Below are 72,089 nucleotides of genomic sequence, written 5' to 3' on the forward strand. Positions count from 1 at the left end.
TGAATAAAAAAGTTTCCAAAAAAAAATAATCATCATAAAAACATATTATTTATGTAAAAAAAATTGCACTAGATATCCTACACATATGAATTTATCATCCCAAACACTCAAAACACAGATATATGAACTTTAAAGATATATAAACTACACATATATATATATATATATGAACTCAACTCATGCATCAAACAACCCTCTACGAGATAGAAGAAGAAGGTAAGACTATGGTAGAGATGAAAAATATGGAATCTTTTTAGGATTTTTTTAATGGAAAAAACTTAAAGTATAGTTTATCTATTATGTGACACCTGCTGCATCCAATTAAAAATTGTCACATGATATTTTCTTTTTAAAAAAAGTTAATTAATTTTATGTGTAGAGGAATAGATACATGAAATTAACTGTAGCTTAGACTACATGTGATCATTGTTTTTCCGAAACAAATCAATTAGTCGATTAAAGAAATAGGAATTTTTAGATGAAATTTGGGTGGCATTCAATGTAAAAAAAACCATTCTAATATTTTGCCATTTAGAGTTCTTTGGGCCTCACGCTTGCTCATATTGGGCTCCTCATTTCACTCCCATCGGCCCATTTTCTAAGCCGTTGTCAGGCCAAAGCCCAATGTTTGCCTAAAGGAAAGCCCATGGAAATTCGAACCGGCGGCCCCGCTATATTATGAATCAATTTAGATCTTCCTTTACAAATTTCGTTTTAAAATCGCTAATGTATGTCTTTCATATATAAGTACGATCTTTTATTTAATAGATACAACGATTATATAAATTTTGAAAAGGAAAAGATTAGAGAATTAAATAAATAATAGTAGAGTTTTTTTTTTTTAAAAAAAAGAAGATAAATTCGAACATTTTTCATCTGCTCGTCCTCTTTTATTTTTCTCTCATTTAAAAAGAATTAAGTGATCATTTTTCTTACTACTTTAATGAAATTTTTATAGAAGAATAATTTTATTTAGGTGATTTTAAGTTAACTTTAAATGGAATCGAGCAAAAATAGTTGTAAGTCAGTAACAAATAATCTAAATTAATTTACTCGTGAAAACTAAAGTTCAATTTTTCTTTCTGAAGAATAAAATTTAAATTGATACAATTATCATTTTGAAATTTTATTTGATGCAATCCGTAAAATTTAACGTATAAATTGATATTTGCCCATAATATACAAAATTATTTTTCATAAAATACAAAAGTAATATCCATTTTGCCATAGATTATACAAGATAAGACTTATCTATAAAATATATAAATATATCAATACAAAGAGAGAAAAACAAAAGAGTTTTTCTGGCAAAATATGTGTGTTTTATATGAATATGACAAGTCAATTCATGAGAGTAAAATGGCCAAACAAACCAAGCATAGGAAACAGCATGCCAATATTCAATAGTGCCAACTCTATTGGCTCACCCTTCATTTAAAATTTAAAAGCTTTAAAACGACCCAACGAATCTTTGACCTTAAACTTTTATTTCTCATTAAATTACAAGTTTAGTTCCTTGTCTTATAGACTTATATCTATTTTGTCTCTGAACTTTTAAAAATATTTAATAAATTTCTTAATTTTTTAATTTTATGTTCAATAGGTTGTTGCTTTTAAAAATGTTTTATAGGTTCGTGAAGTTTCTCTTTTGCTTGTAATAGGTCCTTATCATATTCAAAATTTTAAAATATTAATTGATTTATTATATATAAATTAAAATGTTACATGTAATAGAAACTTAAATTTTCAAATTTGTGTCTAATAGATTTTTTAATGTTTAAAAATATCAAATAGTTTAAAAACTTATTTAACACAACACTCAAAATTAAAGATTTATTGGAGAAATAAAAGTTTAAGGACGATACTTTTTAAGTTCAAGCGTGCACTTAGAAAATTAAAAGTTCAAGGCTTATTAGATACTTTTCGATGATTTAAAAACTAAATAGATACAAGTTTAGGTATTAAACTTGTAGATTTACATAATTTTTTTTCTTCACAAAACCTCTTAAATTATATTGTAGATGGCAAAATTTGGTCAAGAGAACTCACTTGACCTTCACGCGTGAACTTGTATTTTGGGAAAGAGGTCACCTACAAAATCATTAGAATAACACACCGGTATGGTGCTTACCACAGATACTCCGGTGCTTAAGTTAAGTTTCAGCATAGGGGTCAGAGCAAACTTTTTAGAGAGGAAGATGAACTTACCTGATATGGAACTATCATACTCTATATATAGTGGGATTAAACCTAAGGTTTCCTTCACCCTTTTAGGAAAAGAATTCATATTTCGTTTATTCTCTATGAATAGGACTTTCAAGGGTTGGATTAAGCCACACCGAAGGTCTTAGATAAATGATCTACAGAAAATAAGCCCCAAAAAGAGGGGCACATTGGCCTCGACCTTAACCTTCGAGGTCGAGGTGGGTCAATTGGGCCCAGAGACCCATTAGCCCAATTGCCTTGTCCTCTCTTCTTTGGCATCTATCCAAAGCAAATTGACAAGTAAGCCGAGGTGAACGTAACCCAATTGCTTTCCTTTCTCTTCTTTGACATCTATCTAAAAGAGATGGACAAATTGGTTTAGGTGGGCCAATCGGGTCACGGTCTAATTGTTTCGCACACTCTTCATTGGCATCTCTCCTAAATCTATTTTCTGTCTGTCTCGAGTTCATTTGGGATTAAACAACTTTTTCAGTTTTACCGTTCACATTTTATTTCTTCTCTTAGACCTATAATAATAATCTATGCTAAATAGAACTTTTGAAAGTTTGAACAAGGTCAAGAAAACTAAAATAGAATCTCTAAGAAATAGAGTATGAACCCATATATGATGAAGCAAAATGGCCAAAAAAGTCCAAACTTTTCCAAAATCAAATACTTGCATCTCATAGATCACATCACAGAGAAGCCAACCAATGCCTAGAGCCAAAAATTGCTTGTAAAAGGAACACAATTTTTCACTCCTGGACACAACCTCACCAGATTAAGAAGGGAAAATAAAAAGAAGAAAATATTAGTCAAAAGAAGAAGAAACTGTTACAGTTTTACAATAGCTATTCTATAGAAATTTGAGGGTCAAATGTTGGATTCATTGTCTTCCTTTTTTGATTTGAAAGGAAACTCTCCAAATTCAAGAGCTTGGTTCAAATGTTGAGCCCCAAAAATATGTACAAAAGAAGCACCAACACCAATCCCAAACTGGGTTTTGATTAATAGAAAAATAAAAATAAAAATTGGAGGTTCCCAATCCTGTTAATTTGAGCTTGTAGGCTAAGTGTGTGCAGATTGTGTCGACATTTTCGGGTGATTATGTTCCCCTTCGTACGTTACAATAAGCATCGACGGGTCTTCTAAGCACCGCTCGACATGCTTTCTCGCGGGACAACCTCTCATGCTGCTGCATTTGTAGTAACCCCTACAAAGATTTTACAAAGTTCCTCAAAGATGAAGAGTTTCCCTTTCTCTCAAATGCTAAGTTTTTCGAGATCGAAATTGATCCAACGAGACGAAAATGGAAACGAATCCTATACAAGCAGCAGCAGCAACATAATATACACTAATCCACATTGCATTCTATAGTTTCAATTATAAAATTCAGTAGTCGCATTACACATGTATGATATATACAATAGCAAGCACAAGAACAATGGATAAGAATCCCATAAAAGTTTGTAATCTTGAGCAACAAACAGATTCATCAGCAATCTTCACAAAACAGGCATTCATTCATTTCGATGATCATCCAAAGTTTTCGTGTTTCCAAGTTGTCGAAAAATCACGAAAAAAATTGTAGCCTTTTATTTTCCTTTTTAGTGGTAAGTAAGCAAATTATCCTGTTATATGAACATCTTGATCTAATGTTATAGCAAACAGGTACCTCTTTAAGAATGGTGATTGTTAATTAACCACACGATCGAACAATAATTTCATCGAAACGAATACTTTCAAGTAGAGATTTATATGCACAAAGTGGACAATATCATATGCGGGTCATGATTTGATATACCTGGGATGAGGAGAACCTTTAATTGGCTTCTGCCCATATTTTCTCCATGAATAATCATCAGAAGGGATATCTGCAAGTTTGTTACTTATGGCAGGTACTTTGATTGATCTCTTCACTCTATGTTTCCTACAAAAAAAAAAAAAAAACAGAATGAAAATAATTAGTAAAGCAAAGGGCAATTGACAATTTAAGATTTGATATCAATCCAACCTCTTCTTTGAGCAATGGCATTTGCCAGTGCTTCCACATTTCAAGCTCCCTTCATCTCCCCTTGCAGAAAACTTCCTCTTGTTATCGGCCGACGTCGTTGTGGTCATCGACGGTCCGATCAAATGGAAGGAGCTTCTGTCGGCGCCGACGACGCTGCCATCCATACTCAATGAAGAAATGAAAGATCTAGCTGATGACATTGTCAATGTGCCATTAGAAGTATCAAAATTCAGATTCATCCCATTGTTATTCCTAAGAAACATCATTTCAGCTTGCTGTTTCATTTGTTTCTGATGAGCCAAAATCCTCTGTTGTTGTTGTTGTTGTTGTTGAGGGAAGCTGAAGTTTAAAGAAGGAGTTTGTTTGGGAATTTGGAGGGAATTTTTGTCATTTGGACTCAATTCTAAATCTGGGTTTCCCAAGAAAATTGAAACTTTACCATTCAAACCAGGGGGGAAAGGGTAAAGATTTTTGTTTGGAGGATCTGAAGTGTAATTCAGGGAATCTAAGAGGGATTTTTTAGGCAAAGGGAGAGGAATCTTGTTGAAATTTCTAACTCTTGCATGACCAAAACCAGAATTTAAAAGAGAAATCACTTTCTTGAACTTGAAAACAGCTTCTTTAGTTTCAACCATTAAATTTCTGAAATGAAGTTGGTCTTGAGAAGGTTGAATCAAAAGATTCAAAACTCCATGGCAGCTCTCTATGGCTGCTTTGTTAGCTTCTTCAACCTCTTCCATTTGAAAACCAAAATCTCCCAAGAAAGAAGAAGAAAGATAAATGAATTCAAAAAAGACCCAAAAATTCAACACTACAAAGAAGAAACAAAACAGTTAAAATCCAAGAAGGAATCATCAGAAGGGTGAAGTTGGAAGAATTGTAAGAAACAAAAACAGAAAAACAAAAAACAGAGAGAAATGGACAGGAAGTATATAAGAAAAAAACAACAAAAAACAGAGCGTGTAAGTTTCTGAAAACCCTAAACTAAAACTTCCATGATTTTGGTTTGAGTGTGAAAAATAAGACTTTTTTGCTTTTTTTTTTCCTTTTTCTTTTGCTTTTCCTTTTGTCTGGCTTGAGAAGAGAACCCAACACCCTGAAGAAGCCAGAGCCAAAAACTACAAAGTTTCCATCTTTCTTACTTTTCTTTTTCTCTTTTTCCCACCTTGCTTATTTAAATAGTTTGGAAATTCTTTATGAGATATGAGAGAGAGAGATTTTAAGTTAGAGAGGGAGAGGGGAAAAGAAAAAGGGTTATTTTTGTTTTTGGGAGAAATTACTTTTTTAGTCTATCAAGTTTCTCAACAATAATTGGTAGCCTGTTTCATGTTTCGAGTTTCAATTATAATAGTTGATATTTTTGATTATATAAATCTATGATTAATTATAATATTATTAACAGTATTTACTATTTATTACAGGACTTACTATTCTCTTTGTGCTATGATATTTACCATTTTCTATTCATAAAAAAATAGTCTGCATTCCAAACATAAATTATTATAACTCAATTGAAATAGTTACCCTAAAAACCTATTAAGTGTTTACGGTTTTTCAATTTTAAAATGTAACATATTAGTTTTAGAATTTTTAAGAACAGATGAGATCTAAAAGATTTAGTAATTTTATTATTATTATTATTTTAAACGCTAACTTGACATTTTAAATTTAAAATAATAATCGGAGAAGAAAAGGAAAACAGGATTAAAGGAGGGGAGAAAAGAAAATATAAATTTTGTAAGTATTATTTTTTAATTTAAATTGTACTATCAATTTTTAACACAAGGATTGTTTTCAAATATAGGAAAATAAATCGACTTATTTATAAGTATAGTAAAATGTCATTATTTATCAGTGATAGATAATAAATATTTTCAAATATTATCTATTACTGATCGATAGTGACATTTTACTATATTTGAAAATATTTTTAGCAGTTTTTCTAATTTAAAATAATTACCCTTAACATAATAGTCTAAAATTTTTGAAAACTAATGTATATATATTATCTATTACTGATCGATAGTGACATTTTGCTATATTTGAAAATATTTTTAGCAGTTTTTCTAATTTAAAATAATTACCCTTAACATAATAGTCTAAAAATTTTGAAAACTAATGTATATATATTAATACAATTGGGGTAGAAGAGTCAAACCACAGACGTTGTAGTTTCTAATCCACTAATATATATTTAGCGAGGTTTGATTTAGCTAAAAAGATATATTTTGAGAATTGTCGCAATTATTATTAATTTAGAGATTAAAAAGATAAATGAAGGAAATGGGTGGGACCCACGGAATGGGGTTTGCCAGTTGCTTAGCTTGAGAGAATAGGGAGATGAGAAATAGAAAATACCAAAATATTTCAAATTTGTGTCTATCTTGTGAAAATAAAATAAAATGGCTTTTTAAATTGAAGGCAGGCCGTTTCAAAATTGAGCTGTACTGTTGGGGCCAATTTGTGTTCTATTTTACATGTCTTTTTCTCATTAGTTAATAATAATAATTTATTATTTTTGTTATTATTATTATTTTTTTTTTTTTTTTTTTTTTTATTATTATATAGGAATGCTAATCCCATTTTGGACTTACCAAACATACACTCACCATGCACACACCACTCATTATCTCACTTGTAAATTCTTCTCTCTCTCAAACTATATATCCTTATCCTATAATTAAAAATTAAAAATTAAAAATAATATTTTATATATATGGTTATAATTTTTATTTAGTACATAAATTTTAAAATTTTACGATTTTAATTCTTAAATTTTGAGTTTAATTTTAACGTAATCTCTAAGTTTCAAAATATAACACATTTTTAGACTTTAAATTTTGAATTTTATTTTAAATTATTTCCTATATTTCAAAATTTATACTTTTTATTTTGATTTTTTTTTGCTAAAATCACTCTCAATTTTGACGTTAATGTTTACTAATTAATTTAATAGTGATGAAAAAATAGTGGAACTTAATTAATTTTAATTCTTTTAATTCTTTTGAATTCATTAATATATATTTAAACTACTGGTTGAAAGTGAGTATTTAGTAAAAACAAAATGATGTTAAAAGTGTAAATTTTAAAATTTAAGGGCCAAATTGAACAAAAATTTAACCTCAATGGTAAAATTTAATATTTTTAAAATGTACTAGAAGTGCAATATTTTGAAACCTATGAATCAAAGAAAAACTAAAATCAAAATCTATGGATCAAAAATATATTTTTTTGCAAAAATATATTTATTCTGAAGGGAATTTTAAGTACAAGAACTACTACAACCACATTTTAGAATAGAGATATCCAATTTTCCCATGAGGATGGGTCCCGCCCCGAATAGGGCAAGGATTTCCCGATTAGGTGGGAAATGAGGGAGGGAGTGAGGGAAAAAAATTCCCTCTAAGCTAGATGGGGACGAAGACGGGGAATGCATTCCCTGTCCTCACCCCCGCCCCCGCCTCAATTAGCTTCTACATATTTATTTGGTATAGTTATCTAATGTTATATTATTGTTATTATTATATAAATATTACATTTAAATTTCAAATTTGATTATTTGTTGGGAAAGTTAAGGAATATGTTTAAATTGAATATTTAAATTTAAATTATATATGTGAATAATTTGATCTATATTTATTTCTTTCTACTAAAAAATCTAATTAGCTTTTTTAGGCTAAAATTTGAGTAATTTATCATTAAATTCAATTGGTCATGTAAAACTAACCATAATAATCAATTTAGTGATAAAGTTAATTATTTAATTACAATTTGCTCATACTAGTGATTTAAATTAATTGACTTTTTACAAAAAAAATAAATAATAAATAACAGAAAAAAATTTCCCATGGAGAACTTGATCCCCGTGAATTTCCTACGAGGAATCGTCCCGATCTTCATAGAGAATTTTACGGGGATGGAAAATTAAATGGAGAGCGGGGATGGGGATGGGGATGAGAAATGGCATCCCCGGCCTCCACCTCTGTGGACATCTCTACTTTAAAACTTTCAATTTGATCAATTAGGTAGAAATTGGGTTTGATTATTTATAACAATGATAGTTTAAAAGTTCAATTCTTTGGTTTGTGCATTTTACAATATTTAGAATTATAATTGCAATAAGTGGTTAGTTCAATAAGGTGATTACTCAAATATACAATTTTATAATATGATTGCAAGTGCAGTAACCATTATTGTTCAAAAGTTATTTCACATTTTTTTAAAAAAGTAACATTATCTATATATATATATATATATATATATATATAATGTATGTATGTATGTATTTTTACAAAATTATTTTTTGTGGATTCAAACTTTCTAAGAACAAACTACTATTGACTTCCTTTTTTTAAAATTTTTTTTACCCCTACAGTCTTATATGCTATTTTATTGTTGTATAGATTTAGTAAGGATTGATATATGAGATAATGAGACTAATTGCATAATTTTCGTAAGGGATCTAATTATCTTTCTAAAGATCGATTCGATTTTATATCTATAAAATTGTAAAATTATTATTTTTTATTTACTTTTCTTTTTTAACAAAAAGATACTCAAGTTTAAAAAGATGAAAATGTCAAGTTCTCAATTTTATGAAAACATCGATAGAGATATCGATAAAATATAATGGGATGTCATAGATTCTAAAAAAAAAAAAAAAATTAAAATTTATATCTAAATTAGTAAATAAATTGTTTCTAAACAAGTTAAGATGTTTATTATTTATATTATATTTGGATTAGTGAAATTTTGTATATTATTTTTATATGTTTTATGAAATTTTTTTATGATATATTTGAAATGTCAAATTCATCATTTAAGTTGATGTCGAACTTATGAAAAATGTGTAAATATCAATAAAAGTGTTGACTATCCTAAATTTATATGGTTAGATTAAATCTCTCTAAAAAATATAAGGTTAAAATATCATTTTAGTTTCTATACTTTGAAGTTTCTTGAAAGCATATCTACTAGAATTGAACAAACTTTGAAATATAAATACCAAAGTAATATTAAAAAAATGTATAAATCTTATTTTAGTCCCTGCACGTTGAATTTTACTTTATTTTGGTCCCTAATTTTTTTAAAAAATTCATTTTAGTCTTTAAACTTTTAAAAAGTGCTTATGTTAGTTTTTATTATTAAGATTTAATGAACTCTTAAACAGAATTGTGATATGAGTTGTATTTTTTGATGTGGCTACTAAATAAGTTAAGGTCTATTTGGATTGACTTAAGAAAAAAAATGTTTTTTTAAAAAACTCACTTTTAATTAAATGCTCTTGATTAAAACTGATACACTTCAAAAAACACTTTTAAGTGGTTGCCAAACACTCAAACTCCTTCCAAAATAATTTATTTTTTAAATTAAATACTTGAAAATGTATTCAAACACAACTCTAGTTACACTAAAAAAAATTTATGATTTCAACTTTGAATTAGGCGATAAAGCGCTTTTTTATAGGAGATCTCAAAATTCATTTGGCATTCAAGATTTTAGCATTTCACTATTTTAGTGCATTGATTGTTGACATTTTAATTTACTTTCATCTTGCTCAATCCATACTAAATACAATTTCATCGTAAATAAATTTCATCCTTATAGAATTAATCTTTTAATAAAAAGGACCACAATAAATATTTTTTTAAGAGTTAGAAACTAAACTAAACCATTTTTTAAAGATCAAAATAAAATTTAAACTTAAAAAAAATAAAGAGGATAAACCAAGGCAATATATATATATATATATATACATAAAAGAGAAAATTGGCATTAGGAGCAAAGATTCGACCTGATGCAATCATGGGCGGAGAGACATGTCTTGCGGCTGACAGAAAAGTGGGTCCCACTGGGCCCACAATAGTTGACCCTTTTCCGTATTTGTTTCCCTCAGTCAAACTCATCCACTTCCAATCCAACCCACAATTTTATACTACTTTTCCCCCATTATTTTTTACGAAATTTATTTTCTTTTTTCTTTTTTTAATTTGATTACGATTGTGACTTTGTACTTGTAATTGAATCGATAATATAACTCTATTGTTACTGTTTAAGGTCAATCGATACCGTATTTATAATCATAATGATAATTGTGATAAATTTATAATTTTTCTATTGTAACAATAACAATATATATGAGAAAAAAATTAGAAAATCGTTCAAAAGTATATGAAAAAAGCTAGTGGTTCTCATATCATTTTTAAACGCAATCAGATTAATCACCTTCAACTTTGTAATTGAATTGTATTTATTGATTACAGATTTAGCAATAGACCCCACATTTCATTGAGATTAAAGAACATTAGTAAACAACAACAAACGTAATCAAATGAGATTCACTTATTAGATTACCATATATGGATTACATTTTCAGGATAATAAACATGATCATAATTAAGTGAATAATTATACCTCTTACCATCTAAAAGGTACGTCGTGTTTCAATCTTTCATCCCAATAGTCGAACTAAAAAAGGTTATCTCATGTAAATAATGTCACATAATCAATCGTATACATCTATACTAGAATTATATCCTCATTATAATAAACAAACCCTAAACATAACATTCAAAAGTGAGTAAGGTATAATTAATAAATTCTTTTTTTTGTCCTTTCATCTAGAAGAAATTCTTTATTTATAATTCTACTATCATAAAGATTACTGTATATAACGTAAAAGCTCTCCCATGATTCCATTTATATGTGATCTTTGAATTCTTATCTTTTGTAATTGGTTTTTTTCCTTTCCTGTATTCTTTCTCACTCCAGTCAAACACCTTATATATATATATAAGAAATAAAGAATCTAAGTTTAAAGAAAGGAAATATGAGGAATTTTGGGTTTATTTAGGTATATTTATATCTCTCGATTTGGTTTGATTTTTTATTGGATTTGTCAAACAAAAACCAAAATCGATCCAAAAATTCTTGATTTCTCCAAATTCAAACTAACCTATCCAATGTTTTGCTAAAAAACTAAATCAATCCATTAGATCGGGTTGGTTTTCTCGGTTTTTGGTTATTTGTATGGGGAGGTTAGGTTTGCAGTATTTCCTGGTTAAAAAAAATAATAAATCTTCCTAAACTTAATTTGATAACGTAATATAAAGCTTTTTTTTTTTTTTTTTTTTAAAAAAAAAAGAAACTTAACGTATAGTTTAATTGAAATACTTTTATACCTACCCATGAAGAAGGTAGTTATAATTCCACTTCTTCTTTAAATATTTTTGTAAATATCTACTTTTTCATCCACATTTAATGATGAGAGATGACTAATTAAGGATTAAGAATTTAATCTCATCTACCCAACTGCCTACTACTTCTATTTCAATGAATGGGAAGAGAGAGATTAAGCTAATAAGAATCATTTTAGTGTTTTAAGTAAAGATATTTTGATAGTTTAAGAAAGGAATAAATGAGACATTTTTTTTAAAAGAGAATATAGATATTTATAATTCGTGTAGAAAGTTTGATGCCTTTATGACCTTATTTTAATTTAGTGGAGAGGCCAATTTTAAAAATAATATGGTACCATTATAAGTGGAGGTTAGTGGGATTATCATTATTGCAAATTAATTGGTATCATAGGTGCTCTCCATATACATTCAAAAGCCCTCCATTTTGGTCATTATTAAAAAAAAATGTTCATAGGAATGATTTCCTTTCCACATGTATTGTGTAAAAAAGATGACACTTATACCATGATTATTGAATTATGTCATCATAAAAGAGAAATTAAAATCTAGTAAAAGATAGATATGAAAAAGGTTAAAATAACACATTTTAAATATCTTAAATTTACTCCCTACTATTAGTTTCATTTGGTGTTTTCAAAAAAAAAAAATATATAGTTTTTTATTACTATTTTTTACTATATATTTTGAAAACAGATTGACATATTGTATTTTATTACATAAAAACTATTATTACCTAATCAATTTCATCAAATATAACTCTGAGGACTAAACTTAAGATTTATTGAAAGACGAGAACTAAAATTAGACATTTGAAAGCATTTAAACTAAAATTGAACAACTTCAAAATGTAAGGACCAAAATAATATTTAAACATATACTAATTTTGTTGAGGATTGCCCGAGGACCAAAATGATATTTAAACATATACTAATTTTGTTGAGAGTTGCTCGAGGCAAGACCCAAATCCATGGGGAGCCCAATCTCATAGGGGTACCAAGAGGAGATGAAGGGATACTCGTCCACGAAGGAAGATGTCAATGCCTCGAAGTTTGGACCGACCAACTGAGTCAGTGAATATATATCAATTGAAAAATAATCGAGCTGAGCACGAAGCCAAAAACATCCCTGACATCATCGTATTCCAAATAACCAAAGGTGAATGTTAAAGAAAGTGTCTATAAATAGTCACATTTGACCCTTCTAAAGAGAAGAGTAGGTAATCTTTAAAGGAGAACACTGATCTTATATCTTATGTGCTTAGAAGAACTATACACTCTTTGTACTAACATAGACATCAAAATATAGTAGGCTCGATCAGGTCAGAAATTTCTTATATGAGTCAACTCAAAACAACTCGAGAAGAGACCATCGAGTAATTGGTCGAAAGTAAAACCCACAAAAGACTTATGACATCATACAATGAGGACGAGATCCGAGCACACACCACTATTATTTCTTTTATAAGTTTTCACAATAGACATCAACCATAATGATGTTCTCAAAGGTTATTTTGTAAACTAGATTAATTTACTCTAATTTTTCAGAAACTTTGTTCAACTTAAAAAATGCTTTTCAAAACTTTTGGTCAAATTTGAGAAACTATAGACAATTCTTTTCAATTCTGGTTGAGTTATTAGACTTTAAATTATCAAACGATTCATATCCTTAAACTTTGAAGGTATATAAATTATAACCTCAAATTAATAGTAATATTGATTTAAGTTTTGAACTTTCATAACTATGTAAATTTTAACTCTTTGTTAGTGGTTTATAGCTATCTTCACTTAATTTTTAGGTAAAAATCAATTAAATAAAATTCTTTTTCTCCAAAAATTCTACCAAAATAGCGAGAAAAATTATCATGTAATTTTTTTTTTCTAAATAAGTGGAGAACAATATAGAAAGAGAGGAGAATTAAAGAACTTTCAAATTCCAGAACTATTATACATGTGATTTTCGAATTCCTCTTATTGACAATAATCCTATCTACAGAAGTCTTGCACACATGTGAATTAACCATTTAAAAACAAAATTGTGATGAAAAGTCTAAATTGATTCAAAGTTTAGATCTTATTTAATAACTATTTGATTTTTTATTTTTAAAATCGTGTTTGATTCACACAATTTTTTTAATCATGATTTTCATATTTTCTATATATACATATGAATCTTACCCAATTCTAAAAATAAAAACGAAATTAATTTTTTTTTTCAAAAATTGGCCTGAATTTTGAAAATACTTCTAAAATGTGAACAACAAAACACATAAATCAATATATGAAAATTGTGCTTATAGGTTTGAATCTTCAAAAACAAAAAACAAAAAATGAAATAGTTACTAATCAGTGTACAAAGGTTTAAATTGATATACTTATGGGAAAAGTACTTTTTTGGTCCTTAAAAGTTTTAGGTCTAATTTCTATTTGGTCCCTAAATTTCAAAATGTTGCATATTAATTCTTTAAGTTTTGAGTATGGCTTCAATTTAGTCTTTAACTATTGAAATGTTATAATTGTACTCTTGATATTTGAATTTTTTTCAAGTTAGGTCCCTAGATTATAAGATTTACATTTTCACTAAATATTCATTTTCTGTCTTTAGTGTTAATGTATGTTGTTAAAGTTAAAATAATTGAATAAAGTATAATTAATTAAGACTCGGTACTTTTCATCACTTTTAAAATTTCATTTCATAATTATTCTAAATTAATTAATAAACACGGACATTAATGATTGAAAATAAGTATTCAATGAAAAATCAAGGTTGAAAGTGTAAAATCTTAAAACCTAGAGGCTAAATTGAAACGAAACTCAAATCTCAAAGGTAAGGTAAAATTGTGACATTTTGAAACTTAGAGACTAAATTGAAATAAAAATCAAAACTTAAAGAACTAAATGTGTAACATTTCGAAATGTAAAGATCAAATAGAACCAGATCCAAAACTTAAGGATAAAAAAGATATGGCGCAGTGAGATATGTAAACAGTGAATAAGAAGCACTAGTCAAAAAAATAATAAAAAAAAAGAATTAGTGTATAAGAGATGAAAAGACTTGGGAATAAAGGGATCCAATCATATGAATTTGAAAAGAGAATTTTAAGATAATGGGTGTCACACGGTCTTTAAAGAGAGAATATAAAGTTAATAAAAATTAAACACTTTTCTTTGCCTTGACTCTTTCAACCTTATCTCTACTCCAAAATTTTGAACTTCCATACATTCATAATGCTTTTTTTTTTAATATAAATTTTTTTATGTTCTATAATAATTCCATCTGAATTATTCTAAAGCATCAGTGCACAATTTAAACACCGTTCTAAAGTCTAAACTTTTTTTTAATATTTTATTCTTTTTTTTAAAAAAAAAAACTAAAATCAAAACTCGTGTTATATTTATATTTAAGTTTGAATCTAATTATATTTTGGTCCATAAACTTTAAAAAACGTTTGTTTTAGTTTCTAAATTTTTAAAAAATGTTTATTTTAATCTTTACTATTTTCAACCGAAATAAAACAACTTATATTTTTTGATGTGTTGAGCAAGATGAAGGTAAAGTAAAATATCAATAACCAACATGCCAAAATACTAAACAAGCTTTGCCACCTTCAAAATTGAAACTTTAGATTTTTTTAAGTATAAAAACTTATTTGGAAGCTTAGTCATCCAAAAATATAAGTTACTACGACATTTATTTTAAAGTCTAATCATCCAAAAATATAAGTTACTACGACATTTTGTTAAAGAGTCACCAAAATCTTAATATATCAAGGACTAAAATAACTTTTTAAAAATTCAGGAACTAAAACAAATATTTTTTTTTAAAGTTAGAAACTAAAGTAAAATAATATTCAAAGTTTAGAGACTAAAACAAACACTTCTGGAAAGTTTAAAGATCAAAATAGAATATTATTAAAAAAATTAAAGACCAAAATAAGATTCACACTTTATATTTATATCCCCAAACTTTTTCATAAAAATAATTAACCCGTCAGAATAACTTTTATGGTAAAAAAGATTTTTCTCCCTTTTGCAGTATTTATAGTAAATGAAATACTATGTTATCCAGAAGATCCAAACTAGTTTTAAAATAAGAGCTTTTTTCCTTCTTCCAAAAATTTAAAGGTTAAAAAGGGAAATGTAATTTAAAGGAGACATTATTCCTATTTTGTGAAAGGGGATCTTCCACCTCAACCTCAATTATAGAGCATTGTATACTTTCAACTTTAATTTATTTGATCTTTGAACTTTTTAAAAAATAACTATTTTGATGGTCCTTTGAAAAACAAAAATGATAAAATAAAATTTAAAAAAAGACAATTTTTTTCCCCTAAATTTTGAGTCTGAGTGTGTTTGAAATACATTTTTAAGTGTTTAATTTGAAAAAAAAATAAATCATTTTAGAAGAATTTAGAATGCTTGACAACCACTCAAAATAGTTTTTCAAGTATATTTTAATCCATTTTTATCAAAAGTGTTTAAATAAAAATATATTTTTTTTGAAAAACATGTTTTTCTCAAATCAATCCAATGTAACCCTTAGTCTTTAAGTTTAAAAATTAGTTTCGTTTAAGTTCTACGTTTCAAAATGTTACAATTCACTTTTACTCTCAATTTTCATTAAATATTCACTTTTAGTCACTGGCGTTAATGTCAATTAATTAATTTAAAATAATTATGAAATGAAATTTTAAATTTAATTTTAATAATGATGAAAAATAATAAAACTTAATTATTAATAATTCATCCAATTCTTTTAGATCAATTAATAGACATTACTATTTAAGACGATGAGTGAGTATTTAGTAAAAATATCGAGGTCAAAAGTGTAAATCAACTACGGATTAAATTGAAACAAAACTTAAATCTCAAATGTAAAATTATAAACTCAACCTAAAGACTAAGAACCTATTTTGCTTTTTCATTTTTTTATTTTGAAAATTAAACCTATAGACACTGTTTATAACTCCAAATTTCTTCATTTGTTATCTACTTTTTACCAATAATGTAAAAAATCAAGCCAAATTTTGAAAACTAAAAAAACTAACTTTTAAAAACTTGTTTTGTTTTTAGAATTTGGTTAAGAATTTAACCACTGTAGTTAAGAAAGATGCAAATGATCCTAAAAAATAGGAAGAAAATAGACTTAATTTTCAAAAACCAAAAATAAAAAAAACGAAATGGTTACCAAACAAGGCCTAAATGTATAACATCTTAAACCTAAGGAATCAAAAAAGTACTTTTCCCAAAAATGAAATGAAGGGCCAAGAATGGTTAGTTTTTAAAGTTACAATGACAAAAATTAAGATTTTGAAAATACTAAAACCTAAATGAATAAAACTTAAAAGTATAGAGACCAAAATGAACCTTTTGAACTAATGCGGATTAAACCTAAGGAAAGAACAACAAAAAAGATCTCTAATTTTGTATAAAATTAAAGCTAAATTACAAGTTTAAAGCCTATATAATCTTTAAATGTTACATTGTCATGTATATATTTTCACAAGAAAATATTTGACATCTTTACCATGAGCAAGGAAAGTGAGCAATAAATACAATGTGACAAATAAATTTTTTTAGCCATTTCCAGATGCAATAAATAATAATATACCCTTAATTTCCTCCCCAAAAAGCTTAATATTGGCCCTACTAGCATTGGATCTAACCCCACTAGCAAAGATATACAAACTTCACTTTGACAAGGGAAAAAAAGAAAAAAGAACAAACAATGTTTAAAATTTCTTTACAAGATAATGAGACACATGAATTTAAATACTTTTCTTTCCCTTCTTTTAATAAAGTGGTTCAACAAAAGGAAAAAAGTGGTGGTTTGGGATTTTAGTTTGATTCTATTAGAGTGGATTTTTTGCTATCCTTTGAATCTACCTCCCTTCCCTTCTCTCTCTCTTTCATCTTCCAATATCATTGGATTGGATTTAACCCAACAAGTCAAAAACTTTGAAGTAATCTAATCCTGTCTCCCTAAATACAAAAATTACTTACAAGTTAGAAAGACTTTAGTTTTGTATCTATTTGCATAGGTACATTGCTATTCAAAGAAAACTCTTACTCTAGTCAAACATGCCAAACATGGGCAATCATAAATTTAATTGGGTTAGGTTAAGAGACATTTCAACCTCAAATAATAAGGTTGTAGGGCTAATTGACAAGTACTCCTTTTGGCGTAAGGGACTCGAATCTCCATACCCTACTAAAAATGTGGTTGTAAGTTTATCCAATATCAATGATCCTATTTGTAGACAATAAACCAGAGAACCGATCCGAAATTTCAATTCTAAAAAATATTCAACCAACCTAACCCAACCCTTGCGGTTTGGGTTGAATAGTCTGAGTTTGTCAGGTTCTCGGGTTATTTGAATATCCTAATAAATCCAACTTAACCTGATAATGAGGTTTCTTAAAGAAATGCTAATCACCATTGAAGAGCACTTCTGATTGAAAATCACAAAAAATTTCTAATGCAACAAGAATTTAGTTGTTGATAATGAGACACCAAGAGCATTAAAATGTAGCCTTGGAAAGTGGAGAAGTGATCTGAAATATCAAAAATAACATGTTCATAATCATCTGTTTGAAAGGAATCTTCAGACTGCAGCTCACATTCAGTAGCCACTAGCCAGTAGCCCTACATGGATAGCAAATTCAATACATGGGAAGGAGACTTTATCTCCCATAAAGAACAAAGTGTGGTGGTGTTTTTGCTTGGCCAGTGCAGCCAAGAAGATTGCATTTGACAGTGATTGGCACACCTTTCTTCAATCTTGACACAATCACATGCTAATAAAGAAAAAGATGTGTACTCTTGGGGAACAGATTCCTAGATTTGAACCAAAGGTGAGAAATAAAGTTGAAGAGTGTGGTTTTTCTGCCTGGCTCAAGACTACGGAGATGAGTTTGAGTTTAAGAATTTTGAATTTGGGTTCTCGATAATTTTTTCTTTTTCATCATCATACTAACCAAATGCGACAATTGTTTAACATGACAATGTTTAAATATGTTGTATGATATTTCACATCTCAATACACAACTACACTATTTAAACCCATGAACTAAAACCTTATACCAACCTGAGGAGGACTGAACTAGTTGAACAAAAAGTCAATGATTTGAATTCTCACCTCCTCCTTGTCTTAAAAAAATACTAAAAACTTTTGATTACATTGTTCCATTGACCATCGCAGAGAGACAAATACATTTTGTTGCTAATGAAAAGGATGAGATTGGGGCACTGCACTAGGTAGATCCTAGTATTCAAGAAATGAGATCTTATACATGGATTGATTCTATGAGAGAACAGCACTGTTTATAGTGTTTTTTCTAAGGATACAGTTGTACAACCTATAGAACATATCATGTTGAAGTAAGATCGTTATTTTTCTAAGTTCTATGAAGTGTCAGCAACTCCAAAATTATACACCAGAACATCTTTTGCATAGTAGCAGTGAGCTAGAATAAATTTTCAAGTATCTTAAAGCCTATTTGGTAGGCAATCTAAAAACAAAAATTTGAAAACAAAGGATTCAATGAAAATAAAATTATATTTCATGTTTTCAGATATGTGTTCGATAGCATATTCAGAAATTAAATTCCAGTTTAAACAAATTTTTAAAATGTGATTGAAAATACATTTAGTTACTCACTAAATATTAGATTGAATATAAACCATTACTAATTAATTTCTAAACTTGTTTTATGTTCAAGTTTTTGTATAATTATTATTTTGTAATATCATATAATATATATAATATATTACTTATTTTAAATTTAACAAAAATAATTGAGTTTATAACAAGAAATAGTATACTTGCGTTATTGTTTTTATCATTTTTAATACAATTCTGCATTTTAAAATTTTGAATTCAAAATCTGGATCAACTGAAAACATAAAAAAGTTATTTTCAGATTTTGCACTGTTTGGATCACGAATCTGAAAACATAAAACAGAATCTGAGTTGCCTATCAAATAGGCCCTTAAAATAACTTTTTACTTAAAAATAATTTAAAATTGTTTTAAATGAGGCTTGACTCAAGGTCAGAAAGTTACTTTGAAATTTTTAAAGACACCTCAAAGCATTTTCCAACTATAACAAGCCATGTTCAGCTCCATCATAAGAAAAGACTTGAGCTTTGATTAAATGAAACAAATCCCAGAAATACACCCCAAAAGCAACTAACCAAGGTGCCCTCAATGCAGATTTGAAGATAAAGCTAAAATAGTGATGGTGGGAGCATCTTAGTAAAGCCTAAAGCATTGTTAAAGAAACATCTTCATATGCATACATTCAAGTGGTTGCCTAGTGGTTCAATGCGCAAAATCTGAAATGTGAAATCAAGAGGCACAAGAAAGCAAAGTTGGCCAACTGCTAACAATCTACCAAATAAAATACTCGGTCGCCATTGGTTTTCTAATAGAAGTTAGATAATCAAATAGAATATAATTGCCTTATAAGTTATACCAAACAATAATGAATACACTACCTATAAAACTGTGTTATAATGAAGTAGATAATGAAAGATATGAACAATTGAAAGAGTCTAGATATTTGAACTAGAGAAGAGAATCCTCTCCTTGTTTACATGGCAGCAGGACAATACTCAAATAAAAAGCTGACAAAATCTTGAAATCTTGTATTATCGTTAATTTATATCATGGGACCATTCCATATTCATGTATTGTTTAATGGATTAACTTGTGGTTTCATATTCATTTCTTGAATTAATATTATTACTATTATCAATTTAGAGGCTATTAAGACTAGCTTACCCATACTTTGACTAATCTCAAAAGACAACCACCTAACTTTGAAACATTTGATTGTCAGAAACCTAGTAGAATTTTAATATTCTAAGTAGGCCAATAACTGTTAGGTCAACTCATAACGGCTAATTTCTTAAATTACTTTGAACTAACATTAAGTATTGGAACAAGCTGTTAACAGACCTGGGAGCAAATCAGTATACTGAGGTGGAACTTGAGAAAATGTTTATCGATATAAAACAAAAACCATGTATTACAGTCGAACTGCACACCAAAATTTTTTAAGAAAAATGGGACGGCATTTGGTAAATTTACTCCAGGACTTTAAACTATCTATTCTGAGAAAAGCAAGGCGAGAAGATCAACTAAATAATTAGTAAATAAAGAGTATAATTCACCAATGGGTTTAGAGAAGTACGAGAAACCTATCCGTGGAGTAGTCAATGTGAAGTTATTGCTTCCTCCCCCTTCCTTTCTTGGTTGGCTGTGCATCAACCTGGTCTTTGCCCGTCACTTCTGATATATCCACTTCACAAAAGAGAAAAGGCAAAATATATGAGAACTCCAATTAGTAGAACAGAGTGCACATTAGATTTACATGTTGAAGAATTGCTGGGAAAATAAAAAAATTATATAGATTAAGAAAGATGGTCCATGAATGCTAGAGTTGCTTATTTAGATCAGAGCTTGTGTGAGAACTCCAGGCATGCCGTGAATCATTTTGGCCAATACAAAAAAGTTATCATGCAGGTCTATATTCATTCATAGGTTCAAATGGCATTCAAAAGGGAAGTGAACTCGTCCTTCAAGTGCTGAAACCATGATGGAACTAATTTACAAGTTGCTGCAATTTAAGGATATGTAACTTTGGTGCAATTAGAGAAGACGTAGTTTCCATTCCATTCATTCATATAGACAACAAGAATTCAAATTTTAACAGAATTTTAGTACAAAATCATGTCACTAGCAAGTGGTTATTTATTATTCAACAGAGGATTCAGATGCTTCATTAATCAACATAAATTCAGAGCAAAATACCATCAGGGCCCCGGGCCATCAGTGTGAAGAATATGTTGTTGAGTTTTTCCATCTTCTTGGCATCCTGTGCCTGGTCAGTCTTGAACTTAAGACACTGGAAACATGAAGAAAACGGAAGGAAGAAAAAAAAAGAAGGAAATTAGTAGACCCAATACATCTAGAAAGAGAGCACTACTAATTCCATAATGATGTTGTTACAATTTGACATGTGCCCTTGCAAGTTTTGATTAACTTCCAGAGTGTTCATATCAATAGAAGATCATTGACGTGTCCAGGTTTGTCATGAGGATATGTGCAGATACAAAGAAAATTCTCCATACAAGCAAGCATCAACATATGAATATCGCCAATCAGAATCTCAGTTGATATCTTGTACCCGTGCATCTTTCACTGATTAGTTTTCGCTTTTCCATTTGAGAAAGAAACACCCCCACATCCTAATCATCCGTAGATTGATTACAAAAGATATATGACACCAAGAGAGTCGGTGAAAATTTTGGTTTTGATTAGTGGTTAGGTTTAAGACCTGAGTTCTAAATTGCTAGTTGTTGGTTCGTGGTTGCATAAAAAAAAAGTCTCATCCTTTACTGAGATGTAACAAATTCAACTGTTGTCTACTTGAAACTTTACAGAATAATATAGTGGAAGCATATCACAAGTCTACTTAGATACACGTGCATCAAAGACTCAATTTGGCACATTCAAACACTGTCGTTCAACATTCATAAGGCTAAGAATTTGCCACATGAAACACAGAACCAAGCATACAGTTGAAAGTCAATAATCGAAATTCCCATCCTGATCACTAACCAGAAAAACACATGATGTTAATCGATATTCCAACAAAAAATTCCTTACCTCACGGTTATCGGTGACCTTAAGAACTAGTTTCCCATCGCAGTGTCGATACTTCATATTATACCTCGTCTAAATTTTCAGTAGCATTGAAAAAGAAAACAGCAATCGCAGTTAGAATGAATCAGAAAACAAAGAACGATGCAATAAACGGAACATATGAGTAGACTGTAAGTTCGCAATCCAGGGACAATGTTTAGACAGAAACCAAATTAGGCAGTTTGATGAATTCAAGCGCCTTTCGCCATTCATATCATTCAAGTCTGCGGCGCTGATTTGCTCAGTTCCGTGTAATTCAAAAGTTAAAAATCCAATTGGAGAATGACAATAGAACAATGCGATCTAATTTCTCAGAATTCAAACAGATAACAATATCTAGGGAATCGAATTTGGAAGTAAAAACTTACGGAGTTGGGATCGGAACGGAACAATTGCACAGAACGCTCGACGAATTCATCCCACGAAGCTACGTAGACCATGGCTGTGCGGCAGAATCGAAAGAGAGCGGAGCTTGGGAATTTTAGCGAGCGTGCGAAAGCTTGGTTTCTTTAGAATGAATAGCACGAGCGCGATAAGAAAGAAACACAAATAAGGAATTTAGTAAACAATTTAGGCTCATTGCAATTCGTTTTTGGTTTTTTAATTTTTTAACAAATAAGTCTGTTTGGAATCTAATTGAGTTAATTTTATAAATATTTTAATAATCATTGATGGTAAAATCTTCAAGTCAATATTTAGTAAAGGATTGGAACAAGCTAAAAATATGAAGAAGAACTTACCTCAAATGTAGAATTCTTTAGAATCAGAGAATATTAATTCGAGGTGGCCATGGGATTGAGATCATGGCCTACAGAAAGTATGCCTTCATTGGAGGAGAGATGCTAGCCTCGGCTCCAAGGCCAAGGTAGGTACTGGGCCATTTGGCCCAACCTTTCTCCTTTCCTGGTCTCTTCCTCTCTCGACCCATTTGTCCATTTCTCACTCCAGTGACCTTCATATGATAATTGTTATTTCGGTTTTACTTTTAACAATTTATCGTCCTAAGCTCGTGATTCTTGGTCAAGAAATAATCCAAAACAAACATTGTTAAGAAAAATCAAAACAAAAAAGCATTTTTGAAAACTGTTTTTGGTTTTTAAAAAAGATTGCACCTAAGTATTATAAAATAGATCCATAACAATAATATGAATCTATCACCGTTAGGCTTATTAGAGTGATATAACAAGACTATCAGTGATAGACTCTCTCTTCCATTGATTTTTGCACATAATTATTAGAGTGATAACAATATTTCTTTCTTTTCTTTTCTTTTTTTCCTTTTTTTTTTCAAAAATCTGAGATTGTGGTTTTTTTTTTTGGATTATTTCGATGGAATTCAATAAAGATCGTGTGAACTATTATTCTGTAAGTCCGATTCCCTCCTCGTCACAAATTCTTTTCGATTTTCCTATTTCAATATTCCAAAATATTCTTACGTAATTTTTGTTCAAACATTATCGGTGAGTGCAATCAAGACTTTAGTCAAGTGATATATAGTCTTGTAAAGAAAAATAGTCTTGGTCCATAGTGCAAGTTGACATGCATAAGCAATAAAAGTCCCAATAAAACTAAGTATCATCCTCAAAGATTGGAATACAATTTTTTCTAGCTATTATTAATTACTTTCTGATTTTATAAAGTGATTCAACGGTGATTGAAGCTTCCGAAAGTTTTCAATTTTTAAACTAAGCTATCTACTTACAAATTTTACTGAATAAAGTCTCTAAGTTATTGATTCAATTATAGACTCGCATAATTAAATAACCTAACATAAGATTATTCAGGATGTCTTCTCTTGAACTCGATCTATCCTAACACTCAATTATCTATCCTAATACCCAATAATTAATTAATTCCCATGCAATTAGTTAATTAGGTGCAACATGAAGTTCCTTCAATCACAGTTCTTATAAACAACCTAACACTCGCATTCATAGTCTGATTACAATTCAAATTCTTATCTCTCTTTTGAGTAGATAATTAACTTATGTGCAATTAATCAATGGACAGTTGATAAAAAGAAAATAGACTAGGGAATTCGAAAACACAACTATGCTTCAATCCAAATGTCAATTAACAACGAACACAAAATCCATAGTCTCTCCACAATTCCCTAGATGAAATAGTCTAGCTACTCATGGTTATGATAAACATTACAATTTTAGCAACATGTAGAGAATAGTAAAAGATAAAGGGAAAAAACTATGCATCATCGTCATTGATACCACGTTGATCGCCACCACACATTCGACTCTCGTCCTCAAGCTAACAAACGACCTCCTCATCTTCCTCTCAAATTATTCTAACAATGACGCACACTCTTGTCCTAACTCAAAAATAACACTAAAACTTGATACCATTTCTAAAGGAACCCAAGGCCCACAGCGGAAGCGGGGATCGTCCTAATTTCATTTTTATCACATAATTAAAACTTACAGAATAAAAAATTATGCAATTCAACAAAAAATTACAACATGCTTAAAAGAGGAAAAAGGGAGAAGATTACATACTCTTGAAGAACCAAGATCTTCTTCTCAAATTCCCTCCTAGATCCGATCATGAACCTTCCTTGAAAATCAAACCAAAACTAAGACAACCACAAGTGAGACCTTTGTATTCTCTATAGGGGATGAGAATCACAAGAGGTGTGACATTTGTGTTCTTTTTGGGAGAGAGAGAGTATTGAGAAGAGAATTTTCCAGGGAGATAAAAAAACGTAGTCATACACACAGAGACCCTCTTTGTGAAGAAGATGGATTAGATCGTAGAATTAACCTCCCACTAGCACGATTAATTGAGAGAAAAATGGGAGGGAGTTACAACTCCCTTCTAAAAAGAATTTTCAAAAAATAATTTATTTTTTTAAAAATATTTAATATATATATATGTGTGTGTGTGATAACCACCTTATCATATTATATATATATTAAACTATATATTATATCAAATATAATACATAACCTATAGTTTTTATACTGTATCAAATACAATATAACATATAGTTTGAATTTCTCACAATAATGCATAACATTTAATATAAATCACATTTATACTAAATAATTATATGAATCTCATCGATATAATTATTATTTGAATCATATTCAAATATTTAATTCCTCTCAAAATAAACTTTATATTATAATGTACCAAATACATTATATTAATTATATCACATATAATTAATTTAATTTAATTATATCACATATAATTAATTTCCTAAATTAATTTGAACAATTCAAATTAATCCAAAATTAGTTCTTAATAATCCCTATTGAGCTACAAAAAGGGGACCTTAAAGACTTGTAGATCGAAGCTTCAATTAGGGGTGTTCTGAAAACCCGATGACCCGAAAAAATCGATCAACCCAACCCAACCCATGAGTATTGGGTTGGATTCAAATAAATGAATTTTTTTTGGGTTTGGTTGGTTCATGGGTTCACCTAAAATGACACAAACCAATTCGAACTAACCCGAACTTATTATTAACTTTATAATGTATATTTTTTACTCATGATACAATCATATATACATATATTTATTTAAGTTTTATCATTTTTTAGATAATTTATTCTCCAACAACTCCTAGCACTTTGGAAATAAAATATTCATTATATAAATTGAAATTGAGTTGTTAATCTTAATTCAATATATGAAAATAATTAAATCAAATTTTTACCTATTAACAACTTACTTTCTTTTAGAACAAAAATAACTTGATCAACCTAAACTAACCCAACCCAAATGTTTCATGGTTGGGTTGGGTTGGGTTCATTCTTTAAGAAGGGTTATTTGAGTTGAAGAAATTAACAACCCAAACAATTGGGTTGAGTCCAAAAAGTCCTTCAACCCAACCCAACCTACGAACACCCCTAAGTTCAATGATACTTGAATAATTAATTAAACTCTTTTAATTAAATTATTTAACATCCATTAACTGTTGGTTACTCCAATAAAGACCGATAGCTGTACTATTCACACTACAAATATATTAATATGTCCATTGGATATAATCAGTCAACAACGCAATGATCTTTCACAAATTGCTCGTAAGTACAACGAGACCAAAATTATCGTTTTGCCCATGTAGTTACATCTAACTCCTTAAGTACCACTGATTCCTCTAATGAACAATAAGTCATAGTCTAACTATGACCAAACCCCTCTTGGACCAAGAGCGAGTGTAATACTACATTGTTCAAGCCCCAAAATCAGCCCTTAAGGAAGCAATTTATTTACTTACATCGACATTAGGAAATGAGTGAATTCCATCTTGTGTAGCTGTGTTCCCAGCTTCTTGATCAGACGAACCCCCATAATGGTAGGTTTATTAAATCGATGATCTAACCACAACCCATACAAATCAAAGGAACGCATTTATAGGCTGGATTTCACAACTCACTCAAGATTCAGGTCATGTCACCTATGGTCATCCTAGTGAAATATAAGTATCTGTTATTAATGGTATTATATTATGAGACTATTCATTTCATGGTCCGGTCTTTTACAAACCCTTTTGTATAGAACACCCATGCTCACATGTCTCTACATGAACGATAAAAATCAGATCATTTGTAGCACTTTACAATAATTGTAACATCTACAAAGTGGGTCGTATTCGTAGTGTCATCAGGATAATGTATCTAACCTTATCCATCTACTACAGAACATTTCGGTTATCACTTAAACATGATCCACTTGTATATTTCTATGTACATGTTTAGGCTACATAATATAACCTTGGATCTTAGTTTATTAGTCTGTGGGTTAATATTACTAAATGTCAAATAAAGTACCTCATATTTTATTAAATAAACAAATAGTTTATATATTACAATTACAAACTACAAGACCCATGAGATTTAGGGCATCAACCGCAACATTTTCTGTGTAGCCAACACATCTTTTTAAAGGGAAAATAGAGGCAGCATCGCAACGTTGCAACATTGACCTCTAGTGCCCTTGCAACATTGAGCAATGTTGGCGGGGCTTCAAAGTTCGTAGCGTCGCGATGCTACCCTATTTTGAGCTCTCAAGTTTGGCCTCTTTTCTGGTCCTTTTTGTATAAATGACCCTATAGTTCTTCTTCAAGGGTTTTTCACCATTTTATGTCCAAATTCTTCAAAACTTTTTTCTATAGCTCGATTATGAAATTCACTTAATTTAACGTACTAAATCACACATATCCTAAATTAGAAGCAAATACAACACTTTTCAAATGTTTTTCACAACCTCATGCTATCAACAAGTAATACATGAAGTACTCCAAATATTGAATTCAAGGGATGAATGTAACAAAAATTGTAAGTAAACAAGACTTTCTTATAATTGGTTGTGTGAAAATAGACTAAAGACAAAAGAAATAAAAAAAATAAAAAATAAAAAATGGACTCAAATTTGCACATACCCTTTAGTTAGAGAATGTCACATCTCATACAATTGCAACTTTGACTCAAACTTAAATATGGTGAATCAAATTGAACACCTATTCGACTTTCGATGAAGTATTTGTCAAAGACAAAAAAGACAAAGACTTATGTCCAAGTTATTTTCCTATATTGCTTTTATGGAAACCAAGTTTCATCTAACCCTTTCAGTATTAGACTTAATTTTTGTAACATCGTATAATCTATATTATATTACATATTTTAATTTAACAAAAATAATTGAGTTTATAACACGAAATACTATATTTATTATTGTTTTCATCATTTTTAATATAATTCTGCCTATTAAAAACTTTGAATTCAAAATCTGGATAGTCTGAAAACATGAAAAACAGTTATTTTAAAAAATTATGCCGTTTAGATCACAGAATCTATGAACAATTTTATTTACTAATTCAATAAATATGAAAATATAAAATAGAATATGAATTATCTATCAAACAAGCCCTAAATTTGGTATCGGCAAAAAAGGCAATCATGGAATATGCAACAGGGAAATAGATCCTAATTTACAGAGTCATGGTCATGGTCTATAGCCATGACCACATCGGTGATGGCAAAAAACCCAACTCTTCGTCTTTTACTATCACTATCAGCTCAAGCCTAGGTAGCTGCATTTTCTCTCTCCAAAACCCATTTCATTTTTCTCTCCAAAAACCCATCTTCTTCAATCGCAGTTGGGTTTTCTTACAGCTTCTCCAATGTCCTCTGTTCAGCCATCTCCATATGGCTTCACTGAAACTTCCATTCTATCACGCGCCCGAGCCGCCTCCGATTCTGTTTACGCCACTTTACGGCCATGGCGGGAGCTTCTTCAGCCGTTATCGTCTTTCACCCGCCCTTCATCCATTGGCGAGGCGACTATTCGGTGTAAGCGTAATCTCAAGTACTTCCGTGTTAATTACACCTTCATCGTTTTGCTCATTCTCTTTTTCAGCCTCCTCTGGCACCCTGTTTCATTGATTGTGTTCTTGATCGTGTTCGTTGCGTGGTTCTTCCTTTATTTTTTCCGGGATGAGCCATTGGAGGTGTTTAATCGTGTTGTTGATGATCGAGTTGTGTTGGCTCTGCTTGGATTGGTCACAATTGTTGCTTTGGTGTTGACGGATGTGTTGTTGAACGTATTGGTTTCGATTTTGATTGGGGTTTTTCTTGTTTTGATACATGCCGCCTTTAGGGTTACAGATGATTTGTATATTGATGAGCAAGAAGTCGCCGATGGAGGATTGCTTTCGGTTGTCGGCAGTCCGACTCGTACAGGGTATAGCCGAATCTAGAAATATCATTGGTTCATTTGGCTATGTTATGAAATATGAATGATCCTCTCGCCTCATCTAATCCAAGTTCTTCGTGCTACAATTCGAAATTCGAACGAGCATTAGAGATCAAGCTTCTCTCTAGCCTTCACTTGGTGATCTGGTTTGATGTCACTGATTGTTTCAGCGATGATTTTTTCAATTACTCCTTAAATTTTAGGGTTCTGCTTTTGTAATGTTTGTTCAAAATGTTTGAACGTGTAGTTTTAGTTGATGGTAGCGATATACAGAGTTTTGCTAGGTTAAATCCTGGATTTTATCCCAACACTACTCCTATTTGGGTTTGATTTTTAAGGAAGGGGGTTGCAATAACTTTGGGTTTGGTGTGTTCTTTACTTTTGGAAAGAAGAAATGGCAAATAGTGAATCTCAATTTTGGTCTTAAATGTTCTGTTAAGGTATACAGGATCTACCATTTCATGTATTTTCTGTGGTGTTCTTTCTCTTCATTGTCTCGGAATTTCTGGGTATACTTGTTGATTCATATAAACTATAATGGTATATATTGCTTTGCTTCTCATCATTTGCCATAAATTGTATTTTGTGGGTTTTTGAATACAACAACTGCAGGGATGGGAGATCGAACCTCCAACCTATAGGGTGGTGGAAGGTCGTGTCATCCCAATTACCGTTGAGCTAAGCTCGCTTTGATTATATGCTATGGGTTTTGATGTTTCAAATTGATTGTGAAAAGTAGGAACTAGATAGTATTAGCTGAGCGTTTCCAAATTCTTGGAGATATGATGCTAAGGTTTAATCTGTGTACTCTAGGATGTTATGCTTTGTATTAGTTTTGTTTCTTAGGTTTCGAAATGCACTAGTTTGACATTTTTTTATCAGATATTCAGCTTTGTCACATGATAGATCTGTTTGTGAGTTTGGATGTGGATTAAAAGGGGAATTATGTATTGGATGGCCCAGCATAGGAGCTGTATTATCTAGCATTTGCTTTTTTTTTTCCCTCTCTTTTTCTATTAGAACTTCTGCTTCACTTTCCAAATGGTTCCACTTTCTGCATCTTTCTGATTCCCATGTGACAAAAGTTAAAAGTGTTGGTTATTTTAGTTGTATAATGCCTATTCTTTTATCAGGGATCCCAAGTGAAGGTGCTTGAATTTATAGCTGGTTTTCACATGGCGATTGTCTTAGTTCTTGGTTCTTGTTTTTAATGTCGCATAGGCAACTTGCACGAAAGCAGGTGAACTGTGAATGCTTTGTGGGACAATAATGAAGGTTTATTCATTACATTTCAGACTTTCAGGTCCAAGGATTTCATTACATTTTCACGTCTTTGCTGCACCCTACGATATAACTGGTTTTCGTTTGATGATTAGTCGGTTTTTTTATGCAACATTGGTTACTCTCGGATGGGGTGTTTACTAGAGTCTGTTGTTTGTTGTTGCTAATTTAATTCCTTGAGCTTGTCTTCAACTTCGGTTCACAGTAATAGTTGGCTGCTAGTTGGACTGCCGCCATTTTTTTGCAGCCTAGGCAGACGGTGCCTGTGGTAAGCTGTTATTTTAATGCTTTTGCAGTTTCTTTTGCCTATTGTGGTTGGGTTAGACTGCGAAAAGTGGTCACAGCTCACAGCTAGCTGTTAAGTATTACTCATGGTCAAATCTGCAAGAAGAACCTGTTTCTTCCTTTCCTTTTTTCAATAATTCTTTCATGAGACAAGTAGGGTAAAAGAGTTAAAGTTAGCATGTGATTCGATTTCAAAATTTTTGTTTTCCTTGGCGTTTGTGAAAAAACATTCTGTAAGAATAGGAAGAGTTCTTTTTTCTTTTTTCTTTTTTGAAGAATAAATAGGAAAACTACTCCATATTCTTTTATCTGTTTCTTCTCTCTAGTTGTTTGATATTTTATGTTTCATCATTTATATATATATATATTTTTAAAAAATTAACCTTATCTTTTGGGATGCTTTTCATCTTTTTCTGGAAAATTGGCAATTGTAATAATACTTTTTCAAGATGGTAACATGGTAAAATTGATAATTACATTGTATCGTTAACTGATAGTTGGTTCGATTTTTTCGATTTTAGATAAACTGAAACCAAAGTGAAACATTGGTCTTATAAAATAGAGAAGTAAACCGATGCACAAAACTTTTTCATTTATTTGGTTCCATCATTTGGTTTTTGCTCAATTGGGCCTTTCGCATCTTTTTTTCTTTTCTTTTCTTTTCGTTTTTTTTTATTTGATTTCAACTTTTCTTTTTAATAACGCATTTTTGTTTTTCTCGAATTAAAATATGGACCAACATCCTTTTTTATTTAAAGATTTTAATCGTGTTTCTTTTCTTCAGATGATAATTGGACTTTTTTTCCCCTTAATAACAAGCCTATGTCCCTATTATAAATATTATAAAAATAAATAGATGTCAATTGCTTAGTATCTTAAAAGTCATATGTCAATATTTGTAGTTATTCATGTTTGGTATTCATGTAAGACCACATCTTACTTGTCACTTTGTTTTTAAATAGTGACATTTGGTGGATCTTAAAATCACACATTAGTGAGAAGTCCATTTTAACTTTTCACTACATTTTTATAATTTTAGTTATTTTATTTTAGTATTATATTATATTATATTCTCCATTGCGTTCCTCAATTTCACAACACATTATCAGCACGAGCTCCTATTGCTTCCATCGCTCAAGGTGGGTCGGTCTTTTTTCTCTTTATTATAATTAATAAATTAAATATTATTTTGCATATTTAATACATATTAAATTTCTAATATAAATACAATATTTTGTGATAGTGTTGTCATGACAAACCTTACAAGATTAGAATTCACAGCCCTTGACATTAATGACAATAATTTGAAGGAACTTTAACGAGGGAACCTTGAGTGGAAGCAAATCGACCAAATTCCATAATTTGTTGAATGCAAAGTTTTACAGTAAACAAGCAATAAGATATGCATTTAAAACTAAATTACAACATGCTTTAAAAGAAAAAGGGTTTCAAGAAACCTCACATTTGAAGACTTTCTTCGCGTTTTCCCTCGAACGGATCACAAATTTTTTGAAGACCTTCTTCAAGATAAACCTCAAACCAAAACCCAGACACTACCACAATAGTGGGCTTTGACTATTTTGGTTGAGAGAGAGCTTAATGTGCAGAGGAAGAAGATTGAGAACTTTCACAGTCAAAAACGAAACTCACAGAACACTTTTGTAAAAAAAAATTTCAATCATTCAATAGCCTGAGGAGAAGAAGAAGAAAAACCATTTTTTCTTTTCTACTTGTCATAAAAATAATCACCCCCCACTAATGTGAGTGGAGAGAAAAGATGGGGAAGATAGTTATAACTCTCATCCTTATTATCAAATAATAATAATCATAATATAAAGATAAATATAATAACTAACTTATTATATATATATATATTAAATTATATGTTATATCAAATATAACATATAACATATAACCTATAGTTTTAATATTGTATCACATATAATATAAATATAGTTTATTTTCTCTATTACATGACATTTAATATAAATCATATTTATATTAAACTTAACAACTATGAATCCCATTCATAGAAAAAATATTTGAATCTCATTCAAATATCTATTTCCTCCCATTAAGTTATAATGTATCAAATACATTATAACAATTATATCACATATAATTAAAATAATTTAATTATATCATATATAATTAAATCTTTGAATAATTCAAACTAATCTAAAAACTGATTCTCAACTAAATCCTATTGAGCCACCAAGGGGACTTCATGAACCTGTAGCTTGAAGTTCCAACGGTACATGAATAATTAATTAAAATATTTAATTACATTATTCACCATCTGTTAACTGTCAGACACTCTACTAAAGATCGACAGCTGCACTCTTCGTACTACAGATATAATTCTATGTCCATTGGATATAACCAATCAACAGTACGATGACTCTTCACAAATTGCTCGTAAGTACAATTTGGCCAAATTATCGTTGTAGTTATATCTAACTCCTTATATATCATTGATCCCTCTAATGAACAATAGGTCATAGTTCTACTATGACTAAACCCCTCTCGGGCCAGGAGAGGGTATGACGTCACATTGTTCAAGACCCGAAATCAGCCCTTAAGGGAGCAATTTATCTACTTACCCCTACCTCGGGGAAGGAGTAAATTCCATCTTGTGTAGATGTTCCCAGCTCCCTAATCAGACGAATCTCTAAAATGGTAGGCTTGTTGAGTCGATGATCTGGCCACTCTCACCTATACAAATCAAAAAACCGTCCTCATAGGCAAGAGTTCACAACTCACTCAGGATTCAACATGTTACCTAGGGTCATCCTAGTGAAATGTAAGTATCTATTATGAACGACGTTATATAATGAGACTAAACATTTCGTGGTCCGGTCTTATACAAACTCCTTTATATAGAATATCCCCGCTCGCATGTCTAATACATGAATGATCAAGATCAAATCATTTGTAGTACTTTACAACAATTGTAATACCTACAAAGCGGGCCATACTCGTAGTGTCACCAGGATAGGGTATCCAGCCTTATCCATATACTACAAACCATTTATGTTATCATTTAAACATGATCCACCTGTATGTCCCCACATACATGTTTAAGTTACAAAGATAACCTTGGATGTTAGTTTATTGGTTTGTGGTTAATGCAACTAAAATATCATATATTTTATAGATAATTAATGAAAAATCAAATATTTTATTAAATACATAATGAGTTTGTTCAACAATGTTTACAAACTATAGAACCCTATGAAATTTAGGGCATCAACCCCAACAACCTCCTACTTGATCTAAAGCTAGTGGGGTGTACAATATAATCAAAATACAAAATACACAAATAATAAACTAGGGCATAATACGCGACCAGTACAATATCTCCCACTTGCCCTAGTTTAGACATGGCCTGTCCCATAGATCCATACTCTGTAGGTGACCCTCAAACACCGTAGCCATGAGGGCCTTTGTAAACGGATCCGCAACATTGTGCTCCGAAGCTATCTACGTGACAATCACGTCCTCTCGATACACAATCTCTCAGATGAGATGATACTTTTGCTCTATATGTTTGCCGCACTTATGACTCCTAGGCTCTCGGGAATTAGCCACAACACCATTATTATTACAATAAAGTGTGATGGGCTTTGATATGTTTGGAACAACTTTCAGATCAGTCAAGAATTTCTTGAGCCAAATGGTTTTCTTAACAACTTCACAAGTCCATACATACTCAGCCTCCATGGTGGAGTCAACGATGCACCCTTGTTTGGTGCTTTGCCATACTACTGCCCCTCCGTTAAGAGTGAACACTGATCCTGATGTGGATTTTCTAGAATTCTCATCAGTCTAAAAATCAGAGTCCGTGTATTCCGTAAGGATCAAATCCTTAGAACCATAAGAATCAAATCCTTAGAACCATATACGAGCATGTAATCCCCTCGCCGTAGATACTTGAGGATGTTCTTAATGGCTGTCTAGTGATCTAATCCTGAATTAGATTGATATCTACTGACTATCCCCACTGCATAGCAGATGTTAGGTCTAGTACATAACATCGCATACATCAAGTTGTCCACAACGGATGCATAGTGGACTCATCTCATCTCCTCAACCTCTTGAGGTGTCTTAGAACACTGTTTCTTAGATAATGTAACTCACTGTCTAAGAGGCAATAAGCCTATTTTGAAGTTCTACATCGAATATTTGACAAGTATCTTGTCAATATACGACGCCTGAGCAGTGGTAGCATTTTGTTCTTTCGATCTAGAAAAATCTGGATACCCAGAACAAATTAAGTCTCTCCCAAATCTTTAATTTGGAATTGGGTCGCTAGCCAGTTCTTAATTGTAGTCAGTAAACCTACATCATTCCCAATAAGCAGGATATCATCTACATACAACAGTAGAAAAACTACTGAACTGTTGATATCTTCTTGTATACATAAGGTTCATCAATGTTTTGATCAAAGCCATAAGATTTGATCGCAGTATCAAACCTTATGCTCCAAGATCGAGAAGCTTGTTTCAGTCCATAAATGGATCGATTAAGCTTGCAAAACTTTTGCACTTGACCTTTGGTTATGAATCCCTCGGGCTGCACCATGTAAATGGTGTCCTCAAGATTTTCATTCAGAAAAGTAGTCTTGACATCCATTTGCCAAATTTTATAATCATAATATGATGCAATGGATAGGAGGATCCGGATAGACTTAAGCCTGGTAACAGGCGAGAAAGTCTCCTCATAGTCGACTCCCTTTACTTGGGTATAACCCTTTGCCACCAGCCTAGCCTTGAAGGTTTGCACCTTCCCATCAACACCTTGTTTCCTCTTGTAGATCCATTTACAACCTATAGGTTTAACCCCTTCAGGTTGATCTACAAGATCCCATACGAAATTGAAGTACATAGGCTCCATTTCGAGATCCATTCATCTTTGTCAATATCCTTCATTGTCTTCTTGTAAGACAATGGATCCTCAACTTCACCATCAGCTACCATAACTAGGATTTCAGTTAAACCCATATAGCGAATAGATGGGTTCGAAACCCTCCTACTACGTCGAGGTTCCCTCAACACTTGAGGTGGATTTGACCTACTAGATGAACCTACTTCAACAACTCTTATTGAGGTACTAGGTTCTTCAACAACTCTTGTTGAAGATTCAGTAGTTTCTTTGGAAATCTCATTCAACACAATCTTACTTCTAGGCCTGTGCTCCCTTATGTTGTCTTCCTCAAGAAAAGTAGCATTTTTCGATACAAATACTTTGTTTTCTTTAGGATCAAAGAAGTAACCACCTCTCGTTCCCTTGGGGTTACCTACAAATAGGCATAGACTTGAACGTAGTTCCAATTTCTTAGGATTAACCTCAAGCACATGTGCTGGGTAACCCCAGATTCTGAAATGGCATAAACTAGCTTTACGACCATTCCATAACTCCAAAGGTATTCTGGCAACACTCTTGGAGGGAACACAGTTCAGGATGTACGCTCCAGTCTCTACTACATAATCCCAAAAACGAGTCAGATAAGGAAGCGTAACTCATCATAGACTGAATCATGTCCAACAGGGTTCGATTTCTCTTTTATGATATACCATTTTGTTGAGATGTACCAGGTGCTGAGAGTTGAGACACAATTCTGTGTTTTATCATATAGTTTTGCAATGTTAAATCCATAAACTCTCCACCTCGATCAGATCGAAATGTTTTAATCATTCTATTTAATGCATTTTCAACTTCAGTCTTGAATTCTTTGAACTTTTCAAAAGATTCAGATTTATGTTGCGTTAAATAAACGTGTCCATATATTGAACAATCATCAACAAAAGTGATGAAATATTCATAACCTTCTCTAGCTTTTACATTCATTGGACCACGAAGGTCCTAATGTACCAGCTCTAGAGGTTTTTTAGCCCTATGACCTTTTCTAGTAAAAGGTCTCTTAGTCATTTTGCCTTCAAGGCATGACTCACACACAAGTATAGAATTTTCTTCTAACTCACTTAGAAGTCCATTCTTCACAAAACTCTCAATCCTATTGAGATTGTTGTGTCCTAGTCTTAGGTGCCAAAGTTGGGCATTTTCCTTAAGAGAAATTTTAAGTCTTTTATGTTGAGTTACAACAGTTTTAAACATCTCTGTGTTATGGAGGGCATTTGTTGCTAACGGCCTTAGCACATACAAATCATTTTCCACTTTTGCAGAACAAATATGAACACCATTATTTGTAATAAACACTTTATTGAAAGAAAAGTTGATATTATGATAATGTTCTAACAAGCACTTTACAGAAACTAAATTCCTTTTCAGATCAAGAACTACAAATACATCTTTCAAAACACGAAATATGTTTTGTAAAGTCAACCAAAGACCTCCCACTGCCACAGTTGAGACGACGTACCCGATTCCAACTCGCATCGTCATCTCACCAGCATCTAGTTGCCATCAGAAACTAATTCCCTAAAATGAAGAACAAACATGGTTAGTGGCCCCAAAGTCAATAATCCAAGCAAAATCATCATTCTCTAATAAACAAGTTTCCAATACAAGTAAGTCATATTTACCTTGTTTAGCCTTCTTCTTTTCTGCCAAATATCTGGGGCAGTTCCTCTTTCAGTGCCCATCTTGGTTGCAATGGAAACATTTTTCTTTGTCAGCCTTAACGGGTTGTCTACCCCTTGGTGCAACAACTACTGGGTTAGCAACCTTCCCCTTTCCACCCTTTTTCTTCTTCCACTTTTTGGTTCCGGAGGAAGAAGGTACAAACTTAGTTCCAGAGGTCGAACCTTTGTGGAACTTTTTAGAAGATGAAGGATCATTTGCTTCACCCTTCTTCTCCTTTCTTTTCAACAAGGATTGGAAGGTGTATAGCTCGTTGAACAGGGTAGTCAGGTTATAGTTAATCCTATTCAAAACAACATTGCTACAGAAGTGCAGGAAACTTTCAGGTAAAGAACAAGAATTTGTTAGCCTTAAGCTCCCTCCAAAGGTTTTTGAACAGAACTTTGATAGGTGAGAGGTGTAAGCAGAGAGAACGAGGCTTTTCAAAAAAGTACTGAGATTGTCCCTGACCCTAAGAGACTGCTTGAAGAAGAAAAGATATATTTTACAATCAAGAGGATTCCAGTATTTTGCTAACCTGGCTGACCTCATCGATGCTTGACACGTTCATTTTCGCCACGTTGAAGTGGATCATCTGAAGGAAATCGGATTCGCGAGATTTTCATGAGCAGCGGAAGAACGATAAGTCCAAATCACAATCATGAATGAACATATATTTATAGTCGACTTCAAACAAGCGGTTATACAATTCATACAGAGAAATTACAACATGAAAAACTACAATGCACAGAAAGCAAACTCTATGCACATATGAAGATGTGTCTCCACACTCCGTTGCGCGACCGCTCGAACAATTAGCAACCTCGAACACTCGATCTACACGGACCAGACACAGCACGAACACAACACGAACACTTCCTCTCGTCCTCGACGATCGCCCCGGTCACGAAACTCCTCAACACCACGAACGACCTCCACAAGCACCACGAACGGCCTCCAGAAAAACCTCGACGGTGTCGAGTTAAGTCTGAAACCACAACAAGGCTACCTTGATATTCTCGGTGTGAGAATCTAGAGGGTGGGCTCTGTTCGGACTTGGTATGAGGCAGACGAATGAGGAACACCAATCGCGTACACGACTGGGCAAGTGGGAGATGGTGGAGACCTATCGTATAGGTCGATGGCCCAATCGTTTAGATAAAAGCTAAGCGGTCGTCTAGTAAAATTATGCGATCGTTTAGCTTAGTCTGTCGCCTACAGACACTACACGACCGTGTTACGTGGGCAAGCGATCGTCTAGCAAAACTATGCCGATTGTTTAGTAGATATTGCACGATGGTTTATCTCTACTTGCACGATCATTAGCTCGCCTCACCGTTGTTTAATAAATCGGTATTTACTTGACGACCCATGAGTTTCTTTGCACGGAGAGAAAACTCAAAACCTTTTTTCAATAGTTTGTAAATCATCTTTTGAAAATAAGAAAACCATTTTTCTTTTAAACTCACGGTTACCATGATTCCAATAACCACCCACTCACTTGGTTATTAAAGAAAAAGAATTAATTATCTAATAATTAATATTATTATAAATATAAATGATAACCAACTTATCATACTATATTTATAACCTATAGTTTTAATATTTCATCTCATGAAACATATAAACCATAATTCTTTTTCTATTCCATGGTACTTAATGTAAATCTCATTTACATCAATCCTCCATTAGATGTATCTCATACATCATACCTATTATATCATATATAATCAAAATACCTTTTGTCAATTTGAACATTTCAAATCAACACCAAGAACTAATCCTCAACTTAATCCATTGAGCTACCAAGGGGACCTCATGAACCTGTAGCTCGAAGCTCCAACGGTACGTGAATAACTGACTAAATTCTTTAGTCACGAGATCCACCATCTGTTAACTGCTAGACACTCCAGTAAAGACCAACAGCTGAACTCTTCTTACCACAGATATATTATGTGTCCATCTTAACCAATGAGCAGTGTGATAACCCTTCATAGATTGCTCGTAAGTACAGTTGGGACAATAACCGTTATGCCCTGTAGTTACATCTGTCTCCTTAAGTACCACTGATTCCTCTAATGAACATAAGTCATAGTCCTACTATGGCTGAGTCTTCTCTTCCAAAGAGAAGCTGTGGCTACTATGTTCAAGCCCCGGAATCAGCTTTTAAGAGAGCAATCTCTCTACTTATCCCTGCTTCGAGAAATGAGTGAATTCCATCTTGTGGATTGAGTTCTCAGCTCCTACATCAGATAAGTCCCCAAAAAGGTAGGCATGTTAAGTTGACAATCTGGCCACTCTCACCCATACTAATCAAAGGACCACCTTCAAAGGTAGGAGTTCCTAAAACACTCAGGATTGAGGTCGTGTCACCTATGGTCGTTTAGGTGAGATGCAAGTCTCTAGTATCAACGGCGTTATATATAGAGTCTAGTCATCTCGTGGTCCAGGTCTTATACAAAATCTTTGTATAGGACACCCTCGCTCGCACGTCTCCATATGAATGGTCAGGATCTACTATCTGCAGTAGTTTACAACACTTGCAAACCTCTACAAAGCAGGTCATATCCGTAGTTTCATAAGGATCAGGTATCCCACCTTAATCCTTATACTACAGACCTATTTAGGTTATCACTTAAGGCATGATCCACTTGTATATCACATATACATGCTTAAGTTCATATAAGATAATCAAGGAGCTTTTTTTATTGGATATGAGTAAATGCCAGAATTAAATAACACTTATTTTATTCATTGAACAATGTGTATCTTTATAAAACAACGAGACTCTGGGAGAATTAGGACACCAATCCCAACATCGTCATGTTGAGAACGTGTTCTCGAACAGATGCCCCCTCTTGTATACGGGCATTGAAGATGTATTTAAAAGCGTCATGTCTGAGCTGTACAGATGGTTGTCCGAACATTCCTTTTAGGGACTCTATGATCTCACGGGCTGTGAGCATGGGCTTATGCTTCTTGGCCAAGACTTCATTAAGGCTTGCCAAGATATACGCTCGGGCCATTTCATTTGCCCTTGTCCAATGCTCATATGCTTCTCGAACATTTCAAGGAGCATTGACAGGTGGAAAGGGAGGACACTTCTCCATCAGGACGAAGCAAAGGTCATTGATGATTAAAATAGTATTGATTGTGTTTTTCCAATTAGCGTACCCATTAATTTATCAGCGGCTAGTAAACTTAGAGTAGCGATAGCCATTTAATGAAATTGCTGAAAAAGAACAAACTTATTTTAGTCTACTTACATTAAACCACTTTTAAAAAACCAATCAATTTTTAGCAAAATAGTCTAGTGTACCCTAAGTGACATCTATTTTTCAATGATGCTTCAGTGAGGCAGAACAAAATTCACCGTAGGGTGATCAAGTGCCCCTTCACTGAAATGAGACATTCTCAACCATTAGATAGAAACAACTTATTGTCACTGTAACTAATAGTCACCATTGTTTAATCCAGAATTTGTTAACATCCTTAACAATTCTGTATAAATGTAACCCCTCATTTTAGGTTCTAGAGTTCTGCCTAATGAGCCAACCTAGTGAAAAGCTGATTGGAACATGAAACTAAAGCAACCCTATCTATTTTTTGTGATCAAATAAAGTGTCATGCAATATAGCCATCCTTTAAAGGGACACCCACGATGCCTCGAGGCAATGCATGAAACTTTATTCAACCTAATCAGAGAGACCGAAGGATGTGTTATCACACGTCCTGCTCCCACTAACTATAAACACTCTCTCTATTCACCTTGATATTGACTTGCCCAAATGCCACCCGTAGAGGGATACCCATAGTGCCTCGAGACTGAGAGTAGATCTCACAGTATGAACTTTTAGGGAGAAACGTGTAGAGGTTAAAATGAAGTATCATATACCCCATTTCCTCCCACTAAGTGTTCTACCTAGGGTTAATTAATTTAGGAAAATTCGACTACTGCTTTTATCTAAGTGTTTGTTTAATTTGCTAAAAAACGACTCTTGTCTTTGATGATTAAACAATTTTGATCGAAGTCTCATTAAACTCTTTAATAGACTTTAATCAAACTTGCATGCATGTAAAAAATCTATCTAATTCACCTTTCCAAGTAGGTTCCCAGGTATGGGTGCAACATTTCCATCGACTTAAGTACCTCAGCCTAGCTAGAACCCGCCTTAGACAAAATGTCCCTTATAAATACATTTGTTACATATTTAATCTTTTATTAAGAATCAATTTAATCCTATTAAACCGATTTAAAAGATTAAATTTAGATTTCTAATCTCATTAAAAATGTGATCATAGGTTTATCTTAATCATATTTTAAAACAATTTTAAAAAATGATTATAGCCTAAGGTTTGCATGTAACTCTTTATTATTGATTTTAATTCTAATTTCATTTAATTATAACAATTATAAATAAATGCAACAATTAAAAATCAACCATTGCATGCTAGACATACTTTAGTTAATTATAACATTTATAAATTAACCTAAAGTAATGTCATGCTTCATGCAATATTCATTCATTAATAATATATAACGTTCATATAACTAAGTAATGAATCATGCTATAACATACTTTTCATACATCCATTCAACCATATATTATAACACTTATAATATAAATGATACATGGATATGCTATAATGCATGCATACATATTATATAACACTTATACTATATGATGCATGAGCATGCTTTGTGTAATTTAAATCATGCATATTCATATATTATAATACTTATAATATAAAATGATGCATGAATATAAATGCATAACCTATAGTGGGTTTTAAAACTATATGGCATACATTATGACATATAATATAAAACATACATCACATGTATATAAGTTGATGGACTGGGATAGAACCTCTCAAAAGAGAAAAAACAAAAGGCTAACTATTATAAAATTTGAGTCAACCAGTCCGAAATAGGTGAATCGGGTCTTGAACCACTCGAATCGAACCGCCTTTCAAGTATCCTCCTTGCAGCCGATCGTGTAGCAAACAAACTATGCGACGAGCATCTATGCGATGAGCATGAAAGTCTACACGATCCCGCAGCTAGCAACTATGCGATGAGCATGAAAGTCTACGCGATCGTGTAGCAAGCAACCATGTGTTGAGCAACTAAGGACCGCGTGATCGTTCAACAAGCAACTAAGCGATCTTATAGCAAACGCAACACGATCGTTTAACAAATGCTACACGATCGTGTAGCAAAAGCTACTTGATCACAGAATAAAAGCTACCCGATCGTTTAGCTGTAGCTACATGATCTGGAACCTCTGTTTCGTCTTCTCCATCGAAACAACGCTCTGCAACCCTTCTTTGAAGCAACCTTGGAACTTCACAAACGACTCAAAACTTACAAATTATTGATTAGATTGCAACAATTAATGCTAAAAAACGCAGGGGTCTTTACAAACCAAAATTTTTAAATTAAATAAAGCCTTAAATAGAGAGTTTTATCCTAAAAACATCCATCAACAAATTCAACCACAACCATTCATCACATAAACAGAATGCAGATTATGAACCCACCATTACCGTAGAACAATTCAATACAAGAATGGAATTTGGAATAAGAAACCTACAACCTGGCTTTGATACCAATTGAAGGAACTCTAATGAGAGAACCTTGAGCGGAAGTTGATCAAATTCCATAATTTATTGAATGCAAAGTTTTATAGTAAACAAGTAATAAGATATGCATTTAAAACTAAATTACAACATGCTTTAAAAGAAAAGAGTTTCAAGAAACCTCACCTTTGAAAACATTCTTTGTGTTTTCCCTCGAATGGATCACGAACTTCTTCAAGATAAACCTCGAACTAAAACTCAGACACTACCACAATCTTAACCTTGGTATTATCAGAGTGAGAATCCAGGAGTGATGGGCTCTAACTATTTTGGTTAAGACGGAAAGATTAATGTGTAAAGGAAGAAGATTGAAAACTTTCACACTAAAAAACAAAACTCACAGAACACTTTTATAAAAACTTTCTCAATCGTTCAATAGCCTTAGGAGAAAAAGAAGAAAAACCATTTTTTCTGTTCTACTTGCCATAAAAATAACCTCCCTCACTAATGTGGGTGGAGAGAAAAAATGGGAAAGGGAGTCGTAACTCCCTTCCTTATTATCAAATAATAACAATAATAATAATATAAATATAAATATGATAACTAACTTATCGTGTATATATATATATATATAAAATTATATGTTATATCAAATATAACATATAACCTATAGTTTTACTATTGTATCACATACAATATAAACTACAATTTCTTTTCTCTATTATATTGCATTTAATATAAATCATATTTATATTAAGTTTAACAACTATGAATCCCATTCATAGAAAAAATATTTGAATCTCATTTAAATATTTATTTTCTCCCATTAAGCTATAATGTATCAAATACATCATGACAATTATATCACATATAATTGAAACAATTTTATTGTATTATATATAATTAAATCTCTCTATTAATTTGAACAATACAAATTAATCCAAAAACTGATTCTCAACTAAATCCTATTGAGCTACCAAGGAGACCTCATGGACCTATAGCTTGAAGCTTTAACAATACATGAATAATTGATTAAATTCTTTAATTACATTATTCACCATCTGTTAACTGTCGGACACAACACTAAAGACCGACAACTGCACTTTTCGTACTACAAATATATTTCTGTGTCTATTGGATATAACCAATCAACAGTACGATGACCCTTCACAAATTACTCGTAAGTATAGTTGAGCCAAATTACTGTTTTGCCCCTATAGTTACATCTAACTTCTTAAGTACCACTGATCCTTCTAATGAACAATAGATCATAGTCTTACTATGACTAAACCCCTCTCAGGCTAGGAGAGGGCGTGGCGCCACATTGTTCAAAATCCGGAATCAGCCCTTAAGGGAGAAATTTATCTACTCACCCTGCCTCAGGGAAGGAGTGAATTCCATCTTATGTAGCTGTGTTCCCACTCCCCAATTAGACGAATCCCCAAAATGTAGGCTTGTTGAATCGGCGATCTGGCCACTCTCACCCATATAAATTAAAGGATCGTTCTCATAGGCAAGTTCACAACTCACACAGGATTCAGGTCATGTTACCTATGGTCATCCTTGTGAAATGAAAGTCTCTATTATTAATGGTGTTATATAATGAGACTAAACATTTTGTGGTCCCTTGTATGATCAGGATCAGATCATTTGTAGCAGTTTACAACAATTGTAACACCTACAAAGATAACCTTGGATGTTAGTTTATTGGTTTGTGGTTAATGCAACTAAAATATCATGTATTTTATAAACAATGAATAAAATATCAAATATTTTATTAAATATATAATGAGTTTGTTCAACAATGTTTACAAACTATAGGACCCTACTATTGGGAATGTCCTAGAACTCGTAGTTTATGTTAAGCATTCTATTTATCAATAATAATAGATTGTTCATCTTTCATTATATTATGAAAATCTAATAAACATATCCACGACTATAGTCTGAATAATGTAATTTTATGTTGCGACATAAACAGGATCAAGTTACAGCATATAGACTAAATGGTCTAATAAGTATATGGATGAAATTGGGTATCTCATCCTGGTAACACTATTGGATGCGGCCCACTTTGTAGTTGTTACAAGAAGTTGTAAAGTGCTACAAACGATGTGATCCACAGATCGTTTATGTTGAGACATGCGAGTGAGGGCACTCTAGCAATGAGTTTGCATATAGATTGGACTAGGAAAATAATCACTTTTCTTTATAACGATCGTTTACTGTTAAAACTGACTATTTCATTTATTAAGTAACCTAGGTTAACTCGATCTTAATCCTGAGCTAGCTATGAAATCCTGTTTGTTCGGATTATCCTTTGATCTGCAAATGGTGAGAGTAGTTCAACAGCACTGTTCAATAAGCCTCCCATTTTGGGGATAAAACCAGATGAATAGCTGGAGACATAGCCCTGCAAGATGGAATTCACTCCTACCCAATTTAGGGTTAGCAGATAGGTTGTTCTCTTAAGTACTGATTCCAGATCTTGAACAATCGGGGCCCCGACTTCTCATGATAGAGAAAGGATTTAATTCATAGGTGTTATGAATCAAAATTGTTCATTAGAGGGTCAGTGGGAACTTAAGGAACAAGATGTATTCACAGGGGTAAAACGGTTATATTGACCCATCTATGATTACGAACAACCTGTGAAGGATCGACTTACTAATTATGGTTATATTAAGTGGATGTAATATATCTATAGTGATGGGAGTGTAACTATAAGTTATAGTGGAGTGACCCAATAGTTAACGAATGGGGGCTAGATCGGTCTAATGAGTTTAGCCGATTAATCTCGGATTGTTGGAGCCCATGATCTGTAGGTCTGCGAGGTCTCTCTACTAGCTCGTGAATGGATAAGATTTAGAGTAGCTTGATAAGTTAATTTGAAACGTTCAAATTAGAATTAAACGGGATAGGAGAATTTTATATTTAAATATGATATAAATATATGAAGATGGATTTGTGCAAAAATTAATTTAATATTTGATGTTAAATTAATTAGTGATGGCTGGTAATTGGAAGTCAATTTTACTCGACAACCAACTTCCCTTGGATGCGGTATGCGATGCATGTTCCTAAGATATGCGTTGATAATCATATGTCGATGGTCATGCGTTGGAATGAAAAATGCGTTAATGAATGTATGCGATGACCATACGTCATGCCACAAGTTTTCTTGCATTCACGCCCAGTATAACATGGATGCAAGTTTCTCGGGTAATCCGAGGTCGAACACAGGGACTTATAGCTATATGTTTGCGGTGATGTGCATGCGGCGGTATAAATAAAAGAATGGAGGGGATGTTGTTACTTTAATCCTACTCCTACTTCTATCTAATAGACAATGCAATGAGAATATGCATGAAAGGTAGAGATATGACAAACCTTGACATGAAATAAATGTGTGGGAAAATAGATAAAATGCGGAGATGTTTTCATTGCAACCCTTAAGAGTGACTGCAAGGGTAACCCTAGTCAACGCAAGCCAATGCGGTCATGCTACACTCATGCATGGCAAGTCATTTTCCATAGAGCTTATTCCTAAGTCTCTACTCTTCTCTTATGCGATGATGCAAAATGCACACAATGCTGCGGTGACTGCACTCAATCATATCCTATCTCTAGGATGCGTGCGATGCGTTAATAACAAATAGTGCTCATTTCTAAGCACCTATCTCTTGTATTATCTGTTCTAATCTGACTCTCTCGAGCCTAGATTCTGACCTAACCTTCCCAAGCCTAGATCCTGTTCTTAGACTACCCTTCCGAGTATCCCTAATGGATGAATGAAGCATACATACTACAAGATAATCGCATGAACTAGGTTAACGCAAGGTTGCTACTATCCCTAGTGAACAACGCAAACCTTGCTTAATGCGTCCAACCACTTACCTTCCCGGGCAATTGATTGTTGCTGACTTTACTCATAGACAAGCAATGCGTTAGTCTATAGACATGCGTTGCAGCAACTTCACACTAAGCAAATAAGGTTTTCTCACACACTCACGCAATGCACACCTCTCGGTGGTTTGTTACATACTTCATATCCCTAATCCACATGACTAAGTATGCAATACCTAAGCAATCCCACTAAGTGTTGCAATGAAAGTAAAGATGCTAAGCAAGAAGATGGAAATGGAGTTGAAGGAAACAGAGAAGTGCATTGAAAACAGATTGTATTAATTCCTTAATTCAAAATGTCATACAATACAATATAGAAAAAGAAAGGAAAGGAAATGACCGGCTGGAAGCAAAGATTTGCTCCTAGCGGATGTGCGTCAAGGCTGCCGGTGGTGCCATGGATGGGCGTAAGAGCTAACTCTCTCAAGATCTAGCTCCGGTCGAAGGCTCTGGTCGTCACTCGGAATAGATGAAGGAGGTGAAGAACTTTCAACCATCTTCTCATATGTTTTGTCTAGATCGCAGGGAAAATCCCCGGTTGAAAGATAATCTCCGGATGATTGAATTTCAGCTCTTTGGCCTCTATTTATAGAGCTTGGGTTGCCTACAACATTAATTGGACTGCTCTAAGTTTGACATTCGGCGCGTTCGCCCTTTCTGATCCTCTACCACTAACGGCGTGATAGGTGAAATGTCAACATCAGCTTTGGATTTTCTCGAGGTAGATGTATTGATGCGTTCATTTCACCTACCTTGTGTTGATCCATTAGTTTGCGTTGTCGCGTAGACGCAATCATTTAATGGCCGCATTTGCTTAATACCGCAACTCTACACGATCATCGCGATCGCCTGACGAGCGCAATCCTCATGCGATGGATGCATGTGGCTGATCACCGCAACACCCATGCGTTGATCGATGTGTTTGCCTTGCATGCGGTCGTCTATGCGGTGGTCTGGTTTCTGTGTTTGCGTTAATTTCCTATTAGCTACAAAGATAGAACATTGAATGCATAATTAACGCAAAGTAACGGGTTAGCTGAGTTTCAACATGCTGATCGATGCAAACTCATATTCTCATGAATTTCTATCATGATCGACACATATTCTACCTAACAACCTTCATAATTCTAAGTAAAAGGCCTAAGATGACATGTTTTTCTGCATGTCATCAATTAGTATTATTTAAAAAGTAATTTTATAAAATTAAATTTTCAGTTTTAAAATCAAAATAGATTTTGAATCGGTTTTGATTTTAAGAAAAACTGAAAAGTTGAAAATCATGCACAAATGGAAAATCAGATTTTTCCATTACCCATCTTCTACATGCTCACACAAACCTCATTCCTTTCTCTTCATTTACTTCAAGCATGAGCTGTAACTCATGTAGTGTTCTTCTTTGTATGTTAACCTGCAATAAATAAAGAAGATTGGAGTGAATTTGAAACATGCATTCAATAAGAATTCTAGAGAAAATTTCAATTGGAAGAAGAGTTCTTCAAACAGTGTGGTGTGTGAGCCTCTCCTTGTTTATTCATTGATTTAAGCTGTTCTTAAGTCCCACAACTCATTCTAAAGCTCCAAGAGAATAGTGGAGGAGATCTTGATGTAGTTGACGGTGTTCTTTGGAGAAGACTACTATTGATTGATCGAGATGAGCTGTTCTTTGGAGAAGACTACTATTGATTGATCTTGATGTGGTTGACGGTGTTCATTGATTTAAGCTGTTCTTAAGTCACACAAACCCTCTTATTTTAGATGAGCATGCTTTAGTTTCTGTCAAAATTAGTGAATTTGAATGCTTATTGATCCTTGTTGCTCCCACTGTATGTTAATACACTCTTACAATTGGTATCAGAGCATCATATAAGCATTCAATTCGGTTTAATTTTGGTGTGGTGGGTGTTTTTCATGAGATATATGAAACTGATGAACTGATATAGTTTTATGAGATTTGACATTTTATTTCTCTTTAATTTCTCATTTAAATTTTTAATTAGCTCTTGTTTCACGAGCTTATATGTGTTATCAAGAGTCTGTAATTTATTTGGAGTCATTAGAGTTGAAATTAAGCTGTAATTGAAGAAAAAAATGAAGAAAGTCGAGTTGCTGTTCCTAGTTTTTCAACTTCTGCTCCAAATTGTCGTAGAGGTTCAGATGCTAAACGATCGTCTAGTTTCAGGTGTTACACGATGTGAATAAAATCTAGACGATCGTATAACTATGGGCATTGGTCGTTTGATGTTGGACGCTAGACAATTGTGTACCTACGGGAGCTAAACGATGAGTTCAAATGCTATACGATAGCACTACGTGATCGTGTAGCTCTACGTGGGAACTAAACGATGCGTTGGAAGTGCTATATGATGGAACTAAGCAATCATGTAGCTACAATGCGAGCTAAACGATGTGATGAAGTTCTATGCGATGGAACTAAGCAATNGTAGCTACAATGCGAGCTAAACGATGTGATGAAGTTCTATGCGATGGAACTAAGCAATCGTGTAGCTGCGACGCTCAACAGTGTGATGAAGTTCTACGCGATGGAGCTAAGCGATTGTATAGCTGCGGCGGACACTAAATGATGACACGAAGCACTATGCGATAGACAGAAGACACTACGTGATCGTGTACCTCTGCCCAATGCAAGGCAATGGTGTTAGACAATAGCCTTCAGTGTTACACGATCAGCCTTAGCAAGATTTTAAGGTTGGACCGAGAGCAGCCGGTTCGACCGATTTTCTCGAGGTCCAATTCTGTTCAGCCTCAAAAGGGTTTTTGGCTGGTCCGGTTTAGACTTTGTTGGTCCGGTTCAGACTTATCCAGTACGGTTCAAGATGCTTGGATTTGGTTTGGAGTGGTTCGAGCGGTTCAAAGACAGTTTTGAAGCTGTTTACAATAGTTAGCCATCTGTTTGCTTGTTTATGCCAAAACTAAAACCATATCAGTTAGTATTTAATTGTTTATGCATGTGATGTATGTAATAATTAAATAGTTCATGTATGTGCATACAATATACCATGTAGATTTAAAACCCCACCGTAGGAAGCATGTTACATGCATTGAAAGTATGTTATAAATGTTAGAATATATAGTATGCATGTTAGGGTTATATCTAATATAATGGTTATTTTAGATATTGAATACCTTTGTTGAATGTTGTGGATGACATGTCTAAAATTTTGTAAGTTGTTATAAAATTGGTTTAGACATTTAAAATCCATAACAAAGAATAGTTGCATGCTCACTTAGGTTAACAACTAGTTTTAATTGTTAAAATAGATTGCTACCTTATAAAATTCAGTTACAAACTCATATCGGTTCATAAACCTGTCTAAGGCTGGGGGTACTTAAGTTGACGATTTACGAAACACCTCCTACTTGGGGATTATGACCAAAAGATTGAGCATTGTTAACTGATTTTATGAGTTTGCGTGAGCGATGTAAGGTAATAAAATGGTTTATCACCTAGACATGGTAGGTTAAATCTAATTATAAGCGTTATACTTGGATAAACCACTTAGACTTAGGTTGTATAAATTTAGCCGTTATACCTAAGTAAAATATCCAAATATTTGGGAGATTAACAATAAATTTGATATATAGTTATGAGCTCTCACATCCTCAAGAGTTCACACCGTGAGATCCATGTTCGGCTTCGTGTCGCTTTTACCACGACTGCTCCATTCAAAAAGTGTTTGCATGGGTCAATAACAAGGTAAATGAAGGAGGTAGTTCATAGTAAGTGGGTGAAGGAAATGTGTCAACATTGTCCTACGGTCTCCTTCATTAGTCTGAACCGTGAGATTCCTATGTTGCACCTACTGTCGTTTTTAGGTGGGACTAGCTAGTCGTTAACCGTGGAGATCCCTTCGGAGGGTTGTAACATAGGATTCGGAACAACCCAGGCTTCAGTAAAATGAATAGGGTCTTATAGTTCCGATTGGGTATTGTCTTCTATTTCAGAGGCATATTCATACAGTTCTATAAGATCTGAAAATGGCGAGTCACACTTACAAGAATTACTAATTGTTAGTAAAGATCTTGATCGAAAACGATAAACAAAAGAACTATCGGAATATGAGTTATTCTGGAGATAGTATTTGGTCAAGAATTGTCTTTCTTTTGTGAAGGAATTCTTGATTGCCCCTTGGTAGCAATTGTTCTAAATCACTAAAGTATCGTTGCAAATAAATAAACATTTATTGGGTACTTTATTATTTTTGCTAAAAATGGATTTAGATGCATATTTAATAGAGTTTGTTTAAAATGTTTCGGCAATGTCGAACTCAATTATACAATTGCTTGCTTCTGATAAATTTAATGGAGGGGGATATTCGAACTGGAAATCAAACATCAATAAGATATTAGTGGTAGACGATCTGAGGTTTGTGTTGACAGAGGAATGTCCTCCAGTTCCTAGTTCAACAGCCACCCAAAATGTTCGGGACATCTATGATAGGTGGGTGATGGTAAATGAAAAAGCTCGGGCCTATATATTAACGAGTATATCTGATGTACTCAATAAGAAACATGAGGTCATGCCCACCACCCATGAGATAATGAAATCATTACAGGAGATATTCGGGCAACCGTCATCCTCTGTTAGACATGAAGCCATTAAGTATGTTTATGTTACGCGCATGAAAGATGGAACCAACGTAAGAGAACATGTTCTCGATATGATGGTTCATTTTAATATTGCGGAGGCTCACAATGTGATGATAGATAAGACGAGTCAAGTAAGCATGATATTAGAATTTCTCCCGGAGAGTTATCTACTGTTTAGAACAAATGTTGTTATGAACAAAATCACTTATAATTTGACGACACTGTTGGATGAGTTACAGACTTATCAATCAATGATGAAACTGAAGGAAAAAGAAATAAATGTTATTTCAAAACCAAAGAAGTTTTATAAGGGGTCTACGTCAGGAACGAAACCCACCGATGATAAGAAATCTGGTCCTTCTTCTTCAAAGGACAAATCCGTACAAATGAAGAAGAAAGGAAAAGGGAAAAAGAAAGCCACTACAAAGAAAAACAAAAACAAAACTCCCAAAGTAAAATGTTTCCATTGCGGAGAAGTTGGGCACTGGAAACGAAACTGCCTAAAGTATTTGGCTGAGAAGAAAGCAGAAAAGACAAAATAAGGTAAATCTGATTTACTAATTGTTGAAACATGTTTAGTGGAGAATTTTCACCTTACCTAAATATTGGATTCAGGTGCCGCAAATCATGTTTGCACTTTTCTACAGGAAACTAGTTCTTGGAGAAGACTTTCTGAAATAGAGATGACTTTCAAGGTGGGAATAGGTGAAGTCATTTCAGCTGAAACAGTGGGAGATGTCAAGTTGTTTTTTTGGAGATTCTTTTATCTTACTTAAGAATGTATTTTATGTATCTAAGATGAAAAAAAACTTGATCTCCATTTCCTGTTTGCTAGAAAATATGTACAGTGTATTTTTTTTAATGTAATGAAGTGTTTGTTTATTCAAGAGATGTTCATATTTATTCTGTAAGACTTGAAAATAACTTGTATATATTAAAACCAACTGAAGCAAGAGCCATTTTAAATATAGAGATGTTTAAAACGGCCAAGACTCATAATAAGAAGCGAAAAATTTCTCCTAACGCCTATCTTTGGCACCTCAAGCTTGGTCACATTAATTTCAACAGGATTGAAAGATTGGTAAAAAAACGGTCATCTAAATCAGTTAAAAGATGGTTCTTTACCTCCATGTGAATCATGTCTTGAGGAAAAAATAACTAAAGGATTTTTTTCTAAAAAAGGTCTTCGTGCCAAAAAGCCTTTCGAACTTATACATTCAGACCTGTGTGGTCTGATGAATGTTAAAGCTCGAGGAGGCTATCAATACTTTGTTAGTTTTATTGATGATTACTCTAGATATGGCTACATTTACTTAATCAGTCATAAGTCTGAAACTCTTGAAAAGTTCAAAGAATGTAAAGTTGGGACTAAAAACCTGTTAAGTAAAAGTATCAAAACACTTCGATCTGATCGAGGTGGTGAGTATATGGATTTATAATTCCAGAACTATCTAGTAGATCATAGAATTAAATCCCAACTCACAGCACCTAGAACACCATAACAAAATTGTGTTGCAGAAAGGAGAAATCGAACCTTTTTGGACATGGTTCGATCTATGATGAGTTATGCTCAGTTACTTCAATCCTTTTGGGGGTATGCAGCACAGACTGCAGTATTTATTTTAAACGTTGTTTCATAAAAAAGTGTTTTAGAAATACTGTATGAATTATGGAAAGGACGTAAAACTAGTTTACGTCATTTCCATATCTGGGGTTGTCCAGCACACGTATTGGTACAGAATCCTAAGAAATTGGAAACACGTTCAAAATTATGCCTATTCGTAGGATACCCCAAAGAGACAAAAGGAGGATTGTTTTATGATCCCCAAGAAGATAAAGTATTTGTATCGACAAACGCTACGTTCTTAGAAGAGGATCATATAAAGAATCATCTACCTCGCAGTAAACTAATATTGCAAGAACTGACTAAAGATACTATAGAAACATCAACAAGAGTTGCTGATCAAGCTGGTCCATCAACAACTGTTGTTGTCCTGTTATGTCCATCTCAAGAGTTGAGGATGCCTCGTCGTAGTGGGAGGATTATTCAACAACCTGAATGTTATATGGGTTTAAACGAAACTCAAAACATCAAGCAGAATGATGGTTTAGAGGATCCATTAACCTTTAAGAAGGCAATGGAAGATGTTGACAGGGAATAGTGGATAAAAGCCATGGACGATGAAATGAAGTCTATGTACTTCAACTTTGTCTGGGAACTTGTAAATCAACCATATGGGGTTACACCTATAGGTTGCAAATGGATCTTCAAGAGGAAACGAGACTAAACGGGCAAGGTACAAACCTATAAAGCTAGACTCGTGGCAAAAGGGTTTACCCAAAGAGATGAAGTTGATTATGAAGAAATTTTTTCTCCTGTTGCCATGATAAAATCAATAAGAATACTTATTTCTATTGTCACATATTATGATTATGAGATATGAAAAATGGATGTCAAGACAACTTTTTTAAATGACTATCTTGATGAAAGTATTTTTATGTCTCAACCAGAAGGGTTCATCGAAAAAGGACAGGAAAAGAAAGTTTGTAAGTTTAATCTGTTGGGGTTGATGCCCTAAAGTCTCGTGTCCTGTAGTTTGTAAACAGTATGTACGAATGCTTGTGTTGTTAATATTGAAGGATCTCAAAACGAGAGTTCCATGAGCGGGCTTAGATCGCTCCGATTTCACAGTGACTGGAATATAAATGATATACATTCTATATTAACAGTTATGCATATTAAACTCATCAATAGCATGCTCAGAATACGATAAAACGTAGAGAAAGGGGTTCATACCAGAGGAAGAAGTTCTTCGTTTGTGTGAACCCATAGCAGCGAAAAACTCCACCGATCTACCAGCACCCGGCAAGTCTCTCGACTGTTACTGCACGATCCGAACGTACACGAACAAGGATTCAGGGACAACACCACCACAAGGGAAACTCAGGTATCCTCGACATCAAAAACCCAAAGTGTGGGCTCTGATGAGTTTGGTAGAAGACGGAGGAGAGGATTTCATGTAGATGTAAAGCACGTACGAGAAGAACTCTACTATCGTATAGCGGGGACGGTTATCGTATAGTAGAACTACACGATCGTTTAGGAAAAACTGGACGATCGTTTATGAAAGTGGTATACGATCGTTTAGGGAACGAGTGAACTAGACGATCGTTTAGACGAAAGAGAGTCTATCGTATAGGCTTTCGACGATTGATTTTTTCCGATTTCTTTTGAGGCGCAAGGTCTCAAAGCATGACTAAATTAATTTTCCAAAAGTGAAATCGATTTTCAATCTTTAACCCGCCGGTTACCTTAACTCTTCGTGCCTCCACGTTTCCCACGTTTCAATACGTGAAATAATTGGTTAATTATTAATATTAATCAATTCATTTAATTTATAAATATAATCCATATTAATTTATATCCTATAGTTTGGATATCATATATCTACTATAATATTTTTCCTCTACTTGATATAAATTATATTTATATTAATTTTCCTCCAAAATAATGTATCTCATACATTTAGCCAATTATATCAATATATAATTAACCAGTTCTAATTTATCAATATATAATTGACTTTCTCTTGTCAATTTGAACATTTCAAATTAACTCCAAACATGGTTCTCGACTTTAATCCAAGCTACCAGGTGACCTAATGAACCTGTGGCTCGAAGCTCCAATGGTACGTGAATAGCTGACTAAACTCATTAGCCACGAGATTCACCATTCGTTAACTGTCAGTGATTTCACTAAAGACCAACAGCTGAACTCTTCTTACTACAGATATTTCTGTGTCCATTATATATAGCCAATCATGAGTACGATGACCCTTCACAGATGGTCATAAGTACAACTGGGCCAATTTACCCTTTTTCCTCTGTAGTTAAATCTTAGTCCTTAAATACCACTGGTTCCTCTAATGAACAATACAACATAGTCCAACTATGTGTGAACATCTCTCGGGCCAAGAGAAGGTGTGTGGCGCCACTCGTTCAAGCCCCGGAATCAGCCCTTAACGGAGCCATCTATCTACTTACCCCTGCCTCAGGGAAGGAGTGAATTCCATGTAGTTGAGTTCCCAGCTCCCAAATTAGACGTATCCCCAAAATGGTAGGTTTGAATTAGCGACTTGGCCACTCGCACCCATACAAATCAAAGACCGCCCTCAATGGCAGGAGTTCCCAACTCACTCAGGATTGAGGTCATGTTACCTTTGGTCATCCTAGTGAAGTGAAGTCTCTATCATGAACAATGTTAAATAACGAGACATTAGCACTTTGTGGTTAGGTCTTATATAAAATCTTTATATAGGACACCCTCGCTTGCATGTCCCCAACACAAATGATCAGGATCAGATCATCTGTGGCAAGTCACAACACTTGTGACTATTCCACAAAACGAGCCGCGTACGTAGCATTACCAAAATAAGGTTTCCCTCCTATATCCATATACTATAAACCATTTTGGTTATCACTCAAGACATGATCCACTTGTATGTCACCATATACATGCTGAGTCACATACAGATAACCAGAGATTTTATGTTTATTGGTTTGTGGTAAAGCAAATAAAACATGTAAATGAGCAAAACAACAAGATGTGAAGTAAATATCATATATTAACAATCACAGGTGTTCATATATACTGTTTACAAACCCTTGTCAATCGCTTGTATGCCTCCCGAACATTTCGAGCGACATTTTGAGCTGGAATAGAAGGACAAGCCTCCGTGAGAGCGAACATGAGATCCTCGTGATCATGTGTTTCCATGTTGAAAAATTTTCGCCAGTCAATTTTTCGGTGCTTACTAAAGATAAGGTGGCTATAGCCATTTGAAAAAAAGTTGCTGAAAATACGAAAAAATCTTGATTAGTTTTTGCTAAACCACTTTTAAACCAATTAATTTTGCAAAACAGTTTCAAGTACCCTAAGTTATAGACTTCTGTTTTGTAATGATGCCCCAGTGAGTCAAGACAGACGCCACCTGTGGGATGATCAGTTGCCCCTTCACCAGGATGAGACATTCTTAACCATTAGGCAGAACCAACTCTTGGAACTGAACCTAACAACCACCATTTTTTTGTCCAAAATCGATAACATTTAACTATTCCGTGTAAGTGTAACCCCTCGTTTTCGGTACCAGAGTCCCGCCCTAATGCGCTTACCGTAGGGAAAAGACAGATTAGGACAAGAGACTAAGTCACCTTATTCTCTTACAGAAGATCAATTAAAGAAATGCACAAAACTGTCATCCTTTAGGGGGACACTCCCAGGATGCCTCGAGGCGATGCACAGTAACTTTATTCAACCTAATGAGGGAGACCGAGGGATATGCTGTCGCATTTCTCGCTCCCACTTACTATGAACATTCTCTCCATCCACCTTGATATTGACCTACCCAAACACCATCCGTTGGAGGGACACGCCAAAGGTGCCACAAGGCCGAGGATAGATCTCACGGTGTGGATTTAAGGAGAAAAGTGAAAGGTTTAAGTGAAGCATCTTATGCCTCAAGTACCTCCCACTGAATGTTCTACCTAGGGATTCATTAACCTAGACAATCCGACTACTGATTTTAGTCTAAGTGGTCTTTTTAAACTCTGCTCATAAACAACGTTTGTTTATGAAATATAAACAAGTTCAAGTAGTCACATTTAAACACTTTAAAGGATTGTCTTTAACATGCATGCATGCATCAAATCTATCTAATTCACTTTTTCAAGTAAGTTCCCAGGTAGGGGTATTACGTTTCCGTCAACTTAAATACCCCAGCCTAGACAGAACCCGCCTTAGACAAAAGGTCCCTTATAGATAGATTTGCTACACTTTAACCTTTTATTAGCCAATTTAATCCTATTAAACTCAAGATCGGTATACGAAGGTGTCAGCACTAAGAAAGCAAATCTTACAATTAAAAGATTAAAGCCTTAGGGTTGCTAATCATATTAGAACCGTGATCTTAGGTCTATGTGATCCAAGATTTAAACATTTTAAAACATGAATTAAACCTAAGTGAGCCATGTCTTTCTTATTTCTTTTAGTTCTAATTTCTCTTTAAATCTTAAAAAGAAACAACTAAAAAAATATTGCGCATAACGGGGCGTTTATAACAATTATAAAGTAACCTATGTGTCATGCTTCATGCAATGTCCGGTCATTACTATATAACTTGTATATAATGCGTAACAACCAAGCAAACATACTATCATTCACCCTTATACTATAACAATTATAATATAAAGATGATGCATGTCAATGCTTTTTATGCATGCATAAATATAACTCTTACATTAATAATGTATGAGCATGCTCTTACATTATAAAATCACGCCTCTCTAAATTATAACAATTACAATAAAGAGATGATGCATGATCAATGCATAACCTAAGGTGGGATTTACTATATGTGCATACCATATGACATATAAAACATACATCGCATGTATTAAACAAATAGATTAATGGACTGGGATGAGCCTTTAAACCAAAAAGAACTGGAATGAAAAACCCTATCTATTACAATTGTTCTCGAGCTAACCGGTTCACAAGTGAACCGGGTCTTGAACTGCCAGGAGGTCTCCATCGTGTAGAAATCTTTAGCAGGTAGACAATCGTTCAGCGCGCATTAGACAATAAGAACTTTAGCAAACGATCGCGTAGACGACGACGAGGCCGCAAAGCCTGATCGTCCATTCGATCGTATAGCGCGACTATAGGTAAACAATTTACCTTGAGTTACTAAGCGATCGTTTAGTCAGTTACTAAGCGATGAAGCTTGCTGACCTAAACGAACGTCTAGCGCACTTTAAACGATACGCAAGCGTCTGATTGTTTAACCGATGCGTGTAACTTGGTAAACGATTTACCTTCTGATGCTAAACGATCGTTTAGTCAGTTACTAAGAAATGAAGCTTGCTGACCTAAACGATCGTCTAGCTCGTGCGCGCATTAAACGATACTCAGCCATCACGTGCCCGATCGTCTTCCCGATATGACCAATGCTTGATCGCACACCCCATCATTCAACCGATGCTTTCAACCACGATCACTTAGTCCTTCATCTTCACGATGCGATGGACAACGATCACATAGAACTTTTTCTGCATAATGCGATCAACCCTGGATCATCTCCTTCCTCGAAGAGCCGCAACCATTGCCCAGAACTTCGACGAACGACTCAAGACTTCAAACAGTTTGAATACATACTCGATTACGATTATATATGCCCAAAAATGCAAGTGACTTTACATACAATCACAAATGTAAAAGGAATTTAAACAGACCGAGGCAATTCATCCCGAAAACATCCATTAATCTGCCACATCCACAATAGTATTAACACTTAAAAACAGCGTAGAAATGCATGCACCATGAATGTAAACGTTATTTCGTTGCAACAAATGAAATCGGAGTATCAGAAACTTGGCTTTAATACCAATTGAAGGATCTCAAAACGAGAGTTCCATGAGCGGGCTTAGATCGCTCCGATTTCACAGTGACTGGAATATGAACGATATACATTCTATACTAACAGTTATGCATATTAAACTCATCAACAACATGCTCAGAATACGATAAAATGTAGAGAAAGGGGTTCATACTAGAGAAAGACGGTCTTCGTTTGTGTAAACCCATAGCAGCGGAAAACTCCATCGATCTACCAGCACCCAACAAGTCTCTCGACTGTTACTGCACGATCCGAACGTACACGAACAAGGATTCAGGGACAACACCACCACTAGGGTAACCCAGGTATCCTCGGCGTCAAAAACCCAAAGTGTAGGCTTTGGTGAGTTTGGTAGAAGACGGAGGAGAGGATTTCGTGTAGACAACAAGCGCGTACGAGAAGAACTCTGCTATCGTATAGCGGGAACGCTTATCGTATAGTAGAACTACACGATCGTTTAGGAAAAACTGGACGATCGTTTGTGAAAGAGGTATACGATCGTTTAGGGAACGCGTGAACTGGACAATCGTTTAGACGAAAGAGAGTCTATCGTATAGGCTCTCGGCGATCGATCTTTCACGGTTTCTTTTGAGGCGCGGGGGGTTCCCCCCTCATGAAAAAAGGGCCACGACTTGAAAATTTATTCCCCAAAAATGAACTCAATTTTCAATTCTTTACCTGCCGTTTATTTAACCTTCGTGGCCACGTCCAATGCTCATATGAAAATAATTGGTTAATTATTAAATAATTAATCAATTCATTTATTTAATAAATATAATCATATATATTTATATCCTATAGTTTGATATCATATATCTCTATAGAATATTTTTCTCTACTTGATATAAATTATATTTATATCTAATTTCCTCCAAAATAATGTATCTCATACATTTAGTCAATTATATCATATATAATTAACCAGTCCAATTATATCATATATAATTGAACTTCCTCATGTCAATTTGAACATTTCAAATTAACCCAAACACTAGTTCTCGACTTTATCCAAGCTACCTAGGTGACCTAATGGACCTATGGCTCAAAGCTCCAATGGTACGTGAATAGCTGACTAAACTCATTAGCCACGAGATTCACCATCCGTTAACTGTCAGTGATTCCACTAAAGACCAACAGCTGAACTCTTCTTACTACAGATATTTCTGTGTTCATTAGATATAACCAATCATGAGTACGATGACCCTTCACAGATGCTTATAAATACAGCTAGGCCAATTTACCATTTTTTCCCTGTAGTTACATCTCACTCCTTAAGTACTACTGATTCCTCTAATGAACAATACAATATAGTCCAAGTATGTGTGAACACCTCTTGGGCCAAGAGAAGGTGTGTGGTGCCACATCGTTCAAGCCCAGAAATCAGCCCTGAAGGGAGCTATCTATCTACTTACCCTTGCCTCGGGAAAGGAGTGAATTCCATCTTGTGTAGTTGAGCTCCCAGCTCCCGAATCAGACGTATCCCCAAAATGGTAGGTTTGAATCGGCGACTTGGCCACTTGCACCCATACAAATCAAAGAACCGTCCTCAATAGCAGGACTTCTCAACTCACTCAGGATTGAGGTCATGTTACCTATGGTCATCCTAGTAAAGTGAAGTCTCTATCATAAACGGTGTTATATAACGAGGCATTAGCACTTCGTGGTCAGGTCTTATACAAACTCTTTGTATAGGATGCCCCCGCTCAAATGTCCCCAACACGAATAATCAAGATCAGATCATCTGTGGCAAGTCACAACACTTGTGACCATTCCACAAAGCGGGCCGCGTCCATTACCAGGATAAGGTTTCCCTCCTATATCCATATACTACAGACCATTTTGATTATCACTCAAGACATGATCCACTTGAGTGGCGCCACACATCTTCTCTTGGCCCGAGAGGTGTTCACACATAGTTGGACTATGTTGTATTGTTCATTAGAAGAATCAGTGGTATTTAAGGACTGAGATGTAACTACATAGGAAAAAGGGTAAATTGGCCCAGTTATACTTATGAGCATCTGTGAAGGGTCATCGTACTCATGATTGGTTATATTCGATGGACACAGAAATATATATGTGGAAAGAAGAGTTTAGCTGTTTGTCTTTAGTGGAATACCTGACAGTTAACGGATGGTGGATCTCATTGCTAAAGAGTTTAGTCAGCTATTCACGTACCGTTGGAGCTTCGAGCTACAGGTCCATTAGGTCCTCTGGGTAGCTTGGATAAAGTCGAGAACTAGTATTTGGGTTAATTTGAAATGTTCAAATTGACAAGAGGAAGTATGATTATATATGATATAATTGGACTAGTTAATTATATATGATATAATTAGTTAAATGTATAAGATACATTATTTTGGAGGAAATTAGATATAAATATGATTTATATCAAGTAGAGGAGAAAATACTATAGTAGATATATGATATCATACTATAGGATATATATATAATATGATTATATTTATTAATTAATTCATTGATTAATTATATGATAATTAATTCTTTTTCCACGTTCGAACGTGGGTTAGCAGGCAGCATCGGCTATGGTAACCGATGAGTTAAAAATGAAAAAAGTTTTCATTTTGCATCGTGCAATCGATATTCATTCTTCCGCCCAAAAGATTTCGTGAAACGATCGCCCGAGAGCCTATACGATAGTTGCTTCTCCGCCTAAATAATCATCCACCTCACGATTTAACTAAACGATCGTTCAACATTTCCTACACGATCGTGTAGCTTCTCTATGCGATAAGCACTTCTGCTATACGATAGCATTGTTTTCTCTCCCACTTGCTTATCTCCTACACGACTCGTTTCCTCCGTCCTCTACCAAATTCACCAAAGCCCACACTTTGGGTTTTCACTCCGAGAATACCCGGGGCTCATTAGTGGTGGTGTCGTCCCTGTTGCGGTGTTCGTGTTCGCATTGATCGTGCTGTTATAGTCGACGTTCCCGCCGGGTGTTGGTAGATCTCTTGGAGGGTTTCCACTGCGTTGGAGTTTTGAAGTTTTGAAGATAGTCTTCAACTGGTATGGAACTCTTTCCCTTATGATTTTGTTGTTCATAGCATGCCGTTAATTAGAGTTTATTTGCATAATTGTATGTGTTGAATGTATAATGTTATATTTCGATCACGATGTGATCAGAGCGATCCGAACGCGATCATGGAACTCTCGGTATGAGATCCTTCATAATTGATTCATTTATGGATTGAAACAAGCATCCAGATCCTGGAATATAAGGTTTGACACTGCGATCAAATCTTATGGATTTGAACAGAACGTTGACAAACCTTGTGTCTACAAGAAGATAGTCAACAAGACTGTAGCAATCTTAGTTCTTTATGTTGATGATATCTTGCTCATTGGGAATGTGACAAGTTTTCTTGTTGATGTAACAAGATGGTTAGCAACACAGTTTCAAATGAAAGATTTGGGTGGTGCTCAATATGTTCTAGGAATACAGATCTTTTGGAACCGAAAGAATAGAACATTAGTACTATCTCAGGCATCTTATATTGAAAAGATGTTGTCAAAGTATAATATGCAAAATTCCAAGAAAGATATGTTACCTTTTAGACATGGAGTTCATTTGTCGAAGGAACAGTGTCCTAAGACACCTCAAGATATTGAGGAAATGAATCGAATTCCATACGCATCTGCAGTTGGGAGTTTGATGTATGTTATGTTATGTACACACCCTGATATATGATTTGCAGTTGGAATCGTCAATAGGTTCCAATCCAATCCAGGACACAGTCACTGGACTGCTGTAAAAAACATCCTCAAGTATCTAAGGAGAACGAGTGACTATATGCTTGTGTTTAGACCTAAGGATTTGATCCTTATAGGATACACTGATTATGATTTTCAAACTGACGTAGATTCTAGGAAATCTACTTTAGGATCAGTTTTCACTCTCAACGGAGGAGCTATAGTTTAGAGAAGCATTAAGCAAAGTTGTATCACTGACTCCACAATGGAAGTGGAATACGTGGCTGCATGTGAAGCTGCTAAAGAAGCAGTATGGCTACGTAAATTCTTGGCTAATTTGGAAGTAGTTCTAGATATGCACCCACCTATCACACTGTATTGTGAGAATAGTGGTGCTGTTGCCAACTCAAAAGAACCTAGAAGTCACAAATGTGGAAAACACATTGAAAGAAAGTACCATCTCATCTAGGTGATAGTGCACAGAGGAGATATGATCGTCACAAAGATTACCTCTGAAGACAACCTTGTTGATCCATTCACAAAGGCCCTCTCGTCTAAAGTGTTTGAGGGCCACCTAGTTAAACTAGGACTCCGAGTAGTGTAATCTAGGACAAGTGGGAGAATATCTATGGTATTAGAGATGTCCTAGTTTATTGTATTTTGCCTTTATGTTTCTCAACATTATATTGTATATATTTGTTCTCACTGGAGTTTTAGTCCAAGTGGAGATTGTTGGAAATATCCTAGAACTCACAATTCGTGTTAAACATTCTACTTATCAATAATAATAAATTGATTTTTCATTCTATCATGAAAATTCAATAAACATATCCATGGCTATAGTCTGAATACTATAACTTTATGTAGTGATATAGACATGATCAAGTTAACAGTATATAGCCTAAATGGTCTAATAAGTATATAGATGAAATTGGGTATCTCATCCTGGTAACACTATTGGATGCGACTTACTTTGTAGTTGTTACAAGAAGTTGTAAAGTGCTACAAACGATGTGATCCACAGATCGTTCATGTTGAGACATGTGAGTGGGGGCATCCTATACAATGAGTTTGCATATAGACTGGATCACGAAAATAGTCACGTTTCTTTATAACGACCGTTTACTGTTAGAACTGACTATTTCATTTATTAAGTAACCTAGGTTAACTTGATCTTAATCCTGAGCTTGCTATGAACTCCTGTTTGTTCGGGATTATCCTTCGATCTACAAATAGTGAAAGTAGCCCAACAACACTGTTCAATAAGCCTCCCATTTTGGGGATAAGACCGGATGAATAACTGAGGACATAGCCCTGCAAGATGGGATTCACTTTTACCCGATTTAGGGTTAGTAGATAGGTTGTTCTCTTAAGTACTGATTCCTGGTCTTGAACAATCGAGGCCCTGACTTCTCATGATAGAGAAAGGATTTGATTCATAGGTGTTATGAATTAAAATTGTTCATTAGAGGGCCAGTGGGAGCTTAAGGAACAAGATGTATTCACAGGGGTAAAACGTTATATTGACCCAACTGTGATTACGAACAACCTGTAAAGGATCAACTTACTGATTATGGTTATATTAAGTGGACATAATATATCTACAGTGAAGGGAGTTCAACTATAGGCTATAGTGGAGTGACCCATTAGTTAACGAATGGGGGTTAGATTGGTCTAATGAGTTTAGTTGATTAATCTTGGATCATTGGAGCCCATGATCTGTAGGTCCGCGAGGTCCCCCTACTAGCTTGTAAATGGATAAGCTTTAGAGTAGCTTGATAATTTAATTTGAAACGTTCAAATTAGAATTAAACGGAATAAGAGAATTTATATTTAAATAAATTTAAATATATGGGTTTTGATTTTAAGAAAAATTAAAAAGTTGAAAATCATGCACAAATGGAAAATAGAATTTTTCCATTACCCATCTTCTACATGCTCACACAAACCCCATTTCCTTTCTCTTCATTTACTCCAAGCATGAGCTGCAACTCATGCAATGTTCTTCTTTGCATGTTCACCTACAATAAATAAAGAAGATTGGAGTGAATTTGGGGCATCCATTTAATAGGAATTTTAGAGAAAGTTTTGGTTGGAAGAAGAGTTCTTCAAGCAGTGTGATATTGTGAGCCTCTCCTTGTTTATTCATTGCTTCAAGTTGTTCTTGAGTCCCATAACTCGTTTTAAAGCTCCAAGAGGATAGTTGGGAAGATCTTGAGGTGGTTCACGGTGTTCTTTGGAGAAGACTACTGCTGATTGATCGAGATCTTGAAGAGTTCTACAAAGGTATGATTACAAACCCTCTTATCTTAGATGAGCATGCTTTAATTTCTGCCAAAACTAGTGAATTTGAATGCTTATTGATCCTTGTTGCTTCTACTGCATGTTAATACACTCTTACACCAACAATATTTAGGACATCAAACCCAACATAATTATATGTCATGGGTGTTCGATGTCAAAATTTACTTGGATACTATGAATTTGGGAGAAACAATTTAAAAAGGAAATACGACATTCAATCATGACAAAGAAAAGGCTATAATTTTCCTTCTCATCACCTCCACGAGAGATTAAAAATAGAGTATGTTACAATAAAAGTTCCTCGTGTCTTGTGAAAAAAATTGAAAGAAAGATATCATCATCAAAAAACAGTTATTCTTCCTAAAGCTCATTATGAGTGGATGTATTTAAGGCTATAAGATTTTAAATTAGTAAGTGATTACAATTTCACATTATTTAAAATCAGTTCAAAATTTTTGTTATGTGAAGAGAAAATTACTGACGCTGATATGTTATAGAAGACATTTTCTACATTTCATGTCTCGAATATGCTCTTGTAGCAACAATATCGAGAGAAATATTTTAAACAATATTCCAAACTAATTTCATGTCTTCTCGTGGCTGAAAGAAATAACGAGTTATTGATGTAGAACCACGGATATTGACCAACTGGAACAACACTATTCTCCAAAATGAATGTTGTGAATGTTAATAATCATGGTCGAGGTCGTGGTCGTGGTCGAGGTTGTGACCGTGGTAGAGGAAGAAATAATAATTATTTTCTAGGTGGTCATTCTAATCATTCAAATTTCAAAAGAACTACACAAAATGATGATCACAAAGGAAAAGCTCCATAAGATAAGAGTTCAAAGAGTGTTGAAAATAAATGCTTTCGGTGTAGAATGACTGGACACGGTCACTTAATTGTCGTATGTCAAAACACTTAGTTGACCTTTATCAAGCTTTCCGGAAAGAAAAAGAGAAAAATGTGGAAGCAAATTGTGCATACCAGAATAATGACATATTTGACCAATCCCATATGATAAATTTGGATGTGACGGACTTCTTTGAATCTTCCAAAGAGAAGATTGGTACAGTTGATGAAACATCAAGTGTTTCTTTTGACTTTGAGAATATCTAAACTTAATATTGTTGTTTTCTTTTATCTATCTTCATGTTTTTTTAGTAACTTTTGTATATTTTAAGTGTTATTTTTCTTATTTTAATTATTTTCTTTTAATGAAGAAACATGAATCATTTTCATATGTTTGATGATTAAAAAATGAGCAAAGAAGATTTATGTCTAACAGACAGTGCAACTACACACACAATACTTACAAATAAAAAATACTTTTCCAAATTGACAATGTTGAAAGCAAAAGTAAATATAATATTAGGTTCTGCAAACTTGATCGAATGTTTTGAAAAAGAAAATATTATTTTACCTCGAGGAACAAAATATACAATTAACAATGCATTATTCTCTAGTTAATCAAAGAGAAATCTTATAAGTTTTAAAGATATACGTTCCAATGATTATTATATTGAAAAAGTTTTCTGCTTTATTTTCTGGATTGTATTATACTCATATACAAGTAATTGAAACATATGCAACAATGAACTGAAGTTCATAAATCCGATATATTTGCTATTTGCCATGATAGATTGGGTCATCCAAGGTCTACAATGATGAGAAGAATTATTGAGAATTCAAGTGGACACCCATTGAAGAGCCAAACGATTCTTCAATCTAGTGAATTATCATGTGATGATTGTGTTGGGGTTGATGCCCTAAATCTCGTAGGGTCCTGTAGTTTGTAAACATCTGTATAAACAAACAGTTTTGTGATTTATAATATGAGATATTTTATTCACTTTAGTCTATGAAATATGAGATATTTTAGTTGCATTAACCACAAACTAATAAACTAAGACCCATGGTTATAGTTGTAACTTTAGCATGTATGTGGAGACATACAAGTGGACCATGCTTTAAGTGATAACCTAAATGGTCTGTAGTATATGGATAAAGGAGGAAAACCTTATCCTGTGACGCTATGAGTGTGGCCCCTTTGTAGATGTTACAAATGTTGTAAAGTGCTACAAATGGTCTAATCTGAACCATTCATGTATTTGACATGCAAGCGGAGATGCTCTATATAAAGAAGTTTGTATAAGACTGGACCATGAAATGTTTAATCTCGTTATATAACGTCGTTCATGACGGAGACTTTCATTTCACTAGGATGACCATAGGTAACATAACCTTAATCCTAAATGAGTTGGGAACTCCTACCTATGAGGGTGGTTCTTTGATTTGCATGTGTGCGAGTGGTCAGATCGTCGACTCAAACCTACCACTTTGGAGATTCGTCTGATTGGGGAGCTGGGAACTCAGCTACACAAGAAGAAATTCACTCCTTCCCTAAAGTAGGGGTAAGTAGATAAATTGCTCCATTAAAGGCTGATTCCGAGGCTTGAACAATGTGACACCACACCTTTTCTTGGCCCGATAAGGGTTTACTCATAGTAAGACTATGATGTATTTTTCATTAGAGGAATCAATGGTACTTAAGGAGTTAGATGTAACTACAGAGGTAAAACGGTAAATTGGCCCAGATGTACTTACGAGCGATTTGTGAAGGGTCATAAGCAAAAGTAAATTGGCCCAGAGTTGATTGGTTATATCCGATGGACACAGAAATTTATCTGTAGTGCGAAGAGTGCAGCTATCGGTCTTTAGTAGAGTGTCCAGTAGTTAAAAAATGGTGGATATCGTGATTAAAGAATTTAGTCAGTTATTCACGTACCGTTGAAGCTTCGAGTTATAGGTTCATAAGGTCCCCTTGGTAGCTTAATGGATTCATGTTGAGAATCAGTTTTTGGGTTAGTTTGAAGTGTTTAAATTAACAAGAGGGAATTTGATTATATATGATATAATTAAATTAATTCAATTATATGTGATATAATTGATCAAATATATTTGATACATTATTTGGCTGGAAGAATTAATGTAAACATGATTTATATTAAATATCATAAAAGAGAAAAAGAACTATAGTTATATGTTACATATGATGTGATATTAAAGCTATAGGTTATAAATATAATATGATAAATTAGTTATTATATTTATTTATAATAAATTAATTATGAGATAATTGATTTCGATTTTTTCTCCAATAACCACCTTAATGGGTGGTTTTAGTCAGTTTATGGCAACCGAATGGATAGAGCGAAAATTCTTTTCATTTTTGAAATTCTACACACGATAGACGTGAAAATAACTTCAAGTTTTACGGTTGCTTGGTTGAGAGAGTAAACGATCATTTGAGTTTAACTATACGATAGTGACTCGTTTGTTAAACAATCGAGTACCCAAGTCTAAATGACAGGCTTATTCCTTCTCCCACTTACTCGATCGTTTACCTAATCGTATAATTCCTCATTCCTCTTCCAAATCCATACAGAGCTCATACCTTCTGAATTCTCACACCGAGAATACCAAGGTAGCCCCGTGGTAGTGTCAAGTTGTTGTTCGATGGTTGAGGATCGAGTGTTACTCGATTGTGTTCGAGGTTCTACCAGTTCGTACAATTTGCTAGTTTGTTCGTGTTGCGTTCATGCTGTTGAATACGTTGCTAAGTTTGATCGAGATATACGTGAAGAAAAGGTTCTTCAAAGGTATCGTCTACTCGATCTTTTGTATTTTCCTTTTGAAGCATGTTGTAATTTACTTGATGCATAACTGTTCTATTAGATTGTAAATGTTCGTGTTCTTTCACAATGTGATTTGGAACGATCTACTTCTACTCATTGGTTCTCTAGTACAAGAGTTCTTTCATATTGCTCTCATGGCAAATTAATAATTAGACCACCACCAGCTAAAATGGGAACTAAATCACCTGCATTTTAAGAACAAATCCATAATGATATATGTGGACCTATTAACCCACCAAAAAGACCATTTAGATATTTTATGATATTAACAGATGCATCCAGTAGATAGTCACAAGTGTGTTTATTATCAAGCTGAAATCTTGCATTTACAGGATTACCTGCTCAAATAATTAAGTTAAAAACACAATTTCCTGATTTTACAATTAAGGTCATTCGTCTTGATAATGTTGATGTACATCCCAAGCTTTTGATGATTATTATGTCAATTGGGATAAGTGTTGAACATCCTGTAGCTTATGTTCATACACAAAATGGTTTAGCAAAATCATTTATAAAACATTTGCAATTAATTGTAAGACACTTATGAGAGTGAAACTTTCTTCATCTGTATGGGGACATGTTATTTTGCATGCAATGTCACTTGTACATATTAGGCCAATAGCTTGTCATAAATACTCACTATTACAATTAGCTTATGGTGATGAGCCAAATATTTCCCATCTGAGAATTTTTGGATGTGCAGTATATGTTCCAATTGCTCCACCATAACGTACTAAGATGGGTCTTAGAAGGAGGTTAGAAATATATGTTGGATATGATTCGTCATCAATTATTAAATATCTTGAACACCTGACGGGTGATGTGTTTACTGCAAATCTGCTGATTGTCATTTTAGTAAGACAAATTTTTCAATATTAGAGGGAAAATTAAAAAATTGAAAAAAAAAAATTACATGGAATGCATCGCTATGGTCTCATTTAGATTTCCATACAGATCAATGCGAACTTGAAGTTCAAAAAATAATTTATTTGCGAAATATAGAAAATCAATTACCAGATGCATTTATAGTTGTAAAGAACGTAACTAAGTCACATATACTAACTGTAAATGTTCTATCAGAAATTGATATCCATACACAACAAGTTGTCGTTAATGAGTCTGAACATGCTAGAAGTGTGGTAGACCAATGGGTTACAAAGATAAAAATTCTCGAAAACGAAAAATAATTAATAGTAAAAAAGACTTGGTTGATGATATAAATATCCATTAAAGAAATCACAATCAGGATATACTATTATAACTGTATATGTTGATGACTTGAATATAATTAGAACTCCTAAAGAGCTTTCAAAGGCAATAAAATATCTTAAGAAAGAATTTAAGATGAAAGATCTCGGAAAAACAAATTTTGTCTTGGTTTGCAAATTGAGCATTTAGCAGATGGAATATTTATTCATTAGTCAACTTATACAGAAATTTTTTTTAAAAGATTTTATATGGACAAAACACATCCATTAAATATTCCAATGGAAGTCCGTTTATTGGATATAAAGAAAGATATATTTCGACCTCGAGACGATAATGAAGAACTTCTTGGTTCCGAAGTACCATATCTTAGTGCAATTAGGGCACTTATGTATCTTGCTAATAATACAAGACTAGATATTGCATTTTAAGTAAATTTATTAGCTAAATATAGTTCTTCTCCTATAAAAAGACATTGGAATGGAATTAAGCATATACTCCGTTATCTCCGATGAACAATCGATATGAGTTTTTTTATTCAAATAAATCAAATTTTGACCTAGTTGGTTATGCAGATTCTAGATATTTATCTGATCCACACAAAACTAGATCTCAAATAGGTTATCTGTTCACATGTAGAGGAACTACTATATCATGGCGATTGGTGAAACAGACCATAATGACCACTTCCTCAAATCATGCTGAAATTCTTGCAATTCACGAGGCTAGTTGAGAATGTGTATGGCTAAAATCAATAACTCATTACATTCATGAAACATGTAGCTTGTCTTCTAACAAAAATTTTCTAACAATATTATACGATAACAACACAACTTGTACAGCCCAAATCAGAGGAGGATATATTAAAGAAGATAGAACAAAGCATATTTCACCGAAGCTTTTCTACACTCATGATCTTGAAGAAAATTGCGAAATTACTGTACAACAAATTTGTTGAAAGGATAACCTAGCAGACTTATTTACAAAGGCATTACCAACCGTAACTTTTATAAATTGGTGCATAATATTGGAATGCGGCGATTCAAAGATCTTAAGTGATGTTTTCATGAGTGGAAGTAAATATATTGTACTCTTTTAAGAGTATATGAAATATGTACTCTTTTTCCATCATTAAGGTTTTTTTTCCATTAGGATTTTCTTAGTAAGGTTTTAACAAGTCATACTTCATATATATGAGCATCTAAGGGGAGTATTATAAATATTATAAAAATAAATAGATGCTCATTACTTATTGTCTTAAAAGTCATGTACCAATCTTCACGTGATCTATGTGCCTTGTAGTTATTCATACTTGATGTCCATGTAAGACTACATCCTACTTGCCACTTTGCCTATAAATAGTGACATTTAGTGGATCTTAAAATCACATACATTGGTAAGAAATCTACTTCAAATTTTCACTAAATTTTCATAATTTTAGTTATTTTATTTTATTATTCTATTCTATTTATTATTATATTATATTTTCTCCATATCCGTTGTGTTCCATTGTGCTCCTCAATTTCACAGTAATCTCTTAATAATTGTTTTTTTATAGTCTTTTTGTAAATAACAATCATGCATGTATCATAATTAAATATTAAATGTAAAAATAATAATTTAATGATTAAGCCATTGTATTTTTATTTTAGTTTTTATTTCTACGTGTGAGAATTTAAACTTTTGAATAGAGGACTCTATTATAGTTCACGAGTTTAAATTCCTTCTCATTTATACTATATTTAAAAGAAGGAAATAAGGGGAGAATTTTTATTTTTCCTTCTTGTCTTAAAACTTTTGAGAATTTCTATTTTGCCCTTATAATGATTTCTATTTTGCCTTCATCATACTTAAACATACACATTTTGGAGCGCACACAAAAAAAAAAAAAAAAAAAAAAAAAAGAAAGAAAAAAAAGGATATCACACCTTTTCAACGTGATGCACCACTTCATATAATAACTAAAATTCATATAGATACATCTTTTTACTTCATAACTACAAATTTTATAGATATATCTCTTTACATGATCATAAACTATAAATTTTATAGAATATCCCTTCACATCGTAACCACAAAATTTTCAAAGTATAAATACAAACTTTTTAATTTTTTCTTGGCTCCAACTCCATTTTCAAAATGTCTTATGATATAAAGAATTTTAGAATGATAGTATTGAAACTTTCATTCTCCATTTCAAGATGGTCTCAATCCTCCTATATATTTTAGTTTTGTTGGTTGCTTGTTTTAGTGGATTTTTGTTGCCATGACCACCCAAGGTTCTTTCTGGACGACGAAATCTCTAAGGAAATTCTGTTGGTTCATTCGTAATGGAAACTAGGTGAGGTTCTTCTCTAATTTTTTTAAGAAATAGAACAAAGGATGTTAAAGTTAAAAAAAAATTGCAACGATGGATAAATCTTTTGTATATTATTCCATCAAAATCGAAGATGATTAATATAAAGAAGCATAGATATAAAGATCTAAATACAAAAGTGAAGATACATGTATCAACATAACACTAGACAATGATTAACAAAAGAAAATCAAATGGTACATAATTAACTACGAAATAGAATACAAAAGTAACTTTAATACTATGGTTTAACATTTAGTTTGGAT

General features: G+C 33.3%; 3 protein-coding genes across 5 annotated transcripts; 1 reads left to right on the top strand and 2 right to left on the bottom strand.

The window, feature by feature from the left end:
• Positions 1 to 2,994: 2,994 nt before the first annotated feature.
• On the bottom strand, positions 2,995 to 5,391 carry LOC120077096 (probable WRKY transcription factor 21). 2 transcript variants are annotated; one of them, XM_039030965.1, is made up of 3 exons: positions 4,220 to 5,386; positions 4,010 to 4,135; positions 2,995 to 3,418 (listed from the first exon to the last, which is right to left on the bottom strand). In XM_039030965.1, exons 1-3 carry the CDS (start codon positions 4,957 to 4,959, stop codon positions 3,274 to 3,276), a joined length of 1,011 nt encoding a protein of 336 aa, XP_038886893.1. In that variant the 5' UTR covers positions 4,960 to 5,386; the 3' UTR covers positions 2,995 to 3,273. The 2 variants fall into 2 exon arrangements, with proteins under 2 accessions (XP_038886893.1, XP_038886894.1); XM_039030966.1 differs by having other exon boundaries at positions 3,398 to 3,527; positions 4,220 to 5,391.
• A 14,908-nt stretch (positions 5,392 to 20,299) lies between these two features.
• LOC120077529 (signal recognition particle 9 kDa protein) lies at positions 20,300 to 22,887 on the bottom strand. Of its 2 annotated transcripts, XM_039031439.1 has the most exons (5): positions 22,866 to 22,887; positions 22,494 to 22,632; positions 22,090 to 22,158; positions 21,232 to 21,325; positions 20,300 to 20,721 (listed from the first exon to the last, which is right to left on the bottom strand). In XM_039031439.1, exons 2-5 carry the CDS (start codon positions 22,563 to 22,565, stop codon positions 20,645 to 20,647), a joined length of 312 nt encoding a protein of 103 aa, XP_038887367.1. In that variant the 5' UTR covers positions 22,566 to 22,632; positions 22,866 to 22,887; the 3' UTR covers positions 20,300 to 20,644. The 2 variants fall into 2 exon arrangements, with proteins under 2 accessions (XP_038887367.1, XP_038887366.1); XM_039031438.1 differs by lacking the exon at positions 22,866 to 22,887 and having other exon boundaries at positions 22,494 to 22,677.
• Positions 22,888 to 28,104: 5,217 nt separating this feature from the next.
• Positions 28,105 to 29,327, top strand: LOC120077503 (PRA1 family protein E-like). The gene has a single exon (XM_039031408.1). It carries the CDS (start codon positions 28,271 to 28,273, stop codon positions 28,844 to 28,846), a length of 576 nt encoding a protein of 191 aa, XP_038887336.1. The 5' UTR covers positions 28,105 to 28,270; the 3' UTR covers positions 28,847 to 29,327.
• Positions 29,328 to 72,089: the final 42,762 nt, after the last annotated feature.

The sequence above is a fragment of the Benincasa hispida genome, chromosome 5 (assembly GCF_009727055.1).
Source record: "Benincasa hispida cultivar B227 chromosome 5, ASM972705v1, whole genome shotgun sequence".
In the NCBI taxonomy this organism is placed as follows: Eukaryota; Viridiplantae; Streptophyta; class Magnoliopsida; order Cucurbitales; family Cucurbitaceae; genus Benincasa; species Benincasa hispida.

Coding starts and splice junctions, on each gene's coding strand:
- LOC120077096 (XM_039030965.1), bottom strand. CDS start 4,959: ATGGAAGAGGTTGAAGAAGCTAACAAAGCAGCCATAGAGAGCTGCCAT. Junction 4,136..4,219: donor TGCCATTGCTCAAAGAAGAG/GTTGGATTGATA, acceptor TTTTTTTTGTAG/GAAACATAGAGTGAAGAGAT. Junction 3,419..4,009: donor AAAGGTTCTCCTCATCCCAG/GTATATCAAATC, acceptor AAATCTTTGTAG/GGGTTACTACAAATGCAGCA.
- LOC120077529 (XM_039031439.1), bottom strand. CDS start 22,565: ATGGTCTACGTAGCTTCGTGGGATGAATTCGTCGAGCGTTCTGTGCAA. Junction 22,159..22,493: donor TCCGTTCCGATCCCAACTCC/GTAAGTTTTTAC, acceptor CTGAAAATTTAG/ACGAGGTATAATATGAAGTA. Junction 20,722..21,231: donor GATGGCCCGGGGCCCTGATG/GTATTTTGCTCT, acceptor TCTTTTGTGAAG/TGGATATATCAGAAGTGACG.
- LOC120077503 (XM_039031408.1), top strand. CDS start 28,271: ATGTCCTCTGTTCAGCCATCTCCATATGGCTTCACTGAAACTTCCATT.